The sequence below is a fragment of the Asparagus officinalis genome, unplaced genomic scaffold, assembly GCF_001876935.1.
Source record: "Asparagus officinalis unplaced genomic scaffold, Aspof.V1 AsparagusV1_Un17, whole genome shotgun sequence".
Classification (NCBI taxonomy): domain Eukaryota; kingdom Viridiplantae; phylum Streptophyta; class Magnoliopsida; order Asparagales; family Asparagaceae; genus Asparagus; species Asparagus officinalis.
In genome coordinates this window covers 115,137-179,412 of record NW_017972283.1, presented here as the reverse complement: position 1 = coordinate 179,412, position 64,276 = coordinate 115,137, and the positions used below count along the sequence as shown (strand labels likewise).

Sequence of the window (64,276 nt, the reverse complement as noted above, 5' to 3'; positions counted from 1 at the left end):
TGAGCCAGCGTTTGCTGCTCGGTCTGATTTGGCTCAAGGCAACTCAGGGTTCGGTTTGGTTGAGGTGGTCTGGGTTCGGTTCACTATTGGTTAGGTTCAGGTTTGGTTTAAAACCCTGATCTCCTACTTCTTCTTCTTCCACTGTTTCAGAATTTCCTCTTCAATTCAAAAATTCTTCGTCGTTCTAGAGTTTTTCTCCAAGCCGAGTTCTTTCTCCTCCAAGAATCCCGATCTCTCTCCTTTAAATCCTCCTCAAATCCTTTGAATCCTTCAGCAAAGTGAGTTAGGGTTTTGAGTTTGATAACTCTAGTTCGAGTTCTTTCTTTGCCGCGGCTCAAAGTGTTGGCCGAGTTCTCTCTTCTCCAAAGTCTTCCCCTTGATCTCAAGTAATTGCACTCTTCATAGTTCAAGCTTTTAATTTTGGTTCCCTTAATTTCAATTTGATTGTAACCCTATCTTCCCCAAAACCTAGGGATTCGGGTTTGATTGTGTTTGAGCCGATTGTCATGGATTTTTCTTTCGCCAAAGGTCATCTTCTTTGTCTCAGGTGAGCCCTCGTGACTTTGATTGTCCAATTTTTAGTTTGGTGGCTCTTAAGAATAGTGGCCGACATTTCAGTTCTTGGCATGGTTTGTGAACTAAAAACATTGCATTTGCATATGGGGCTTGAACTGAAATCATCGCATTTGCATACGGGGCTTGAACTGAAATCATCGCATTTGCGTACGGGGCTTGATTAGGCTAAGGGTTTATGTGAGCTTTGCGCATGAATCTTGGTTGTATGCGAGGTTTGATTGAACCCTCGAGACTTGTGATCATAACAGAACCCTTTAGCTTTGTTGCACCTAGTCATTTGGTTTGGATTTGTAGTCATGTAGGAAAACTGAGCTTGTGCACATATCATACTCCCTTTTTTTATTTTGAATGATAGCCAAACCCATGTCTTGGCGGTGATTTTTTTTTGTGTATGATCGCCAAGTTTGGTTGTGCATGTAGCTCGGACCAAACTCCTTAATTTTGGACTTTTGTCGATGTTGTAATCTTGAACTGTTTGGTTATGTATACTTTGCATTTCAATCAAGTCAAAGCCCTTGGATTGTTTGAACTTTGTTGGGACTCATTGGATTGAGTGGGAATCGAGTTCTTAATTTGTGGGAAACATCGAGGCTCTCAACTCCTGAATTTGTGCATGGCTGAAACCCTTGTATGCATGAATTTGGCCGAGCTTGGGCTTGTGATCCTTGGGCTTTTAGTCGTGCACGAGAACCGGATTTGTAGGCACGTCGATCTTTCTTGTTTGGCCACGTGCGTGTCTTAAACCGAAACTCCGAGATATTTGGCTTGATTTGTTGCACAGTCTTTTTGTATTCACTTCTCAACATAACCGAACTATTGGTTTTCTTTGCAGATTAGTCATGTCGCCAAAGAGGTCACGTGTCTCGAGGGGTCGTTCGGCGACTCAGTCGCCTGAGCCAGCACCTTTTACTTGCACATGTAAATTTTCATCACCTCTTTTATTCATGAACTCAATATTAATATATCATATTGCATATTGCATCCCCACTTTGTTCTCCTTGATGAGGCAATTAGGAAGAGCTGCCACCCTCCTCTGCGGGGGTGGACGCTTCACAAGACGTGTTTTGCTTGGTCAAGGCATGTCTGAATTAACTTGGGGCGATTTCCTGCTATACTATATTCGCGTGACAATATATCTCGTGCTTCGTGTGTATAGTGCAACTCTTAATTGTCTCGCCTAGTTAATAAGCCCCTTTTTATTTCCTTTTAAAAATTCATCATGAATATGTATCCTGTATGATATCCCCACTTTGCTCTCCTTTGTGAGGCAATTTGGAAGAGCCACCACCCTCCTTCGTGGGGGTGGACGCTTCAAAAGTCGTGTTTTGCTTGGTCGAAACACGTTTTAAGGCAATATGGGACGATTTCATGTTGTGTTACGTCACGCAGGCTAGGGTATATTATCGCGTCGTTCGCGTGATAATATACCTTGTCCTTTGCGTGCATGATATGATTGAGATTGTCTCGCCACTTATAAGGTCGTGACTCTGTCTCACAGCTCGTGAGGCGAGTTCAACGCCTATACTATCTTAACATAGGTATTTATGACTATATCTAATAATCGCATATTGTTTACCTCAGTCGAGTTTCCCCCAAAGGCGTTTAATGCTCATGTGGTGGAAGGTCACTACAGTGAGGCTTATGCCTCTACTAATGAGCTAATTCCCGTACCGACGGCTCCCTAATTTGCTCCGGGTGCGCCTGAGGAATTTCCCCAACTGGTGTGGAAGGGAGAGCGCCACACTCTAAGGTAGTTGATTACGGACGTGCCCTTAGTAAAGGATTCGAGCTCCACGCATCCCTTGAAGAAGCCGGATTACTTATTTGGCGACTCTGTAGAAGACCCGGCTGTTGTGTCTCTCGGAGCCGAACAATGGTTACATCATGATGATGGTGGATACTTATATCTTCCTCCAATTTCTCGCCACTGCTCGTTGACCGAACTGCGGTGCTAGGCCGTTTCGAGAGAGATTTTGTAGGGCTTGATAAAGGAGCATGACCGCGTTCATTGCAGGTATATCACCCATCAAGCCGTTCATGGTCAAGCGATAGGAATCGCATAACAGGATTAAATCCGGGTGTATTGGGGTTAAACGACCCACCAAGAAGTGAGCTCTTCACCGTTGCTAATACATTAAAGAACTGCCTTGCAAGATTAGGGCGGGAGATGCCTGCGACCGATCACCGGTGCTACGGCTGGGTTCACTCTTCAGACAAGCTTTGGTGGACTCATCAAAGTATTTATCTCTTGAACCGATGGGATGAGGAGCTTAAGGCTAGTGGTTTGTACGCAGCTATCCGTGCCACAATGTATGGATTGACAATCAGTATTTCTCATTTCTTGGCGCTGCTGGAGCTCTATGACCCCGACATGAGCACTTTTCTCACTAAGTACGGGGAGTTAGGGTTGGCGCTCCATGAGATGCATAAGGTTTCTGGTCTACCGATGGGAAACATGGTATATCAAGAATACTTCCCTTCTAAATGGGAGCTACAGCAGTTGAAGTCGCGATCACCCAACCGCTACAATACTCTATGGTATCTTACCTACTACTACCAGATAGCCTTGGCAGGTGCGGACCCATTGTTGAAGAAGCCGCGACCGCATATAAGTTTGAAGAGGTTTGCGGATTACTTGTTCATGAACCTGGATAGCAACTCGGGTGAGGCGATATATGAGTTGATGACGCTAACCCCTTTAGAAGTCAACGAGCTGATCAGGAAGTCTAACGCCCAGCTTTCACCACTACCAGCATCGAAGATAATTTCCCTGCAGGAACTAAGTTCCAGACTTTCTTATGGCAGACGGTGAAGCAGCCGATGACATTGCTAGCTGGCTACCTCGCAATATGGCTGAAGAAATGCGTGGTGCCATACTAATCTACTGATGCCCTGCCCCTAGAGGTATTTTATCCTATCATCCAGCTCGCCCATCAAAAGAATCTCTGTCTCCTTTCGGCGATGGTTGTAAACATTCACAGAGGGCTTCGTCAGATAGTGAATGTGTTCACGCAAGGGGAGGGCACACCATCGGCTCAAATCACTCTCACCAAGGTGGAGCTCCCTTATACATATCTGATGGCGTGGTTCGTCCTCCATCGTTCTGATATGATGTCGGCCCCGACTTCTGTGGATCAGTCTATTCCCTTACTTCAACTGATAGAGAACTGTAAATGGAAAGGATGGGGATTTTCAAAAATCAAGAGGCAGCTACAGAATCAGATGTGCTGGGTCTTCCCTACTTGTTTCTCGCGATTTTCGGGTCAGTATGGTGACTTATTGATTGATGTAGAGAAGCCGAGAATAGGTCAAACTTGCCTCGATGTCGGTTGCTTCGCGTGGTTAATAAATATTAGACCCGGCTACCTGACTTTTCAAGTGAGGAACCACTATTACATTGAGTCGTACCTACTGTGTCGGTTTGCCCATCAGCTTGGATATGACCAGATATATATTACGAATCCGAATCGACAGCTTCGAACCTACGGTGGACTAGTAGATGGTGCCCAGGCCTGGCTATGGAGCATCACGGGTTGTACCGGTGCTCGGTTCAGCCTTCCAAGTGCTGAATGCCAGTTGGAATTGACTTTCTTATACTACCGGTGACTGTTGGCGGCGAATAAACCCGTCCCTATAAGGCCAATTGCAGAGTTAGCAGCCGAAAAAGCGGCTCGAATTGCTACTCGCATGGTATATGATGCTGAGTACCAAAAGAGTAGGGGAACAGAATGTGCGGGTCCTTCTAGTCAGGAGAAGCAGAAAGAGGCTATCTTTTCTTCTGGTGAAGAAGTCCCGAAAACCGATATTGCGGGTGGCCAAGAGACCAGAGTCGGCGGAGACAAAGAGGAGCTGAGAACTGGTCTGTCAGATCCTCTCTCCTTAGAATTATTTGAGTTAGTGATATCTGATCGAGCTCGCTAATCTAACTTGCCTAAACCTTCATCGGCTATGAGGAAGCCGAAGATGCAGGTTTTATTCACTTATCCTAACAAGATGTCGGTTGAACTCATAGGTGCAGGTTCCGAGGAGGAGGAAGAAGAAGAAGGGCCCCGCCTCATACGTCAGACAAGATCTCAGCCTACAACTCAAGTCGTTTCAGGGCTAGAGTTGTGTTCTAAATTCATTCATGAACGAGTCATCGATCCGGAGGAGGCTTGTCCTGCTAAGCGTAAGAAGCTAGCTTACAAGCGACGGGGTGGGCCTCTGGCTTTTACAACAGGGCCCGCCAGTGACGTGCTTACTGGTGGAGAAGGTAACACTTCAATTCTTCGTGGTCTTTTGATTCTTCCACTTATTAGTTCTTAGGCTAAGCAACTACTATATTTTAGGAGGTCATGAAGAAGGTGAAGAGGCATACGACCCTCTTTCTCCTAGCTTTGATTATTTCGAAGGACCTAGCTTCTCGCAACAGATAGACGAGGACATGGCGGAGGAGCCCACGGATGTGGAAGCGGATATAAATATTAAAGCTGGTGCGGTCTTTGGTGCTGGACCTGATACAACTGAAAGGGTCGAGGACCCAGGTACATCTAACACCAGTAATGCGTCCTTCAGGTGGCGGGAATTAAACGATTTGGAATTCGTATCTCCGCTAATTGTTCTATGCTTCTTACTCTCTTAGAAAAATTGCAAAGAGCGGGCACGAGTGCTAAGGCTGCGGAACTTGGTGTAGCTGCTGGAGGTGAATTTGACTTCCATTTATCGTAAATTCTTGACTTTTCCTCTTTCTGTTTTAACACTTGGGTTTTCTGCATGTGTTTCAATGGAGGATCTACGTGAAGAGGGAACTTTCCATGATGCGGCCCACGGAGAAACGGTTGCACCCTCACTTGAACTGATACTAGCCCCTCTGGACTCTGACAACAGGCTATTTGATGATATGCTGTCTAAACAAGCCTAACGTGAGGCCGCCGAACCAATAAGCACAGCTGGTTCACCTACAAGTATGATTCTTATTCTCATGTTACGCTCACTCATTTTTCAGTTTTCATTTAACCATAGAAAAGTTCCAATCATAGGACCAGTCATTGAGACTATATAACTACTCTTACTAGAAAGTCTGGTGAATCTGAGGGTCTCGATTTCTTGCTATTGGTAGGGATTGTTATCGAGGCTCGGTCATCGGCTCCTGAGACACAACTACCGATTCCTTCGGAAACGCCTGCTACAGTAACTGCTACAATTCCTACGACTCATGAAGTTGGGCGAACAGAACCGGGTGTTCGCGTTCAGCTGGAGATAGCTCTGCAGGCGTTGTTAATTTTCGTGTCATGCTTTGACTTAGAATTGTTTTATATTTTGGGATATTCATCTCTTCTCCTTCTTATAGAGTTGTCGTCTCGGTTTCACAATGTTGTCAAGGCGTTGCTGTCGAACGATGACCCCAATCAAACCTTGCTCTGCATGGAAACCAGTTCCCTCTTCTTCTTTGTGAGTGTGATGATCGACAAGCTCCTTCTCAGGGGGCTTTCTTTCCACCAATTTAGACCAGCGTTGGCTATCAAAATAAGTGCAATCGAAAGCGCGTGATCTCTGGACCTGGCGAAAGCTATTGTTGACGATTTGGACCGGCTTGAGAGCAAATTTCAAGAGTTACGGGAACTCAAAGCTGCTGGTGCTCCTTCCTACATAGCCGCTCAGATGGAATCTCTTCTACAAATATAGCGTGATACTCGAGCTTCTGCTGGACTTGAAATTCAAACACAATGAAGTCGAGTAGATCAAATGAAGGTCGCCCTTGCTGAGAAACAGATAGCTTTGCATCAACTTACATCTTCTATTGCATTGAGCGAGGCCAAGATAGAGCGACTTAAGGCAGAGCTCAAAGCAGAAGAGGATGCCCTGGTCATCTTGGAAATGATGAAGGTCGATCTAGAGCGTTCACAGGTTGTGATATCCGGGAAATTGAAACTTTCAGAACAAAAGTTAGCCAAGATGGAGGAAGAGGTTGCGGGAACCATGTCTGCCAGTGAGGAATCCTTCAAGGCTGGGTTGCAGCACGAGCTTGAACGGGCTTATACCGAGGAATTGTCCTAATTAGAGCAACAAATCCTTAGTCATAAGCTTGATGCAGAGTGACTACAACTATTGTACCTGAACACTTGATTTCATCAATGATATATATATTTTTGTTCAGTGTATTTTCATTCTTATTATGATTTCTCATTCTGCTTAGAATAATTAACCATAATACTTATAGGATTTTTGACAAATTTTAAGCCATCAACGGATTTGATGTGCCTTTTCCAATTATCGTTTGATTCGGGCTAACATGCGGATTGTCTAAGTCCGTTCCGCATGTAATGTTGTGCTAAATGAATGAACTCCCTTAGTCTTAATGCTACGACTTTGAATACGAAGACTTGGTCATTTTCACAGTAACGGACCACCCGACAGTATGTGTTAGATGCAGACTTATCTCCATTTAGGGATCGAGATAAGGTCCCTCGTGCTTGTAAAGCACAGATTACGGTGTTGTCAAAAGATTGTATCTTTTCTTGGGGCAAAGATGAACCTAATACCGGAGAGGAAGAATTTTATATTCTATCTCCGGGCACAAAAGAAACTTAAAATAGGATCTCTACTTCGAGAATCTGCCAGGTGAAACTAAGAGTGGGATCTCCACTCCGAGAATCAAAAAGATCCAGATAACCCTAACTTTTATAGGATTGGTTACCTGACCTGAAGATGACTTTCTCGTTTATCGAGATAAAATTCCAACTCTTGCCCTAACTTTTATAGGTTTAACCGAAGGGGAAAAAGAGGTGGAAGCTTTTCGTTTATCGAAAAGGAATTCCGGCTATGGTCCTAACCATTTGATGGTTTGACCAGGTGGGGCTTATTGAGACGACCCTAACTTTTATAGGTTTGATCGTTCAATTTGGACGGAGGCCTTTCGTTTATCAAAAGGGAAGCCCGATTTGAAAGTGGACCTCGCGTTCATTGAAAGAATCGAGAGGGGATTTTGGCTTTGGTCCTAACTATAGAAAGGTTTAACCAAATGACCAGTGGGAGTGGAGTACAAATAACAGTAGGAACGTTGATTTGGATGACTCACTCGGTTAGGGTTTACGACGTCAAGTAACAGGGACTTAACGTGAAAAAAAGGGTTTGTTAATTGCCGTGGATTGGCAGCTTAAACTTTGAGCACTGTGTTTGGACTTTAACATTAGGAGTGTTAAGTGCACGAACACAGCGGGAGTTTGGATGGGCTCAGCCGAAAGAATTTTGTGGACCCACTCTCAGTTGATTTGATCAATAAGGGACTTTGTGGCGGAAGACCGTGAATCATCAAGCACTCTATAGTCATATTGTAGGAATTTAGTGAGAGAAGATCGACCGAATTAAATTTCATCTCAGCGAAAGAGTGCTCGAAAAGTTACAGTGAGAGGTTCAGTCACATTGTAAATGATTAAGTAGCCACAATGAGAGGTTCTTAATCACTTCGTATTTATGATTAAGGATGAATTGTTCAGATGACGGGTCTTCATCTTGAACAATCGGCCGATCTCAGGTTATCCTTAAGAATACCATGTACAGTATTTTCCACGAACTTCCTATTTATCTTGAGTGTACTAGTGATAGTAATTTTTCAGGAACTTCCTATTTATTGGCATCAAGATCTTGTCACCGTCTTGGGTGATTAAGCGATATGCACCGTTTGAGTAGACTGTCTCTATTATAAACGGTCCTTCCTATTTGGGTTGGAATTTGCCTTTCTTCTTGGAGTTGAGTATCATTGGTCGCCGTACGGTGAGAACCAAGTCTCCCTCCTTGAAGCTTCGTTGTCGGACTTTTTTATCAAAAGCCCGGGAGATTCTGGCCTGGTAAAACTCAATTTGCTGCTGAGCTTCCAAATGCCTTTCATCTAACATCTTAAGTTAATCGAGACGTTTTTTATGTTGTTCCTCCGTTGTCATCCCTATTGCGAGAGCAATACAAAGTGATGGAATTTGAATTTCCAAGGGAAGAACAACCTCACATCCATACACTAGAGAGTACGGAGTCGCTCTGGTAGGCGTGCGGACTATGGTACGATAAGCCTAAAGTGCTTCGCCGAGTTTGTCGTCCCAGTCTCGCTTGTTGGTTCTCACGAGTTTTGACAAAATCTTTATGATTATCTTGTTGAACGTCTCAACCAATCCATTTGCCATAGGATTATATGCCGTCGACGAGATCTCTTCAATTCTGAACTTCCCGCAAAATTTGATGAAAGCGTTGCTCACAAACTGAGGGCCGTTGTAGTGTACGATTCATCTTGGAACTCCATATCGATAGATGATATGGTGTTTGATAAACTTGACGATGTCGCTTGTCTTCACTTCTTTGAATGGGGCTGCTTCAGCCCACTTTGAGAAATAATCGGTGATTACCAAAATAAACGGTCACATTTGACTGATGGTGGGAAAATAAGACCAACGATATCCATTCCTCATGTATCGAATGGCCATGAAGTAGCTGAAGGGTGCAGGTGCTCTGGGGTTGATGCATGTAATTTGCGTGTATTTGACACGCGTGGCACCGTCGGGCGTAGTCGACTGCGTCCTTGACCATGGTCGGCCAATAATACCTCATTCTTCTGAGTCGATCACAGAGCTTGGGACCGGGTTGATGTGCACAACAGGTTCCGTCATGCGCTTCTTTAAGAGCCTCTTCTGCCTCTTTGGTCGAGAGGCATCGGAGTAGAAAATCATCGTATGCGTTATGATAGAGTGTCTAGGTCGTCGTGTTATAATAAAATCTCGACGCCTTTCGTCGGACCGAGTCCCTTTATTTTATATCCTGTGGAAAAATACCATGCATGGCGTAGTCGATAATGGGGAATTGCCAATCTCAAGGCTCGAGTTAATTTTTGGCCGTGTGCGCCTCCTTAATGTCCAAGGCGCAGCTTGGTACAAAAAGTTGATGAGTTCTGACAGTGACTCATTGTTCTGTGTCGAGAGGCTGTGCCAGAGATACCGCTAATGCTACTAGTGCATTTGCATATGCGTTCTGGAGATGTGTAATATATTTGATGAAGAATTCTTCGAACAAACCTGCCATCTCGATGGCCGCCTTATGGTACGGTATCAAGTCTTGATTCCTGACTTCGTCCTCTCCTCGAATTTGGTTGACTATCAGTTGAGAATTACCATAAGCTTTGAGATATTCGACCCCCAGCTCTTTGGCGAAACTGAGCCCAATAAGAAGTGCGTTGTATTCGGGTATATTATTGGAACACGGTTCGTTGAGTGAATAGGCTCGAGGCATCACATGTTTCTCCGGGGAAACTAAAACGACCCTAACTCCTGAGGAGATTTTAGAACATCCGGGGGCACTTTCTATATTGGTTGCTCGGGAAGCGCTATCGAAGTATAATTGCTACACCTGTTGATGAGAGGTAGTGTTGACTTTGTGGGTTTCATCTGGTAAATCTTCAAATAATTCGGCTACATCCGTTGTAGGGTTAGCTGCCAAAAGATCACAAATCACCTGTCATTTGACCAATTTCTATTGTTTGAAGTGTAGATCGTATTGGGATAGGAGTATGGCTTATTTTGCTAGTCTCCAATTCATGGAGGTCGGTTGCGTCATGAATACCCGGAATGGGTTGACGTTATAAATGACATAGATCGTCTGTCCAACGAGGTAAAGCCGCATCTTTTGGATGGCGAACACTAAAGCAAGGCACTCCTTCTCGATCATTGGATACTGAGATTCAGCATCGATCAAAGTTCGACTTAAGTAATAGACGACCTGTTCGTGATCGTTGTCATCGTCTTGTGCGCTGTTCGTGACCGTTATCGTTGTCTTGTGCTAGTAAAGCACTTATCGAATGGTTCATCACCTTGATATAAATCAAGAACGGTTTACCTAACTTCGGTGCCACGAGAACAGGAGAATTCGCTAGATATGCTTTGATATCCTCGAATGCCTTTTGACAGGCATCATCCCAAATAAAAGATACGCCCTTCTTTGTGAGCTTAGAAAATGGTTGGTATTTCCCAGATAAATTCGAGATGAACCGACGTATAAAGTCTAGACGTCCTTACAATCCTCAGAGTTCCTTGAGGTTTCTCGGGGGGTTGCAACTCATGTATCGCTTTCACCTTATCGGGATCAATGCGGATACCCCTCGTGGTGACGACGAATCCTAAGAACTTACCACTGGATATTCCGAGGAAAGACTTGGTGGAATTCATCTTTAACTGGTGAGTCCACATAAGATCGAACATCGTCCTGAAATCTTTGATATGGTCATCTTTGTTACGAATTTTCATGACCAAGTCATCGACATAGCACTCAACGGTCTTTCGGAGATGTTCTTGAAAAATCTTTGACATTGCTCGTTGATAGGTGGCTCATGTGTTCTTCAATCCGAAAGGCATGACTGTGTAGCAGAAGACACCAAGGGGTGTCCTGAATGCAGTATGTTTTTTGTCGCCCAGGTACATCTTGATTTGATTGTAACCCAAAAATCCATCCATGAAGGACATTCTCTCGAATACACATGTGTTGTCGATAATAACATCCGAAGAGGAAAATCGTCCTTTGGGCAAGCCGTGTTCAGGTCTCTGAAGTCGATACAGATCTTGATTTTTTTGTTCTTTTTAAGGACTGGTATGATATTTGCCAGTCAATCGAGATGTTGCTCTTCCCTGATAAAATCCGAGTCGATTAGCTTTTTAACCTCCAATTCGATCACTTCCATAATTTGTGGACGAAACTGTCTTTGCTATTGCTTAAAGGGTTTTGCATCCAATTTGATGTTAAGGCGATGAACTAGCATGTTTGGATCAAGTTCTGGCATATCTTCATAATTTCAAGCGAAAACATCTATGTATTCCCTGATGAGGGTAAACAATTCTTTCTTCTCGTCTGGTAGAAGACTATCATTGACAAATATGGGTTTCGGATTTGCTTCGTCACCCATGTTCACCTGGACCACTTTGTCTTCGGTGGGAGGTTCCCTTTCATTGAACCGATCCTCATACTGAATATTCAGGTGATGAATTCATAGGTCTTCCCAAGTTGGCAGTTGATCAACTTTCTCCATTGTGGCAGGATCAATAGTGGCCATATTCGACATCAGGCTTTTGAATATTTCTCCAAGACTGACATCGGAATCCCAATTGGAAGAGTCGGATGAGTACCCTGTTAGACCCTAGAGGGGGGGTGATTAGGGTCTTATGCTAATCTAATTCGATTTTATGCCAATTAAAACTAATACAAATATATTCTTACAAGATAGATATACAAGAGTTATAAGCAAGAAGAAGCAATATGAATAAAGAGATATATCCTAGCAAAGAGGTAATATATGCAAGGATATATAAACTAACACAAGGGTGAAATAAACATAAACAAGATAAGAGTGATAGTGTAAATAAACAATGCAAACACACAATATGATCACGGAGTTCAGACCTTCCGTCCTACGTCTTCGCTCCCCACTCCCGGGGAGAAATCCACTATCACAACCGGGTTTTCTACGCTCACCCGAATAACATTTACACCCCACAATGTTGGTTTTCAACGTTCACCGATCAACGTTCACAATCACTCACAATGTCGGTTTTTAACGCTCACCGATCAACGTTCACTCCTCACACTCGGTTTTCTAGCTCACAGATACTTTACAACACTAACAATATAACAACAAATATGTTCTCTACAATAGATGAGAACTTAATGAAAGCTCACACTTAATTGTTACAACTCTCACCAACCCAAATATACTATGTATGAAAATACAATAAGCTCAAGTGGGTGTGTGTAATAATGAGTAAAATCAAATCAAAACTAAACTCAAAATAAAACTAGCTTTAATAAGATGATAATCAAACAAATAGATATAAAGCTAGAAATAAAGTTTTGAAAACTTCTCAATAGATCAAGAGGTAGAGGAGAAAGGTTGGATGATCAAACACCAATGGTTGATCTCCTCAAGCTCTTGTGAAATTGATATCACAAAACAAACTCTCAATTTGCTTAAAAGCTTTTTAAAAAAAAACTTAAACCAAACACAAACCCTTGTTAAAACTTGTTTAAAACACTCTCTTGGGTGTGAAAAATAGTTATGGCAAAGGGGTATATATAGGGTAGAAGAAAACAACCCACAATATATCAAAAACCCACTAAAAAACCAAAAAACAGAAGTTATGGTTACTGTTCAACGGTCGGGGCACTACAGTAATGGCGGTCAACCGTACTACAGTGCGGTCGATCGTACTGTTCACGGACAATTTCTGTTTTTGACAAATTCTGGAATTTTGCATATCTGACTTTGTAAAATCAATTAAAAATAGTAAATCAACTCCAAAAATCATGAAATTTTGAGGGAAGGTTCTAAACATGTAGATAAACATGTTAGAGAAAGAATTTCTAAAATATCACTTTCTAGTTGAGAGAAATAAATGTTTGAACACAGATATATAGTTTCTGAAAAAACTGCAGAAAATACGGTTTTGTAAATTCAATTGAAAATAAAAAAAACAACTCCAAAAATAGTAAAACTTAGGAAAATGTTTGTATATATGATGATAAACATGTAAATGAATAAAATTTTCAAATCACATTTCACAATTGTGAAAACGTATCAGTTTTGCAAAAACATGCACGAACATGTGCATGAACATGAGCTAATTAAAAACTTGATTTTGTAAATTCAAATAAACATAACAAATCAATTCCAAAATTAATAAAACTTTGGAAAACATTTATAAACATGAAATTGAACATGTTAGAAAAAGAATTTCTCAAATTAAGTTTCTCATTTGTGAAAACTCATGTATTTTGCAAGTGTGTCCAAAACATGAAAATGTGATATACATGAAATTTGATGTTTTGACATAAACAATATTTTGAAACCCTATGAAATGATTTTATAGACTGAATGAAATATGTATATAATAATTGTTAAGTCCATAAACCAAAACTTGTGTATATATATAACTATATATATAAAAACCAAATATGTGTGTGTATATATGATTGAGCTTAAAGTACTAACACACATAATATAAAACCTAAACTAAATATACCCAAGCTTGATTGATCTTCGATGTAGCTCAACTTGGTATATTTGCAGATGAAGCTAGAACTTAGATCTTTAATTTGAATTGCATAGGCTCCACTCCATAATTCCGCCAACCTCCATTGGATTTGATCGTTGAAGCGCAATCCATCCTACCTCCAACATATTGTTTGTCTACAATAAATAAGAAAACACAAATACTAGACAAACAACATTAGTGGTAAATTGTTTGTTAAACATCATCAAAACAAAGAGGCCAACATACCCGTCCTTATTTGCTAATTGGTCGATGACTTGCTAGCAACATTCGTCGTCGGATGAAGAGGCGTAGCCTATGCCCCTTTTATGGCCATAATAATTATCGGGTTTTCCTTTCGGTACATAGACCGGATGAGGTGGAATCCGTGGGCCTTGACTAAAATAGAGACCCTCTTTGAGTGCAAAGTTGTATCCCCATTTCTTCATTAAGTTTCATGATTGTTGACTATATCTGAATAAATGAGGACCGGGTCTCTCATCGTCACTATTTTCCTTTGAAAGTAGATCCGATAGTGGAGATGTCTCCCCTTTGCCAAAAACTAACTCCTTTCCACCCCCTGCCTTAGCAGGGAATGACGAGGGTTACTCCAAATGAATCTTGGACATGCTTCTTTGTCAAGCAAGATGACTGAAGCGGCATGTGTATATCGGGGTTAGCATATAGTCCCTGCATTATATTATCAAGACAATGCGAATACTCTAAATCATCATTTATTACTTCTTTGGCAAGTTACCAATTACAACTACCGTCTGACGATTCACCATCATTAAGACTAATTACAAAGGGTACAATGTCATTTAGTACAAAATCACCATTGTAATCAAGCCCAGCTTCGGTATCAGTTTCTTCTCTGATGTCCGTGCCTTAGGCCGATGATTCAGTATCGGATTCAGCACCGTAAAGAAGGGAGTCAGTAAAGTAGTTTTCAAACCCCTTAAATGATTACTTATCCGCGACCACCATCTTGATCTTATTATTAGTGTCTACATATTTTAGACACTGATGGTGAGTGGAGGGGACTATAAGATTACTATGGATCCAAGGTCGACCCAATAGTAAATTATAGGAGGTTTTGCATCGATCACATAGCACGTGACTTCGGACCTTAAATCCCCAAGTTGGCACTTCACTCGGATTTTACCTAATAGTCTGAACCCACTGGTATTAAATCTGTAGATAACAGTACCTGTCGAAGCCAACTTGCTGGCTGGAATTTCGAGATTGTACATTAATCAGAGTGGCATGATGCTGACAGTGAAACCCGGATAAACTTGGATCCGATTGACAATGCTGGAGGCTCTGGAGCTAATGTATCCAATGAAGTACAGAGGCTTATCATGCTTTGAGTTTCTCACTTGCATGTCATCTTTGGTGAATGTGATACAAGAGAACTGCTTGGCCGCTAAATTGCAATGCTGAACTGGTGGCTCCGATCCTTCGGGGATTGGCTTAATTTGAGTGAGGAATACATCAGAATTAGCTAAAGCTTCTTGCAGGGCCTCTCTAGTGTCTTTGGAAAAGCACAATAACTCATATAGAGCTATCCTTGCTGGGATGTTAGCTAACTGAGTCATAACATCAAAGCGGTACGGTGTGCTTGAACTTCCCGGTTTATCTCTCCTAATCGGACGATTGAATCGAGACTGCTTCGGGTTCTAAACCTCCTCGCATTGGGGTTCTTTCTATTTTTGCTTATTAGTTGGTTGTTGCTGAGATTTCCCTGCGGGTGCAGGGGGAATTGTAACCACTCCCAACTCAACCAACGTTTTAGCATTTGAATCAGAGGCTTCAGGATACTTGTAGTCATATTCGTTACCGCCCCTGGTAGCAAAGGCTTCTTGTTCATCTTTATAAAGTGATAAGGTATGGATGCCTTTGTCATCTTTCTCAGGAATTGTTGTGGCGGGACAGCAGGATTTGCCCCTACGCTTAGATTTCTCTTTAGACGAGGGTCTCATCCATTGTTCATCCTCAAGCAGATTTGGATGGACCTAAAGAATTTTGCCGTTAGGGGCCATGTGTTGCACAAGCCCTTTCTGGAGTTGTCTGTGTGGATCGTCATTAACGGTCTTCACCTCCACCTTTGATACAGGCTCTGGCTAAAACCATGACAGGGGGACAGAGCTGAAGCTGATAGAAACCGCATTTGCACCCACCTTCTTTTCCTTAGGTTGCTTTGGAGTAATGATACAAACATCGATCAATGCTTGAATCTTATCCTTGAGGGTGTGGCACATCCTAGTGGGATGATGGACCCGCCTGTGAAATGCATAATATTTTGGATCTGTTGTCCTCTTGGCTTCCTCCTCGTCAGTAATTAGGGGCAATTTGATTTTGTTGTTATCCAGGAGGTATTTGAAGATAACAGGCACTTCATCTTCCTTAAAGGAGTACCCCTTCGGGAATTTTTGGTTCAGAAGCTTTCTGTTGTCTTTGAGGTCATTGTTGCCACTGAGAGGATGACTTTTGTGGCGCTTGCTATTGTGGCTACAGTTGGAATGTTTGATTCGCATAAACTGTATTCGCCGGTGACTTCCCTTTACCACGAGGGACAAAGTTTTTTTTTGGAGCATTAGCCACCGGTTGACCTCTTTCAGCCTTCTTCCGTTTGAGGAAGCGTTCGGCTTGCTCTCCGCACACCTTTAATTCTTTCCAGATTTTAGATGGTGCCACACTCATAGCTTCCAAAACATCTAAGGAAAGGTTGTTATGACATGTCTGGAGGATAAATTCTTTCGTGACCGGGTCTCAGAAGTTCATCGCTTTATTCCGGAAGCACTTGACGAAGTTCTCGACTAATTCTCTGTCTTTTTATTTCTCATCAAATAATGTCTCGATTGACACTTCCGTGTCATCATCGAAGAAGTTGGTGAGGAACATGCTCTTTATTTCATCCCAGCTGTTAATACTTCCCGGCTTAAGACGGCGATACCAGTCGAAGGCGGCCGCGCGAAGGGTCCCCACAAATGATCGTACCATCAAAGGTTCATTGCCAGAGATTATACCGAGGTGTGATTTAAAATAAATCAGATGTTGAGTAGGCTATCCTCTCCCATCAAAAGGCATGAAGTTAATTAAATTGAACTTCGCCGGATACGGAATTGACTCTCATTCCCTCGGATATGGACATAGGATACCAATTTTCTTCACCTCTTGAGCAGACATCAAAGCATTGACTTTGCTCTCGAGGTCCTTCATCTTCTTGTCTTCGCCCGCACTTTTCTTTGAGGGTTGTTGAGAGGATTCCACCGGACCACCCCCAGGGTTATTGTTGTTGGGAGGAGGGTCAGCGTTGAAATTTTCCTCTCCTTCCGATTCGCTATCTACCTCATTAGCATTGTTGCGATGACTAGATTCAGCCTACTTATTCGAAAAGGATTGAAGCTGTTGGGCATGTAACTCCCTCATGTGCTGTATGTTCAACTCCATTTCCATCGTCATCTCAGCTCTGAGCTCTTCCTTCTGCTTAGCTAGAGCGTTTTCAAGTATTTGAGCTAACTGGTCAGGAGTGATGGTGGACACCTCCCGGGTTTGTCCTGTACTAGACATAGTGGCATCTGAAGCGATTGCAGATCAAGCATCTGATACTTCATCATCTGAGGATAATCCTCTACTCATTAGTTGATAATCCTTTGGTCTAATAGCTCCGATTCATAGTCGAGTTAAATGTTGGGATGCCTCGTGAAAAGATTCAGGGCTGAAATGCCATGTTGACTTCCCTTTATCAGTCATATTGATGGTGACTTCTGGGAGTTCATCATCTTGAACAGCGGGCCTTCTTTTGTGGAAACACCTTAACTTAGGCCCTGACGTTTTGGTAGAAAGTCTTTCAAATACCGAGACCCTCTGTGGAGCAGTCCTGGGGTAGCTACACTCTGATAACACTACCCTGATAAGCTTGGTACACGGACAGTGAGAATTCATTTCCTAGGCACTTCTCTTTTGAGATCTGTTCGTACCCCCAGCTCGATAGTACAACTCATCAGCATCATTACCGGAGCAATCTATCATGTGTTGGCATGCTTTTCCAACTCTAATGTCATCGTCTTCTAATGAACACGATTCTCTTTGGGGATATAATGCCTTGTTGGCGTTCTCAAGAGTCACTCATTTGGAACCACGCCTTCGTGAGCGCGAGGCCCTAACGGGCTCTTGGACTTCAACTCACAATCTGAGGCAAGCGGTTACAAGTACTTTCTCAATATGAGAGGTCATTTACTTGTTGTGAGGATGCGTACAACCACCAGTCTGACGAATTGCTTGGGGTTCATTCACCGGACCCAAGCGCTCTTTAATCGGAGCTTTGTCTTGACTTTCGTGCAAAGGACTGAGACGATCTGTAATCTTCATTTTGAATCAAGACAAGTCCATACTGTCATGGGGCTCCATCGGAGATGTGGGATTTGTCGGGACAAGAACAGGGGCTATCGGAGACTCAAAAATGACCACGGGAGGCGAACTGGGGGCAAGGCAGACTTTGGTGGCTCGGACTTGGCGTGAGCCACCATTTGGTCTTTGGTCTCCATAATTTGCGTAGTTTTGGTGGTTTTTGGGCCACCTCTTGTTTCTACAGCTTCTTGGCTTCCTGCACAAGGATCTTTGCATGAGCCAGCAATGCGAGATGCTTTTGAATTTGTTCCTCAAGGGTCGAACGGGCCTTTTTGACGCGGACCCACTCATTCGTCATTGGTCTAGAGTAGGAGGTGTTCGCTCATTGTTGTGGCGCTTGGCACTTTCTAAACTTCAGATCCGCCTCATAACGGATCCCGTGCACTGGCTCTAAAGCCTTGGCAAGTTGGCGCGCGAGGCGCTGGCGTTGCCTTTGACGCGCTCTCTTCGATAGAGTTGGCGCGCCTTCAGTAATAAACTCCTAGATCAAGGAGGGGTTCGGATATGAACATCCAACCTCTTCGGACACCAGAGGAGCATTGCAAGATGCAACGGTAGCATCAATAGGGCAGAGATCATCATCTTGGGTCTTCAGATATGAAGACCAGCGAACCTTCCTTGAGGAGGAGATCCTTTTGCGCTTGTGAGGGGAAGATGATCTGGAGGAGGAAGACATATACTCCTCGTACTTCTGTTGGTCGAACTCGTATTCGACCTCTTCGTCAACCGGAATGAGGATCCTTTGTTGCGACACTACAGCCTCGGTAGTGAGGCTGTCGGCTCCCACTGTGGTCGCCAGTTTGTTTGCGGTGAAACTTGATTTTCTCATTATCGAACTCATTACAACTTCTTTCGTTATAATAAGTTCAGAAAGTAAAGTAAAAGTTGATCTTTTTATAAGATCTCTTTACACAATAAAAAGAATAAAGATTATAACTTTCTCTTAAAACAAACGCAGAGGACGTTTATCATCAGCTACTTATGTGGGATCTACACCTGTGCCGGGGATGCGTTAGTCTGTGGACCGCTGTGGATCTGATATGGTTGACAAGAGTTAATTGATTCTCTTGTTTCATGAAGGAAACAATTGCAGAAGCGACAATCACAACCAAGTGAGATTGTGGCTTTTCTCGAGATAAAAACCAAGTTTGATCCAGAGGAAAAAAGGGAAGACATATACTCCTCGTACTTCTGTTGGTCGAACTCGTATTCGACCTCTTCGTCAACCGGAATGAGGATCCTTTGTTGCGACACTACAGCCTCGGTAGTGAGGCTGTCGGCTCCCACTGTGGTCGCCAGTTTGTTTGCGGTGAAACTTGATTTTCTCATTATCGAACTCATTACAACTTCTTTCGTTATAATAAGTTCAGAAAGTAAAGTAAAAGTTGATCTTTTTATAAGATCTCTTTACACAATAAAAAGAATAAAGATTATAACTTTCTCTTAAAACAAACGCAGAGGACGTTTATCATCAGCTACTTATGTGGGATCTACACCTGTGCCGGGGATGCGTTAGTCTGTGGACCGCTGTGGATCTGATATGGTTGACAAGAGTTAATTGATTCTCTTGTTTCATGAAGGAAACAATTGCAGAAGCGACAATCACAACCAAGTGAGATTGTGGCTTTTCTCGAGATAAAAACCAAGTTTGATCCAGAGGAAAAAAGGAAAAAAGAGTCTCAGATCTTTCGAAGCCTTCCTCTTTATGATGAAGTTCGCCAAGATCTGCCAACTCTCCTCTAAAATCCGTCTACTGTTCAAATTGGCAGCACCTCACCCTCTGATTTTAGATCCTCTCAAATAAAGACCCTGGGCTTCTATTTATAGGCTTTTGTCGCTGTGTTTTCTGATAAGATCAAGTGTTTTGACGTCATCTGCAGTTGATAACCACCCAGGCGCACTTATGAATAGCTTCAAAACAGTTGGAAAGATCCTGGGATATAACAAAACATCGAAATCCGTATTTTAGGGAGTTTTGAGAGTCAGCAATGCCCGTGGTGGCTCGCACTCACGCGAGCCTCCTGGCCTGTTTCGTTCGTCTTTTTGATGTTTTGGCTATTTGTAGCTCCTTCAGTTCGCTTGTTTTGCGCTTGTTTTGCCTTTACGCGTGTTTCGTCGCTTCGTTGACTCATGCGCTTTCGGGATTCGTTTCATGTGTTTCGTTAACTTGGAGGTGGTCGGTGAGTGTGTTGGCCACTTGGAGCTAGTCGATGAGCGTGTGGGCTCATTGTCTTGTTCTCAACGTTTCGCCACTTTGTTGTGTCAACTATTCATTGCCACATCATCTTGAACTGTATTCAGGACCTATAAGCAATTTTTTAACGCCTACAGCGTGTGGCTTAGGGATCTATCTTGGCTTCGCATCTTTCAGGTTTTCAACAAGTTCTTGGTGAGTTTCATCTCTGCTAACCCTACTCCCACGTTTTTAAGTTTTTTTTTGAGTTTTCATGTGGATTTATTAAGCCTAATCAACTATTTTGAGTATAAAAACAGTCATTTTATAATATATGAGTTAAAAATTAAATCTTATTGTGTTTAAAAGATTATGAATGAATTTTCAGAAGTAAAATAAGATCTGATAATAATTAAACTTGTGATTTAACTAAGTTTTGATGATTTTATCGACGATTTGATGTATCCATTCATGTTTAAGTTTCACATGTAATATTTAATGTTGTGATTCTTGATTCATGTGTTAAATAATCATCAGAGGTGTTAATTTAGTATTTAAAATGTTTTATACATGTTTTACAGCAAGTTAATCAAGTTAGAATTACAAAACACGCACACGAACACAAAACTATAGTCACAAGTCTTCTAGCAGCTGGCCGATCGACCGCGGCCTAAGGGCCGGTCGACCGCGCCGTGTGCATGACTCTGTGCATGTTTTGAACTACAGTGGCTTGTTTTGAGGGATTTTCTCAATCTGTTTAAGTTGTATTATGATGCTTATGATCTATTAAACACCTGAGGTGTATGTGAACACAAGATATAGGTTCGCACATCGAGATACGTGCAAGAACACTTGAATACATGTTTCAAAATTGAAGGTACATGCATAGTTGAGATGCATAACGCATGTTTGAGTTGATAGTTGTTCACATAACACATGATAATGCATAACCTATCTGTTGGGGATGTTCAGTGTGAACATTTATCCCATAATGAGACCTCGGCTATACCACACTAGGAATATTTGAACATTTTCTCGTAATGAGACCTTGGCGGTACAAATACTCGAAGATGATTGGAGTGTTTCTGGATTAGGGTAATACACATTCATTCCGCCGTACGATCATCTGGATGCATCATCCGGAATAGGGGAGATAAAATCTATTATCGTAGAATGATTGAGAAAGGACGTTGAATCTACATGATATTGTGAGAAACTTACAAGAGTATCGTTATTTGATACACACACACACACACACACACACACACACACACACACACACACACACATATATATATACACACACACACACACACACACACACACACACACACACACACACACACACACACACACACACACACACACACACACACACACACACACACACACACACACACACACACACACACACACACACACACACACACACACACACACACACACACACACACACACACACACACACACACACACACACACACACACACACACACACACACACACACACACACACACACACACACACACACACACACACACACACACACACACACACACACACACACACACACACACACACACACACACACACACACACACACACACACACACACACACACACACACACACACACACACACACACACACACACACACACACACACACACACACACACACACACACACACACACACACACACACACACACACACACACACACACACACACACACACACACACACACACACACACACACACACACACACACACACACACACACACACACACACACACACACACACACACACACACACACACACACACACACACACACACACACACACACACACACACACACACACACACACACACACACACACACACACACACACACACACACACACACACACACACACACACACACACACACACACACACACACACACACACACACACACACACACACACACACACACACACACACACACACACACACACACACACACACACACACACACACACACACACACACACACACACACACACACACACACACACACACACACACACACACACACACACACACACACACACACACACACACACACACACACACACACACACACACACACACACACACACACACACACACACACACACACACACACACACACACACACACACACACACACACACACACACACACACACACACACACACACACACACACACACACACACACACACACACACACACACACACACACACACACACACACACACACACACACACACACACACACACACACACACACACACACACACACACACACACACACACACACACACACACACACACACACACACACACACACACACACACACACACACACACACACACACACACACACACACACACACACACACACACACACACACACACACACACACACACACACACACACACACACACACACACACACACACACACACACACACACACACACACACACACACACACACACACACACACACACACACACACACACACACACACACACACACACACACACACACACACACACACACACACACACACACACACACACACACACACACACACACACACACACACACACACACACACACACACACACACACACACACACACACACACACACACACACACACACACACACACACACACACACACACACACACACACACACACACACACACACACACACACACACACACACACACACACACACACACACACACACACACACACACACACACACACACACACACACACACACACACACACACACACACACACACACACACACACACACACACACACACACACACACACACACACACACACACACACACACACACACACACACACACACACACACACACACACACACACACACACACACACACACACACACACACACACACACACACACACACACACACACACACACACACACACACACACACACACACACACACACACACACACACACACACACACACACACACACACACACACACACACACACACACACACACACACACACACACACACACACACACACACACACACACACACACACACACACACACACACACACACACACACACACACACACACACACACACACACACACACACACACACACACACACACACACACACACACACACACACACACACACACACACACACACACACACACACACACACACACACACACACACACACACACACACACACACACACACACACACACACACACACACACACACACACACACACACACACACACACACACACACACACACACACACACACACACACACACACACACACACACACACACACACACACACACACACACACACACACACACACACACACACACACACACACACACACACACACACACACACACACACACACACACACACACACACACACACACACACACACACACACACACACACACACACACACACACACACACACACACACACACACACACACACACACACACACACACACACACACACACACACACACACACACACACACACACACACACACACACACACACACACACACACACACACACACACACACACACACACACACACACACACACACACACACACACACACACACACACACACACACACACACACACACACACACACACACACACACACACACACACACACACACACACACACACACACACACACACACACACACACACACACACACACACACACACACACACACACACACACACACACACACACACACACACACACACACACACACACACACACACACACACACACACACACACACACACACACACACACACACACACACACACACACACACACACACACACACACACACACACACACACACACACACACACACACACACACACACACACACACACACACACACACACACACACACACACACACACACACACACACACACACACACACACACACACACACACACACACACACACACACACACACACACACACACACACACACACACACACACACACACACACACACACACACACACACACACACACACACACACACACACACACACACACACACACACACACACACACACACACACACACACACACACACACACACACACACACACACACACATATGTCTATATACACACACACACACACGTATAAATTACAAAAAAATTATGATGACTATTTGCTTTGAATTGCAAAGCATGATGTGAGTGATAAGTGATACGATTTTCCTATTGGTATACATTATGTTATTTATGTTTGAGATCCTATTTACTATGTTTAGAAATCTCTACTTCTGAATTTATAGATGTCAGGAAGAGAACGCGGTCGCAGAGGTACTCGTGCTCAGGGAGCTGGGCAAGCTGATTTAAAGCTCGAGCTGCAGCAGGCTCCGCAGTATCTAGTGGATCTCATAGCACCTTTGGCAGCGTGATTGACGGTGATTGAGGAGCAATTGGCAAATCAGGCTTAATAGGAGACACCCATTCAAAAAGAGACACCAATAGGTACCTCACTGCCACCAGTTGATAATGGAGCTGCTGAGCAGGTGGCTTGGCTTCGTCTCGTAGAGAAATACCAGAAGTTGAAGGCACCAAAGTTTCATGGCTTTTCAGATTCTATTGTTGCACACAAGTGGAAGGAAGATGTGAGTAACATCTTGGATATGCTCAATGTGAACACTGTACAGAAGCAGAGGCTAGCAGCTTTAAGCCTCAAGGGTAATGTTGGAGGATGGTATCGACTTCGTTTCACTCCAGATCAGAGGATGATAGTTTTGTGAGAGACTTTTGTTTACTTCTTCGACGAGCAGTATGTGTCGGCTACAGCGAAAGTTGGGAAGGAGTTGGTGCTAGCCCGATTAGAGCAGGGGGTATGTCCATGATAGATTTTGAGAGTAAGTTTATGACATTATTTAGATTCATGGGCATGTGGCACACTGAGGAACGGCAGACTCAGATGTTTTTTATGGGACTTTGCCCGAGCATACGTCAATATCTGGTATCTCGGAGGTTTCGATCAGTGCGGGAGGTGGCGGATGCTGCCATATCTCAGGAGATAGAGATAACTATGTTCATGAAGGGCAAGGATGGAAATGGTAAATCTGGACAGCCCGGGGACAAAGGAAAAGGTAAGAAGACATTTGCAGGACCAGGCGGACCCCAGCAGTAGGGTAAGGGTTCACATCAGCAAGGTCCCCACAAGAAGGGGCCTCAGCAGGATCAGAGGGTGCAGTAGCAGCGTAGATTCAGGGGACTTATTTTAACTATAATAAGTTCGGGCACAGAGCAGTAGAGTGCCGCAGCGCACCAGCAATAGGCCAGCAAGGCAAGAATCAGAACCAGCAGTAGCAGTAGAACCGTGCTCAGGGCTGAGGACATGGCCAACAGTTGAGGATTAAGGCACCATCAGCAGTTTTGAGAATCGAGGGACAGGTGCGAACAATTCAGGAGATCCAGCAAGGATAGATAGTCCCATACGTTCTAGGCGATGCAGCATAGCAGCCTTCGGCTACCGGTAGAGTATATGCAGTTATTCCTCATGACCATGGCACAAGTGAGACTGTGGTGGAAGGTATGTTCCTTGTGAACTCCTTTCCAGCCCGTATTCTTTTTTATTCTAGCGCTTCGCATTCATTCATCTCCTATGATTTTATGATTAGACTTCAGCTTGTAGCGCAGTATTTAGATATACCATTATCTGTATCTACTCCTTTGGGAGAGGTGTCCCTCTTAGAGAGTATTTGTAGGAGATGTAACGTTAGCTTAGATGATTTTGAGTTTGTGGTTGATTTGATCGTGTTGCGTATGTCTAAGTTTGATGTTATCCTTGGTATAGATTGGTTATCTTCCTACTATATGAGTATCGACTGTTTTGCGAAGACAGTCAACTTGCGAGCTTTTGATGGATCTGAGTTGGTGGTAGCTACCTCACGAGGCAACTAGTTTGCGAAACATTTTTGGCATATGTCGAGGAGGTGATGTTACGGGATCGGGGCACCGATTTGAACGAGACGCGAGTGATCTCAGAGTATCAGGATATCTTTCAGGACATATCAGGTTTAACTCCCGTGAGAGAAGTCAAGTTTTGTATAGAGTTGTAACCAGACACCTTGCCGATTTCTGGAGCACCTTATCCTATGGCGCCTGCTGAGATGAGGGAGCTCCAGATCTAGTTAGATGAGTTGTTGTCTCAGGGTTTCATTCGTCGGAGTCATTCTCTATGGGGAGTGCTGGTCCTTTTCGTGAATAAGAAGGATGGTAGCTTGCGATTGTGCATAGATTATCTTGAGTTGAACAAGGTCACCATCAGGAACAGGTATCTACTACCAAGAATTGATGACTTGTTCGAGCAGTTGTAGGGAGCACAGTGTTTCTCGAAGATTGATCTTTATTCTGGTTATCATCAGTTGTGGGTCTAGAAGATAGATATTCCCAAAACTACCTTTCTGACTCGATATGGGTCTTTCGAGTTTCTTATCATGTTATTTGGGCTGACCAATGCACCCGTGATATTCATGGATTTGATGAATCAGATTTTCTGTCCATACTTGGACCAGTTCGTGATCATGTTCATTGATGACATTCTTATTTACTCAAGATTAGAGGCAGAGCATGAACAGCACCTACGGTTGGCATTGCACACTTTATGGAAACACCAACTATATGCCAAGTTTAGCAAATACGAGTTTTGGTTATCTGAGGTCAGATTCGTAGGCCTTGTTATCAGCCAGGAGGGCATTATAGTAGTTCTAGCTAAGGTGGAGGTCGTTCTTGATTGGGAGCCGTCGAAAACCGTTATAGAGATTCGTAACTTCTTAGGTCTGGCAGGCTATTACAGGAAGTTTATTCAGGACTTCTCGAAGATTGCGACGCTACTTACACGTCTTACGAAGAAGGGTGTATAGTTTATTTGGGACACGGAGTGCCAGGAGGCCTTTGAGACTTTGAAGGCTAAGTTGACTACAGCGCCTATTTTGATCATCCCGAGCAGTGATAAGAATTTTGTAGTCTACACGGATGTGTCGTTATCAAGTCTCGGAGGTATTTTGATGCAGACCCAAAGAGTGGTGGCCTATATTTCGAGGCAATTGAGGACTCATGAGCAAAATTATCCTACACACGATTTGGAGTTAGCAGCTGTAGTTTTCGCATTGAAGACTTGGAGACATTATCTATATGGCATGCAGTTTGAGCTTTTCACAGATCACCAGAATCTGAAGTACCTTTTCTCTCAGAAGAAACTCAACCAGAGGCAGTGGCGATGATTCAAGTTTATTAAGGATTATAAGTTCATGCTTCAGTACCATTCGGGGAAGGCCAACGTTGTAGCGGATGCATTAAGTAGGAAGCGTCATCACGAGCTTACAGCTTTGAGGTGTTCCTTGTATTGAGATCTTTACAACCCTCAGTCAGTTTGATTTTAGGCCAGAGATTGGCGGGAGCAACGCTTTCTTAAGAGCTCTATCAGTACATCGATTTTGGAGCAATAGAGTAGTCAGAGCTCAGCTAGAGGATTCTTGGATTCAAACCCGAAAGGGGGAGATTTCTAAAGAACGCAAGGCTGATTGGACTATTAGAGAAGATGGAGGTCTTCGAATGAAGGACCGATTAGTCATACCGAATAATCCACAGTTAAGAAAGGATTTACTTTATGAGGCACATCACACCAGGTATACAGTGTATCCAGACACAACAAAAATGTACAAGGATCTGAAGAGACATTTTTGGTGGAGTGGCATGCATAGAGAGATTACAGAGTATTAGCGAAGTGTTTTACTGGCCAGAAAGTGAAGGTAAAACATCAGAGACCTACAGGAACCCTACAGCCTTTACCCATTCCTGAGTGGAAGTGGGTAGAAATTACTATGGATTTTATTATAGGGTTGCTAAGATCAAAGAAGGGGAATGATTCCATTTGGGTGATAGTTGATCGGTATACCTGTGAAGATGATTTATACGGCGGAGACGTATGCGAGGATTTTCATCCGGGAGATAGTCCATTTGCATGGAGTCCCGGAGATAATTGTATCAGATCGAGACTTAGTCTTCACATCCTATTTCTGGAGGAGTTTCTAGAATTTTTTGGCAGCCAATTAGCGTTTTCCACCCACAGACGGATGGTCAAACAAAGAGGGTGAACCAGGTGTTGGAGGACATGCTACGAGCATGCGTTATAGATTTCCAGGATAGCTGGGAGGACCATATCCCATTGATTGAATTTACTTATAATAATAGTTATCAAGCTATTATAGGGATGGCACCGTATGAGGTATTGTACAGGACGTCATGTAGATCGCCTATTTATTGGGCAAAGTCAGAGGATAGCTTATTGCTTAGACCAGAGTTAGTGAGGCAGATTACAGAGAATGTGACATTGATTAAAGAGCGTATTCTTACCGCTCAGAGTCAGCAAAAGAGCTATGCGGATCAGAGGCGATGACCTTTGGAGTTCTAGGTTGGAGACTTTGTCATGTTGAAAGTATCGCCAATGAAGGGTGTTCAGCGATTCGGTAGACTGGGAAAGCTTGCTCCGAGATATGTCGGTCCATTCAGGATTATTGAGCGTGTTAGAGCTGTTTCTTATAGATTAGATCTTCCAGCATCGATGTTAAGTGTACACGACGTCTTTCATGTTTCGATGCTCAAGAAGCATTTGCACGACAAGGACCAGCAGAGAATGATTAATGCATCAGAGATTGAGATTCAGGATGATTTGACTACCATAGAGGTCCCGGTTATTATTCTTGCTAGAGAGGATAAAAAGCTTAGAAACAAAGTTATTCCGTTAGTGAAAGTTCAGTGGAACTGGCAAGGAGCCGAAAAAGCCTCTTGGGAGCGCGAGGATGTACGTCGCGACTACCCACACCTGTTTGAGCTGGTAAGATGTTGATATTTGAGTATGCATATACGCATTTATGTTTATGTTATATTGTTCAGCCATATTTATATTTAACGCTAGAATGGGGTACTAACACTTAGCTCCTAATCACTAGGAACATAAGGTATATATATGGAGAGTTCCTTGTTTGGATTTTTCGCCCAACGTACTAGTTCTGTCTAATTAGGGGTTAAGTGGGAGTGCACGTATTTTAGATTGTTAAGTTTAAATATTTGCTTATGATTCATATCTGGGGATTAATGGCACGAGATATGTACGGGAGGGTTTTCTTGTCTGGATTATCTCCTCTTAGTGCTTTTCTTGTATTATTAATCTTTAAGATACGATTGCGGAATTTCAAGGATGAAATTCTTTAAAGGGGGGGCGAATGTAAAACCCCATAAATTTGAATTAATATGTGATTAATTGAGATAAGTGGATATTTATCATGATAAATATTATTAAATAGTGTATGAGTATGATATCAAGTGTTTTGAGTGCAAACAAGTCCGTATATGTGAAAGAATCAAGTCGAAACATGCACAGATGGCCAAATTGTACAAACTGTTTGTGCACTAGCCGATCGACCGCCAATCGTATTTCTAGTTTCCTGATTTCAATTGGAAATGGATATTTTGAGGCCCAAGCCTACTTCTATGTTATAAATACTTCTTGAACATGAATTTTTCATCTTATTTCGGAGTTTTAAAATCCTAGTAGCCACCATCCCTTCTTCTAAACCCTAGATTAATTTTGTGAGAGTTCAAGAGCTTTTTGAAGTGGGATTTTGATTTGGATCTGGCGTGTAGCTTAGGAATCTGTCTTGACTTTACATCTTTTAGGTTTTTAATAAGTTTCAGACGAGTTTCATCTCTGCTAACCCTACTCCCATGTTTTTAAGTGTTTTATTGAGTTTTAATGTGGATTTATTGAGTCTAATCAACTATTTTGAGTATAAAAATAGTCCATTTATAATATATGAGTTAAAGATTAAATATTTTTGTGTTTAAAAGATTATGAACGAATTTTCAAAAGTAAAATAAGATCTAAAAATAATTAAACATGTGATTTAACTAAGTTTTGATGATTTTATCGACAATTTGATGTATTCATGCATGTTTAAAGTTCACATATAATATTTAATGTTGTGATTCTTGATTTATGTGTTATATAATTATCAGAGGTGTTAATTTAGTATTTAAAATGTTTATACATGTTTTACAGCAAGTTAATCAAGTTAGAATCACGAAATACGCACAGGAACACCAAACTGCAAAATTGCAGTCACCAGTCTTCGACTGCGGCCTAAGGGCCGGTCGACCGCCCCGTGTGCATGACTCTGTGCATGTTTTGAACTACAGTGATTTGTTTCAAGGGATTTTCTCGATTTGTTTAATGTGTATTATGATGTTTATGATCTGTTAAACACTCTGTGCATGTGAACACAAGATATAGGTTCGTACATCAAAATACGTGCATGAACACTTGAATACATGTTTTGAAATTGAGTGTACATGCATAGTTAGGATGCATAACACATGTTTGAGTTGATAGTTGTTGGCATAACACATGATAATGCATAACCTATCTATTGGGGATCTTTAGTGTGGACGTTTATCCCATAATGAGACCTCGGTTGTACCACACTAGGAGTATTTGGACGTTTTTCTGTAATGAGACCTCGGCGGTACCAATACTCAAAGATGATCGGGGTTTTTCCGGATTGGGCTAATATGCTTTCATTCTATCATATGATCATTTGGATGCATCATCCGAAATAGGAAGATAAAAACTATTGCCGTAGAACGATTCAGTAAGGACGTTGAATCCACATTATATTGTGAGAACCTTACAAGAGTATCGTTATTTGATAAATATATATATATATATATATATATATATATATACAGTTGTAGTTTGTTCCCATGTTAGATTACCCGAGAGTAGGGTACACATTGGATACATGGCATATGTGGTTTGGTCTATGGTGATATTTGAGCTGGATGATAATTCCTTATGACTGCGCCAACTACCTGAGGGTAGTTCGAGATGTGATATTGGCTCTATATGGTTAGGGTTTGGAGTATTTTTTTTTCTCTTTTATGTACTGCTTTCATTCATAGGTTTGGAATTGGTATTTAGCGATTCATAATTTGAGATATGATATATACATGAGGGTTTTTTTGTTTAAATTATTTCGCTCGACGTACTAATTCTCGTGTTGTGGATTTCTAAATAGAAGTTTCTATTTAGAGTTATATGAATAATTTTATATCTATATTACTAACAATATTTTCTTATATACTCCTACCCTTCCCCCTGGGGTGGTGGAGATGATTTCGCTAGCGCTTTGATGCTCTTTGTTTTCCCCTATTTCAGGCAATGAGTCCAGTGCACGGAGAGTCGTAGGTTGATGGGATTACATCTTAGATTTCATCGAATTATTTATATTTTTAGTATTTCAGAGCTCCACAGTAGTTTTTTATTTTCAGACTCTAGAGATTATGATTTACTTTGTAGAGGTTGAGTGTCTTAGAGAGATTTTATTTGACCCTTGTATTGAGACTTATTTCAGATTCAGAGTTATTTTATTTTAATTGGGCCCTTATGGTGATTTTTATACACTTCTTCTGTGCATATTCTGTTCATTGTACTACTTCATTATTCTTTGCATGTTTTGTGCCTTCACCTGTTTATTGATTCTACTAGAGAGATGGTAACTGTGATGGTGAAATATGTTATTATACGGTGTTGGTACGTGGAAGGTTTGATATTCTGGGATTCACCTTGGACTACAAACTTATGTAAACCCTATGACGTCACATCAACGAAGGAGCCTCGTAAAATGGACAAGTCACGTTAGACAGACAAGTCACGTTTGATAGACAAACTTTGCCAAAACTGACAAGACTCTGTCCATCAAGTGAATCTCGCCCATCTGACGAACTTTGTCAAATGAGAACCGCACTGAGCAGTTAAAGGAGTAACTATTCATCTCCCCAAAGAAATCAGCGGAGCGACTGTTCATCTCCCCAAAGAAGCTAAGCTCCAAAAGGCAGAGCAACTATCCAATCATCGGAGATTCAAATGTTCTACATAAAAACTCTACGTTCATGTGACCAAGAAGTTCGATCCGATGAGGATCTTACATGAGAGGATGGTTAAAGTGACGATGCTGCCCGAAGAACCCATGGTTTTCATGCCTTTACCCCCACCAATGGCAGTTTTCAAGCCTATGGGGCTTAATGAGATCGGAAAAGCTTGAAGCTTTGAAGAAAAATAAAAGAGAAGACTGGAAGGTGAGAACCTTTCTAAGTCATTTCGACTTAGAGCTTGAAGAAGAAGATGATAAGTCTTCTTGAGAAGCAACTGCCTATATATATAGACAAAGAGTTTAACTCAGTGGTTAAGATCTGCTACACGGATCGTCAAGCGCCAGATGGCCAAAGGGCGTTTAACCTGAAGAGACGCAATAAGTAGGGAGTACTTAACGCTGACAAAATTGATTGATGGATCCATGTAGATCGATAGAGTCAAAGAAACAAAGCTTGTGGACTTAACGGAGCTCGAGTGACAAGACTCGGTTGAGATAAGCTCAAGCAACGAGGCTTAGTCAGCTATTGAGCCTCGTCTCGAAACCTCAAATTGACAAAGTCCACTGAGCTGTTGAATCTCATCTCATGAGTGCCAAGGCATATTTGAGATTAATCCCTAAGGCTTGAGCAATGAAATTTGATGAACTATCAAATCTTGCCTCCCAAATGACAAGGCTTGTCTTAAAGTTACAAAGCTACGAGGCTCGTCGAACTCTCGAACTTCACCTTAAAACTCTAAGTCTTGCTTGATACAAGTCCCAAAGTTTTAGAATAGCGAGGCTCATTAAATTGACGAACTTCGTCTCAGAGCGATGAAGCTCGTCGAGACAACTCCAAAAATATCTAAGTATTGAGACTTGTTGAGTTGAGTCTCATGCCCTCACACGAGCTTCGTTCGACGCACGAACTTTGTCAAAAGAACAAAAAAGTACACAAAGAGAGAAGAGAATCTAGCGGATAAAATCATAACTTTATTGGTGAGAAACTACTACAATGGCCAAGCTACAAAAAGTAAAGCTCAAGGAAGTTCCGCAGTCTTGTGAATTTCTTCCGTAAGTTTGTCCAATGACTTTCTGTGCTCCACTTCGACTTCTGTCATCGCCTGCTTACGCAGTTCCTCATCAGAAAACACCTCTACGCTCCTCATAGCACTTTCTAGGTTTTCCAAATCATTGAGTTTGGCCTGAAATGATGTCTGTTGTTCCTCCCGGTTAGCTGCCAATGTTTGCCGCACTTCCACTGCACCCTTCAGTTTATTTTCTACTTTTGTTAGCTTAGCTTGGATATCAATGATAGTGGCTTTGTAAGATTCAACCAAGCACTGTTTGTTCTGCTCAGCGTCAGTGGCCTTTTTGTCTTTATTGGATAGCTTCTTGCCGATCCCTTCGAGCTCTTTGATCCTCTGCTTCTTTTCAAGTACCCTCAAATAGAGAATCGTCTCTTTGCCTCAATTATTGTATGGCTCGTTCTTCAGCTAAAGGGAAAAGAGACCAATCACGACGATCATGCCACTTTCTGAAGAGGTCTTCTGCCTTCGCCATATGAACCCTATATAGCGCCACAGCCAAACCACTGGTCAGACGCTGCATTAAGTTCAGTGGTGGTTCCAGCACCACCTTGATCCTGGTGAAGTCATAACCATGATTTAATACTTGAGTGGGAGATTCTCTTAAAATAGTGAGGAAGTTTTCCCGAACCTTTGACACCCTAAAGTCTTTCGCTAAATAAAAAGAGGAAGAAGATGTAGCGCTCAAAGGAATCACTTCTGACCGGCTAGCAAATGAGGATGTTGCTTCAATGGAAATCATCGCAGGGCATATACAGTGGTTGCAGCTATAGTTACAGGAGCAACAACGACCATGGTTAAATCTGGAGCTCGAGTTTCCATTGAAGTAGTTGGGCTGGTTAGCATAACAGTTGAAACCGCCTCACTTTCAACTTCAATAGCCGCATCTGGAGCAACCTCTGCTTCAACAGCCATGTTGAGAACAACTTTAGCCTCAACAGCTGCACTGATAGTGACCGCAGCTTCAACAGAAATGACTAAAAAAATGATCACCCCAGAAAGACTCATCAGCATAATTGAAATTCAAAAGGACAACAACCGATGTGAAATTGCCTTACCTGGAGCAAGAGGAGCGTCCTCAATGCTCACACTTAGCTTAGGATGTGGTTTGGGATGGAGAAGGGATAAAGGAATGTCATCCTCAGATCCCGACTCCGCTTCAGCTTCGATATGTTCTGTTGCAGGAGCGATAAATATGGGAGCCTCTCGTTGTAGCTTCTTCACGAGATGTTTGGACTTCTTCATCAGTCCTGCCCCCTTGAACTTCTCCCCTATTTGCCTTAAGGCTCCGGTTTCTTCGGCTTAATCTGTGAAAACATCAAAAAGTGAATGTCAAAAGATAACAAATTTAGGTCCAGAACAATGAGTGAAGATAGAGGTACCATTGGGTTCTATAACAAGGAGTGTTGCCTCAAGTGTAGTAGGAATTGATACTTCCAAAATCAGAATGTTTGTTTACAAAATGAATGGCTCCTGGGGCTCGGAACGAACAGGCGATCCTCCCTCAGAACTTGAGATGTGCAAGAACTCAATTGGTGGTGGGCAAGAACTCTTTTCAGCAACACCAACATGTGGGGATATACCCTCAACAATCTCATGTTAGAGTCGCTCAAGCAACTCATCAATGTGAGTGGACTCCGTTGGTTTATCATCGGCAGCTTCAGCCTCAAAAGCCACGCCTTCTTCAGCAGTGGTGGGCATATGACTCACGTACTCCTCAAAATGAGGGCCCCCCGAGAGTATACTCTCATGAAGTGTTTCAAGAACTTCTTCCTCAGTCTCATGGGGGCTCGAAGCTTGGGCCTCTTCCTCTCTACAGCCTCCTCCATAGGCTGAAACTCCTTGAGGCCCGGCATACGACTCCTCTTTGAAGTATCATCGGATCTAAAACGACTTCGAATAAGGCGTAATCCAGATGAGTTGACTTTATAACCTGGAATAGCCGCATTAGTGGTACAATGTCACGTGCAATAAGCAAGTTTTGTTCGGAGTCGAGGATTTTAGTGTGGAAGTAAGAAGCGAGCGCATGTGCCTTCGGCAATCATCCAGAACCAAGCTCTTGCTCTGTCAATTAGACCACAACCATCAGATTGCAAGTGTGTATTAGGATTGCCAACATACAATTGGTCATAGCCGAATTGACGAGCAAAATGGCAAGGATGATAAGGCTCTAATTGACACATTGGGCCATAGCGATAGATTAAATACCTAGGATGTATATTCACGAGCCACTTGAAGCAGCCAATTGATAAGGTGGTATAGCCTTGGCTGTTCGACTCGTCCGCTACAGTTTAGCTGTAGCTAGTCCCAGGAAAATGAGGAAAACAACGGAAGAATTAAAATTGATATGGTCCTGAAGCGCATTCTTCATCATTGCCATATAATACTTACTCTAGGTAGAGTTTTCTAGCTGCTGGATAAAGGAGGTGATCTGACCTTCTTCCTAAGCGGAAGGTGCACTCATAAGGGTAGGGTAGTGCATTACAAACCACACCATGAGATAGGCATAAAGGAGCTCCACCCGAGGATTCTCGGTGTCTCAGCAAAAGCAGAAACACAATCGCTGCAATCCCCATGAATGTGAGTGATCATGGCTAGAAGGAGAGCATATAAATGGTCATGCGCCAAACAGACAGCTGGAAACACCACCTCCACTGGCAAAATGTTGAAACTGACGGTGGGAATGACAATATGTTTCAGCCATAAAATGAGATATCCCGCCAGTAATGCATCGGAAGATATTTGTTTCTCAGCTTGATGAAAGAAACTCTCAAACTCTACCCTGGCTGCATAACCGCATTCATCTAAAGGTGTTATGTAGGTCATGGGGGGATGAGCAAAGGAGCACTTCGTCTACTCAATCGTGTCGCAAGGGCTATGTGCCTAGATGATATGACTGAGAGACTTATAACCCTTCTTATCAGCACGCCCCTCAATGTTTAGACAAATGGGGTAATGGCACACTACCTCCCAAAAGGTTTCAACAACTTGGGGGGTGTTCCTTCTCCAGAGCCACCGACTCCCTATGCCCTGGGACATACTCTTCGTAGGGGTATCCTCCCAATGACAACCCCGAGACCTCCATCATCTCATGGCGTAAGATCTCCAACTCTCCATCAGGAGTGAAGAAGGTGTGCGTGTCAGGGTTATACAACTCTAATATGCTAAAAAATTATTGGGCATTGTTCTTTAGCCCGAGCTATGTCGCCCTGATTGGTGCAAGAAGGCCAAACTTTTGTAGGTCATCGTAATTTTCCCGCAAGATGAATTTAGTCACCCGAGACCACCATTGTGTAGCACTCTAACAAGACCAACCAGGAGTTCTGAAATCTTTAGCAGGAAATTGCCCCTCCACCTTAAAGAAAGTGCGGCCGAAGGTGTTTGCTTGCGCGGCCATCTCACCAGTGGGCAACTCCCTTTGAACTAGTTCCGGGTATAAACCGGTAATGTAATGACCACCACTATCTACTATGGCGCCTCTCTTAGAGAAATATCCGCATGTGACCCCATCCTATGTTGAGGTCAATTCCCAGTTCATTCTCCTGGGGGTGAAAACTGATTTAAGGGAAGTAAGGGAACAATCACGCGACAAAGGAGGTGTGAATAAACATCGTTCACTCATAGTCCTAAGCTATCAATATTCCTTGATATCCAGCACATTAGGGTCTTATGTAGAATCGCCGAACAGAAAAATAGGTTTTGAAATGTGGCTTCGATCAGTTGTTTCTAAAGAAGCATCTGTGATCAAATGCCTTAGTATGGCACTTGAGGGCTCAGAGAGTAAGTGAAGTTCTTCCTGACTTTGATTTTGTAATATGGGAAGATTCTCAAACATGGGATAAAGAGGGTGGTCTGTTCCTGTCTGAGTATTATCTGACCTGATGTCACCACGCAGAGGAATCAGAGCAGAAGAATGCAAAACTGCAAAGGACAAATCAATAAGGTTAGCCTAAACAAGTCAGATAGGTGAGACCTTAGCTAAAGAATAAGCTTCACCCAAAGAATGGCACAAGCCCTATCAGACAAGCGAACTTCGTTTGATAGACAAACCTCATCCATCAAGACGAACCTCGTCAAATAGATGAATGTCGTCAGACAGATTGTAGGCTGTCTACAAATTACTGTAGATAGCTGATCCCCATCAAACATCGATAATGAAAATTACGTAGATCGATGAAGGTTATAATCTGACGACCTTCACAATAACCAATAAAAGCTCTAATTCAACAGTCTTCACAATCAACATCGGGAGTTACAATCTGATGACTCTCATATTTTCAAGGAGCCAAGACAAAGGTTATAAGATGATAATTTTTGCAACACTCTAGCAAAAGAGACTACAAATTGACGGTCTCTTCAAATTAAAATGTAGATATCTCTCAAACCGTAAGGAATTTGACGAAATGGACGAGAGCAAACCAAACCCTTTTGATAGGTTTAGTCAGCTCCATCTTATCGAGATAGTTGATTTTCATATATAATTCGTCAAATTCTGACTTACGGTTTGAAAGTTATAACATGTTCTTCATAGCAAGTTATGTTCTGAAGCCCGTCTGTAAGACTGAACTTCGCCTAAACATTGTACTTCACCTAAAGCTCTCCAAGCTCGCCTGAGGCTCGCCTGAGGCTCGCCTCTGTGTTCCAGAGTCAAAACGTAGAGTTCATCTCTGCATCCCAACAACAAAACGTAGGGTTCATCGTTGCGTTTCAGTTCCAAACGTGGAGCTCATTATTGTATTTTCAGCCTAAAACACAGGGATCATCACTGCGTTTCAGATCCAAACGCAGCTTTTATTGCTGAGTTTTTAGCCCAAAATCCAGGGTTCATCGTTGCGTTCCAGATCCAAACGCAGCTTTCAATGCTGTGTTTTCAGCCCAATACGCAGGGTTCATCGCTACGTTCCAGATCCAAATACAGCTTTCATTGCTGCATTTTCAGCCCAAAACACAGAACCCAACTCTGCATCCCAGGATCAAGACGCAGAGTTCATTCCAAAACACGAATTGTGCGTTTGACTGGTTCAACCAGAACCTGAACGGTTTCAAAACCGTTTTCCCACTTAATGGGGCCGGTTACACCTCATAAACCCTCATTAAGGAGAGATTTAAAGGGGCAGTTACACCCCAAGAAACCCTCACTAAGGAGCAAATCAAGGGGACGGTTACACCCCTTAATCTCCTATAAATAGCTGATATTTCAGCTTAATTGAAACCTGGTTCTTTGGAGGGGAATTTCTAGAGAATTGAGATTGGCTTTTTCTGGAATTTCTAGAGATCCTTTCCTGGTCGGAATTCTAAAGAAAAAGTTTGGCATTCTGCAACTGAGAGAATTCTTTAGGAACAAGGAGTTTTGGTACTTGGCTTTAAAACCGATTTTCGGTTCAAATTAACTCTTTTGCAGAGTTTTAAACTCGCTCTGAGTTATCAAACTCATTAAGAGTTCTATTCAAACTTACCACGCAAGTTCTCCTCGACATCAATCAAGAGGTAGGAATCGTTTTCCACAAGGTGAAACATTCGGATCGTCAACAAAAAGCAAACTCGATACAAGCATTCGAGGAAGGCATTCCATCGACACCAAGAACAATCCAGGTTTAAACAAAGGGAAGGATCTCCGTCGATCTTTTTCTCTTTTGTAAATCGATAATCCGATACAAGAAGATTGTGATTTCTTTTTCTAAGTTTGTTAGAGAGAGATTGCATTGAGAGAATTATAATTAATTATTTTTCTAAGCCTGTTAGAGAGAATACTATAAATTCATTTTCTCAATTTTTCTTTAAATTTTCCCAACCAACACAGACCAACTTCATTTGACAAACGAACCTCATCTAATAGACGAGCCCCGTTAGAAAAGATAAGACTCATCAGATCGACGAGCCTCGCCTAACAGACGAATCTCATTCGTCAGACGAGCTTCGTCTCAAAAAGGGGAAATTGTTCATCTCCCTCGAAGCCTCAAGCCTAAAATAGACAGAGTTCGACAGTTCTAAAATGCAAAACTTGCGTTCGAGTGCACTATCTGAGAAAACAGGTAAGGAGGCGGCCTCTCTTGAAGAGCTAGTGGCTTTCTTGCCTTTCCCTTTGCCGACGATGGTTTTTGGGGCCATGGATTTGAAATCTTAAAGAAGACAAAGAAAAAATTGAAGGTGAAAATTTGGTGCAGACAAAGCGCCAAAACTTTTGAAACTTGAAAAAGACAACGATTTCGTCAAAGGCAGCGGCCTATTTATAGGCGAGAAAAATCGAATCAATGACCGAGATCTGCGGCCGAGATCTGCAAACGAGGTTTGCTGTGGATGAGATTTACGGACAAAATCAACGGACAAGATCTCTGGGCACTAGCCGACAGACGCTTATTGGGCCTGGAAAAGGCGCGATGATGGAGGCACACAACATTTAATGCTGATGAGGCCTAAGCGTCAGTTCCGCGTGGGCCTGATGGGGCTTATACAGAGTGGCAAGACTCAACAAATAGTCGAGCATCCTCTCGAAGCATCAAAGCTCATGAAGTAACAATGAGCCATGAGGTTCATTCTAAAGCGTTGAAGCTAGCCAAGGGATCAAGTTCGTCATGTGAACCAGGCTCGTGATAATCAAAATGATTCAAAGTATTTCAGACCTCATACAACCCAATTCAGTTCTGAAAACTTTAAAGAGGGTTTTGTAGGCACTAAAAATGCCAAGAAACAAAAGAGCATTGAAGCTCATAGCAAATCATGATGAGGGTCATTATTATGATGAACCTCATCCCAAACAACAAAGCTTGTCATTAAAGACAAAGTCCGAAGCTCGTCAATGAAGACAAAACTCAAGCTCATCAATGAAGATGAAACTCAAGCTCGTCAGTGAAGACAAAACTCATTGTTAAAGACGAAGCTCGTTAGTGAAGATGAAGTTCGTCAGAAGAAGTCCACAAAGCTCGTTACGCAATTAGACTCAGCCATCAAGGATGAAGCTCGTCAGTGAAGACGAAGCTTTTTCAAAAGACAAAGCTCGCCACATAGCAAAGTTCGTTCTGTTAAATGAACCTCGCTGCGCATCGAGGCTCGTCTCATCAGACGAGCTTCGCTATGCAGTGAGACTCATCATATCGCATGAAGCTCGACTGTAACGGTCTTGAAGACCCAGTCAACCCACGTGGGCTAAATCCATGAAGTCAATTACGCCATGACTCCACGATTTCAGTGCAACAGTTACGCGCTAAGGCCTATAAAGAGCCATGAGCAGCTATGAAGACGGGACTTTTGGCCACGTCTCGACAGAGCTTTTGCACTCGAGCTTGGAAATCCAAACCTAGGTTCTTGCGGTTAAGAATCAGTAGCAGTTATCGACAGCGGCCCAAGTATCCGACCAAGTGATCTTGTTTTGTTCGTTAACGGGAAGCAAACTCGACTCAAGCATCAAGTGAGACATCCTTCCACCATCCAGAACCCACATTAAACAAATGAGAAGTCGAACCAATCTTCTCCTCTTCTGTAATCTATTAAGAGTGATTGTACAAAGCGACTCTTACCAAGCGATAGAGTCTTTTTCCAAAGCTAATACAGTTAAAGGAACTAATCATTTATTTTTCAGACCCTACAGATATTAGACAATAATATTTTCTCAAAAATTGTATTCTTAAAAATTAAAAATTTTAAAGTAAAGTTATCAATAAATATTGTTTTAAATATAAAAACTTTTTGTAATTTATGAAAAACATAAATTTTGGAAGAACATATTTTAAAATAATTTTACTTTTGGAAAATAAGTTTTTTACAAATATTAAAAGATATTTTTAAAGAAAAGGACTTTGATCATTTTTTTTATGTAAGTTATATGCTTCAACTTAGAGTTTTTTGTTGACTCTGGTTGCAATTTGCAACTGCAATAGTGAGTTGCAACGAAACAAATTCATACAATTATATAAACTTTATTTAGTTGCATCCAACTATAGTCACAACCGCTCTCATTTCAAGCTATCAAAATCCCCCTAGTTCTGATATTGAAGGAAAACTATTTAAACACTATTTAATCCTAAAGTGATATGCCTCTTTTAGTGTTCTCAAGGCGATTAGACCTTAAATCAAAGAGCACCAAGCTCTGATACCAATTGTTAGACCCTAGAGGGGGGTGATTAGGGTCTTATGCTAATCTAATCCGATTAAATGCCAATAAAAATTAATTAAAAAGTTATCCTAGCAAGTATGAAATATAACAACTATATAAGCTAGGATAAGCAATATGAATAATGAGATATATCCTATATGATGAAATATAAATATGCAAGGATATATAAACTAACACAAGATGATATATCCTATCAAAGAGATATACAATATGATATATGCAATGATATGAAAACTAACACAAGGGGTAAACAATATGAACTAGATAGTGGATCATATAAATAATGAGACAATGGCGAAATGAGCAATGAGCACAAATAAGAATAAACGCCAAAGCACATTCAAACACACAATATGATCACGGAGTTCGGACCTTCCGTCCTACGTCTCCGCTCCCCACTCCCGGGGAGAAATCCACTATCACAACCGGGTTTTCTATGTTCACCCGAATAACGTTTACACCTCACAGTGTCGGTTTTTAACGCTCACCAAACAACGTTCACTCCTCACACTCGGTTTTCTAGTTCACCGAAAACTTCACCACACACTCGGTTTTCTAGCTCACCGAAAACCTTACAATCTCACAATGTAACAAATATAAATTTGTTCTCTACAATAGATGAGAACTCAATTAAGCACAACTCAATATTACAATCTCTCACAACCCTATTATATTATGTATGCAAATACAATAAGCTCATGTGGGTGTGTGTAACAATGAGATTCAATAAAAACTTAACTCAATAAGAACTAGCAATAAGATTGATATGAAATACAATAGTCACTAGTAGGAAAATGAACAAACTAGACGGAACAAACTAGACGGAATTTTTTCCGTCTAGTTTGAGGCAAACTAGACGGACGGAAAAAATTTCGTCTAGTTTGTTCCGTCTAGTTTGAGTCAATCGCCTCAAACTAGACGAAAAAAATTTTGTCTAGTTTGTTCCGTCTAGTTTGAGTCAATCTAGACAGAAATTTCCGTCTAGATTGACAAACTAGAGGGTTTTTTATTTTTTTTTTAAATAAACACTCAATCTAAACGGAAATTCCGTCTAGGTTGAGTCAACCTAGACGGAAATTCCGTCTAGATTGTCTTAAAAAATTTAACCAGCTTCCCCTCTTTTTTTCATTTCCCCGCCTATTTTTCATTTCCCCCTCTTTTTTTCTCCCCTCTCCATCTAACCCCCCCCCAAAACGGCCAAACCCTCTCTCCTCTCTCCAAACCCCCCCTTCTCATCCCCCCTCCACCTCCTGACCTCCCACCGATCCTGCGCCCCTCCCTTCAAACCTCCACACTCACCGAATCCTGCCACTCCCGCCTCTTGTTCCCACCTGCTGGCAGTCCCCTCCCTTCCGTCCGAATCCCCCCCCCCCCCCCGCCGCCGCCCCTCCCCTTTCAAACCTCCACCCTTCACTCCCTCTGACGATCCCAACCTTGACGAGCTCGAGGACCTCGAGGACGATCCTGATCTTGACGACGACCGGTTCCTTGAAGAGTACAGGTGAGTGTTTAGGGTTTTCACTCCCTCACTCCTCAAATTTGTTCTCTTCCACAAATCCACTGCTTGTGGCTGTAGACACTCCCTTTCTTTTTTGGGCTCTGATAAAAAAACCCATCTCCCATTTTCTTCTCTCTCTCTCTCTTTCTCTCTCTCTCTCTCTCTCTCTCTCATAAGTTCTGTGCCACATCGAGGTAATTAATTCTTGATTAATTTGTTTGCTCTTTTATTCCATCTTGGGTTTGGGTTCTTTGAAATGGTATTTTATGGTATTTTCTTTTGTTATTTTCAAGAAAAATTCGGTCCCTTTTCTGGTTATGGTACACAATGTGAACATCTGATGCTTGTTTATCAACCTTTCAGTCTGAGTATTTACATATTTGTTTGCCGTACCTTTCTATTTTAGTGTTTATTGCCTTGCAATTGGAGAGGGGAGTGAGTATAAATGAAATTTCAGACAATGAATTAGAGTTGTATGCAGTTGCCTTGCAATTGGAGAGGGGAGTGAGTATAAATGAAATTTCAGACAATGAATTAGAGTTGTATGCAGACTCTGAGCAAAGTGGGTTTTGTATATCCAAGATCAGTTACGAATTATCTGTGCTGGGTTGCTCTAATTTATTGATGATTTTTTCCATTAGAGATGGTGGCATTGAGCGTATATTAATGAGGAAGGTGGAGTTGTTTAGTGTAATAAAACTCTTATACTGTTCATACTGATTATTAGGGCATCTCCAACCCATCGCACCAAAATGGTGTAAATTTTGCACCAAAATGGTGCAAAAGTCACATCTAACAGTAAATCATCTCCAACTCATTGCACCATTTTTTGCACCAAAAAGGAATATTCTCAGTATCTTTCTATTTATCTACTTTTATATGATTATTTTTTATTCCCTATATTTTTAACTATTTCAATAATTAACCTCACATATCAAATTTTATTTTTTCACATATTTTCCAAACAAAGTGAATTATTATTTAAAAAATTAAACTAATAAAACAATAAAATATTGTTTTATTAATTAAAATAACTTGATTGCTAAAATAATATATTTTTATTATTAATATTACCAAAATATTACATTCAAGAACACAACAGAAAATAAAATACAAGAAAATAATTAAACATTAACAACAATGTAAAAATTACAAATTTAGTATGCACTTAACTATCTGAATTAGTGTATTCCTCCCATAGATGATCTATCAATGCATTACGAAGCGCAATATGGGCATCTTTATCCTTGATTTTTCGGTAACGTGCAATAAATTGAGTAAATCTTGTAGTTTCATCTGCTACCATATCAACTTCTGGTGTTGGTGCTTCCCTCACTTCTTGAATTGGTGCATAAAGATCACGTTCATCCTCGATTATCATATTGTGCATAATAATGCATGCAGTCATTATGTCATGTAATACATGTTTTTTCCAAAAACGTGTTGATCCTGCCACAATTGCAAATCGTGATTGGAGAACTCCGAACGCACGTTCTACATCTTTTCTACATGCTTCCTGTTTCATGGCAAAATATTTTTTCTTCCTACCTTGTGGCTGTTGGATTGTTTGTACAATAGTAGCTCATTTTGGATATATACCATCAGCTAAATAATAACCCATATTATACTCTTTTCCTTGAATAACATAGTGAGCGGGAGGAGCAATACCTTGAGCTAGGTTAGAGAAAAGATTAGATGACTCCAACACATTAATATCATTATTGGTGCCTGGCATACCAAAATATGCGTGCCATATCCAAAGATCATACTCTGCCACAGCTTCGAGGATAATAGTTGGTGACCCACTACGTCCTGTGTATTGCCCAGACCATGCTGTTGGACAATTTTTCCATTTCCAATGCATACAATCAAGACTTCCTAACATTCCTGGAAAACCACGTTTTTTTCCAATATAGAGTAGCCTAGCAATATCATTAGCGTTAGGTGTTCGTAGATACCGCTCTGGGAATATTTCCACCATAGCACGACAAAATTTTGTCATACTTTCAATTGCTGTTGACTCACCTATTTTAACGTATTCGTCCGTAGCATCAGCTGGTAGACCGTATGCCAACATGCGAAAAACAGCTGTTACTTTCTGTAACGGTGATAATCCCATTCTACCAAGTCCATCACTTCGTTGTTGGAAGTAATAGTCATGATCTTTCACTGCATCAACAATACGAAGGAACAAACTTCTTGACATCCGATATCGACGACGAAACATATCTTCTCCAAAACGTGGATTATCGGCAAAGTAATCTATGACCAAATTCTGATGCGCATTTTCTCGATCGCGGTTGATCACTGCATGACCGGGAATCGAGCCACCATGGATCGGTTGGTAGTTGTGTTGACGTAAATTGTTAACGAGGATCATGTTGTTGTTGATGTACTCACAAATTACTTCTTCGGTTTCATCAATCTCTGCAATGATATTGGGCAGAAAATTATCATCATCCGAAGATGAAGATGATGATAAGTATGATGGACCTCCAACATCGAAATTCATTTTTGAAGTAAGAAAAGAAAGACTGAAGTATGCAGAAATGGAGAATAATAATTTTAACACAACAGCGAGTAATTGTGTGGATGTACCTAATCTAGTATGCTATTTATAAAACTTTGCTTAGCTGTATACATTGAACAATGTGTAAAGTTGAGCTGATTTTAGGAAATGCTTTCTAGCTGTTATCAATTTGTCACAAAATTCAAATTTGCTTTTAGCTGTATATGTTGGACAATGTGTAAAGCTGACCTGATTTCAAAAATTGATTCCCACTCGTACAAAGCTTTCACACAATTCAAGGAGAGCTGAGCTGTGTATACGTTGGACAATGTGTAAAGCTGACCTGATTTCAAAAATTGATTCCCACTCGTACAAAGCTTTCACACAATTCAAGGAGAGCTGAGCTGTGTATACGTTGGACAATGTGTAAAGCTGACTGATTTCAAAAATTGATTCCCACTCGTACAAAGCTTTCACACAATTCAAGGAGAGCTGAGCTGTGTATACGTTGGACAATGTGTAAAGCTGACCTGATTTCAAAAATTGATTCCCACTCGTACAAAGCTTTCACACAATTCAAGGAGAGCTGAGCTGTGTATATGTTGGACAATGTGTAAAGCTGACCTGATTTCAAAAATTGATTCCCACCGACAACGTTGGATAATGTGTAAAGCTGATCAGTTTGTACTAAATGATTCAATTTCAAATGTTGACCACCGACAAATTCAAATTCAAATTCAAATTCAAATTCAAATTCAAATTCAAATTCAAACAAAAAAAACAAATTTAGATTGGCTATAAATAACATTCACGAGTTCTATTTCAAACCACCCAATTCGAAGTATTTCTTCAAAGTATTTCTGATCTCCAAACCAACCGCTTTTTACAAAAAAATGTCTGTTCGATCAACTGGATACACAGTTACTGAAGATGTGCTCCTTTGTCAAGTATTCTTGGATATTTCTCAAGACCCTATTATCGGTAGAAACCAGTCTCGAGATGCATTTTGGTCTCGTGTGGAGGACAAATACAATGAACTTCGAGATCAGCATTTTGAGATGCGTGTGAGCCGACGTTCTCGAATGGAAATCATAAGTAATGAAGTAAGGAAATTGAATGCGTGCTTGAGACAAGTAGAGAATCTGAATCCAAGTGGTGCTTCAGATGAAGATATTGTAAGTATTCTATTAATTATCGTCTGAATTTTATTATTATTGTTGAAATACATAACTTGATGTTCACTATAATTTACAGTTAGTTCGAGCAAAGATGTTATTTATGCAAGAACCGAAGTACAAAAAAGGTTTCAAATTTGATCATGTCTGGAATATGGTTAAAAATTTCGAAAAATTCAAAGATGATGTCCCCACAGCAAGACAAGTTAGTCGAAGACAATCCCAAAGTGTGAACTTCGACTCGTCACAATCAGATAATCCCACTCCGAATCTCTTATATCAACATCTCCTGGACTGTCATCATTTACTCCATCTGAACGACCTATTGGGGTAAAAAAAGCTAAATTGAAAAGGAAAAATGATGATCATGAGTCAAGTGTAGTGGACTCCATCGAGACCTCCAGCAACCGACTTATAGACAGGTTAGACAAGGCGAGCTTGGACAGGCAAGAAGCATTTGATATCGAACGAGAAAAGATAGCCATGAAAAAAGATAGAGATGAATGGAAAATTATAATGAAAGATTTGAATTCCATTGCTGATCCAAACGTGCATGAGTACGTTCGAGCTCAACAGATTAAAATAATACAAAAAAGAAATCAACAAGAACAATGTTCTGCTTCTAATTTTGGCAATTATTTCAATGATATTGGACACTCTGGCGCCGATCTACCAGATTATTGAGAGTTGCTTGTCCATCTCAGGAAATGTTCCATGTTTAGTTTGTATTTTATGTTTTATTTTAATGAAATTTTAAATTATGCGTGTTAGTTTTTATATGTTATGTACTTCAGATATGTAATTTATATTTGAATTATGTATTAGGATTGCTCTTTATATTTCACGGGACTTTACTTAATATCTAGATTTTAATGTTATAATTAATAAAAATGTCTTTTAAATTTTAGCATTTTTTTATTTTTAAAAAATAATTTATTTTGTCCAAATTAAACAATTGTGGTAAAATTATAAAATTTAAATATTATTGGAGTTGTTTTATACATCTAATAAAACAATTAGGGTCAAATTGTAAATACATAAAAGTACAAGGTAAAATAAAAAAAATAAAAATAAAAAAATAAAAACAAACAGTAATGGGGTGATGAACAGTGCGACGTTAAATATGGCTTCGCGCTGTTCATCACCGCTAAAATGCAGCGGGATTTGGCGTCTGGTTGGAGCTCGTCATCAGCGGCATTTTCCCTTTTTGCGGCAAAATAACGCCCGGTTGGAGATGGTCTTAGGACATGTACCAGCACTCGAGGGTTAATTTTTTGCATTTTTAATGACAAATGGTTATGCAATCACATGGCAAGCAGAGACATGTATTTGTTGCACGCTGTTTTCAAGATGTCAACTAGGGGCGATTGATGATGATAGAAACTATAATTTATGTTCAATACTGACTTTTAAGCTGTACCTGCATAGCAATACACACATAAATACGATCTCTGATCATTGTATTATACGCATATAAGCTCATTGAGTTTAGAAGACTGTAAATACTATTAGGTAGAATTCAGGCCCTTGTTACTGATTTTTCAGATTTTTAAGATCTGGTGTCCAGAAGGTTGGAAGCTCGACTAAGTAAAGTTTCACTTATTTTGCCTTCTTATTTTGCATGCTTTTGCCCCATATTTTCAGGTTTAGATTAAACCATGATGTCTGTTCCTAAGGTGAATTTGACTAAAATATTTAGTAGTGACATGATTGTCGCGCGCCTATGTGGAAGCGTTGCACGCACACACAACGAACTTGAGATCACGGAAGAAGAAAGCCACACACTTGCACAAACCAAGCCAATTACGACAAATCAAACCAAACACAGAGATATACGTGGTTCGGCAATTGCCTACGTCCACGGGGAGAGGATAGGGAGATTTCACTATATGGAGGAGAAATACAACGGGTTACAACTCACAAAATCACTCAAATATAACCCTAACCAAAGCTCTCAACTCCCTCACAATATCTCCCTCTCAAAGTGCTCAAAACAATGCTAATTCTCTCCTTTTCTCTCCTTAAGAAACCCTAAAAAACGTGGTCCTATTTATAATAAAACACAATCCCAAACAAAGGAGGATTCCCATACAAAGGAGGATTCTAAAAATGAGTCTGCCACATCCTGCACCATGGGTGTGGCAGAGGGTGTGGTACAAGATAGATTCTGTCACACCCTACACCGTGGGTGTAGCAGAGGGTGTGGTGCAGGACAGATTCTACCACACCCATGGCAGACACCACACTAGGGTGTGGTGGAGTCTGTTTTGGGTTATTCTTTACGTTTTTCACAATTCCTTCGCCGTTTTCACAATTCTCCACCTCGACGAAGTGTTCCCAACACTGAGCCGACACCAACATGAGCACCAATGTGTCGCCTCTCTAAACTTGGCTGCACCAATGTGGTTGCCTACGTACCCCCTCTCCCAAGGGATCAAGCCACCCGTAGTTCATCCAAAGCACCAATGTGGTTGCCTACGTACCCCCTCTCCCAAGGGATCAAGCCACCCGTAGTTCATCCAAATGGCCGTCAACGGCCTTAACAATCACGAATGTGTAACAAGTTTCGACAATGATCAAATTTGTTGCTCGGAACCACCTTAGTGAGCATATCCACCGGATTATACTTTGTGTGAACTTTCACAATCTCCACATCGCCATCTTCAAGAACATCCCGAACGAAGTGATAACAAACGTCAATGTGCTTCGTCCTCGCATGAAAAACCTGATTCTTCGCCAAATAGATAGCACTCATGCTATCACAATGAATGGTGACGGACCGCTGCGATATACAAAGTTCCTCCAAAAGTCCTCGAAGCTAAATAGCCTCCTTCACAGCCTCCGTAACCGCCATATACTCTGCCTCCATCGTAGACAAAGCCACCGTAGACTGTAAGGTGCATCTCCAACACACCGGCGCACGGGTCAAAGTAAACACATATCCCGTAGTAGACCGACGCTTATCCAAATCCCCGGCATAATCTGAATCAACATATCCAATGCATAACTGCCCACCTGTAGTGTCCCGCTCATAAACCAAACCAACATTGAGCGTACCTTGAATGTACCTCAAAATCCATCTCACGGCGTCCCAATGACCCACTCTTGGATCGTGCATGTATCTCGACACCATGCTCATCGCCTGTGACAAATCCGGCCTTGTACATACCATCGCGTACATCAAGCTCCCAACTGCGCTCGCATATGGAGTCTTTGTCATCAACTCATGGTCTTCAACTGACTTCGGTAAAAGGCCAGCTAAAAGCTTCAAATGGGCTCCCAAAGGTACACCAACTGGCTTCGTATTCATGCTAACATGGAATCGCTATAGAACCTTCTTCAAATAAGCCACCTGTGTCAAATAAATCTTGTCCTTCTTCTTGTCTCTATTGATCTCCATCCCTAAAATGTGCTTCGCCTCGCCCAAGTCCTTCATCTCAAACTCATTTGAAAGCTGAACTTTTAACTCATCTATAGCTGACCTGGAACTAGAGGCAACCAACATGTCATCGACATAAAGCAACAAATAAATGTACGCACCTCCTCTCAACTTGCGAAAATACACGTAAGGATCAAACTGGCTCCGAGTGTACGAATGACCAAGCATAAAACCATCGAATCGCCTATACCACTATCGAGGAGATTGCTTCAAACCGTATAGTGATTTCTTTAACCTGCAAACCAACTACAGCTCAGAATCCTAATGGCTGAGTCATATATATTTCTTCATCAAGATCATCATGAAGAAATATCGTCTTCACATCCAACTGATCTAACTCCAAACCATACTGTGCCACCAAAGCTAGCAAAATCCGAATCGAAGAGTGCTTCACCACCGGAGAGAAAACCTCATTGTAATCAATACCTTCCTCCTGTGCATAGCCCTTCGCAACCAACCTAGCCTTGAATGTCACTGGAGTGCCCTCAATGCCCTCCTTCTTCGTGTACACCCACTTGCACCCAATCGCCTTCCGCCCCTTTGGAAGCTCAACAAGCTCCCATGTATCGTTCTTATGAAGGGACTCCATCTCCTCCTGCATAGCCACCTGCCACGAATCAGCCTCCGAACTCTGCTCGGCCTCTCTGAATGTGGTAGACACCATCTCATCGATACTCTCCACCGGAAGTACATATGCAACTGTGTCGGCATACCATGTTGGCACCCGTATGTCTCTCCTCTGTCTCCGTGCCGCAATAGAATCCTGAACCTGAGCTATCGGTCCCTGGTCCTACTCATGAGTACCCGTATCCACCGCATCACCGTCGTGCTCGCCTGGCGTCACCTCAGTCGGCACTCTAATGGATACTGTACTATCTGGACTCTGTGGAGCTGCATCACTCTCCACCACCTGCGAAATCTCCTCTGTCGGGTCGCTCTCCACCTGATGAGAGCTGGGAAGCTTCAAGATAGAAGCCTCATCGAATGTGACGTCCCTACTCAGCACAATCTTCTTATCAACTGGATCCCAAAGCTTGTATCCCTTGACACCACACTTGAATCCTACAAATATGGCCTTCCTAGCTCGAGGTTCCAACTTATCAGTTCTAACATGAAAATATGCAGGGCAACCAAATACCTTAAGTTGGTCATAGTCATGTGCTGTCTCTCCCGACCACATCTCCATAGGGGTCTTCCCCTCAATCGCAGATGAAGGCAGCCTATTAATGAGGTGGCTCGCATAAGAAAGTGCCTCAGCAAAAAAGATCTTCTCCAAACTACTATGCGCCAATAAACATTGAATCTTCTCCAGCAAAGACCGATTTAACCTCTCTGCCACCCCATTCTGCTGCGGTGTATGACTAACTATGAAGTGCCTCTCTATGCCCTCGTCTCGACATAGCTGCTGAAAGGGGTCTGAAGTATACTCGCCGCCGTTGTCGGATAGCAACGTCTTGATCTTTCTCCCAGTCTGCAGTTCCAATCTTTTCTTCCACTCCACAAACAAATCTAGGGCTTCACTCTTATGTTTCATGGTGTACACCCAACAACGCCTAGAATAGTCATCAACAAATGTGACAAACCAATGTTGACCACCAAGTGATGCCGTCTTGGTGGGACTCCAAACATCTGTATGCACGTAGTCCAAGATGCCCCTCGTCCTATGAATGGTCGTCCTGAACTTCACCTTTGTCTTTTTGCCAAGAACACAGTGCTCACAGAACTCAATCTTTCCACTCTTGGCTCCCTTCAATAGCCCCTGCTTGCACAAAGCCTGCAGTGACTTCTCTCATGTGTGCCCTAACCTGTAATGCCAAAGTCTGCTCATGTCCGCCTCTGAAATAGCCGAAGCAACCTAGCCAATCTTGGTGCTCCCCTTCAGATAGTATAAATTATGACTGTGGACTCCCTTCATCACCACCAAAGATCCTTTAGTAACCTTCGCTACAGCATCCTCAAAGGTCACCCTGAATCCCTTCGCCTCCAGAGCTCCAACTAAGATAAGGTTCTTCTTCAGTTGAGGAACGAATCTCACCTCCTTCAACTCATGGACTACTCCATTGTGCATCTGAATCCTCACAGTACCTATCCCACAAACGCCACAGGATTGATCATTTCCCATGACAACAACACCCCCGTCGAGTCTCTCAAATGATGAGAACCAATCTCGCCTAGGAGTCACATGATAAGTAGCGCCAGAATCAAGCATCCACTCTGATACATCCAAATGGTTCACCTCCGGAGTAATCAAAAGAGAAAAGCTCGAATCATCAGAATCATCGCCTTTCGCAACATTCACCTCATTGGCCTTCGGGCCCTTATTCTTGCTATTCTCCTTTTCTTTGACTTTCGGACAGTCTCTCTTCCAATGTCCCTGCTCTTTGCAGAATGCACATTGATTCTTTCCAAGCTGGTGATGACCTCTTGACTTTGACCTCCCTCTATTTCCACCTTTCTGATATGAGCTTCTACCTCTCGTCGACAAGGCCTCTCCTGAAGTACTAGCGCGGGAAGTCTCCTTATCCTTCCTCCTCAAATCATAGTTCGTCAATGCGTTAGTCACTTCACTATAAGTGATAGAAGATCTCTCGTTCAACAACGTAAGCACGAAGGTATCATACTCCTCATCTGGTAAGGAGCCCAAAAGAATAATAGCCTTGTACTCATCTGTGATCTTCTCATCCACGTTCGCCAAGTCCGACAACAACTTAGTGTAGTTGTTCACATGAGCCGCAAGCGAGGTGCCTCTGGACATCTGAAATCTGAATAATCTTCGTAGCAAGTGTAACCTGTTCTCAACACTCTTCGTGAGATATTTGTTGTTGAGAATCTCCCACATCTTCATTGCAGACGTCACCCCAATCACATCGTATTTCAGCTCCTGTACCAAACAGGACCTGATCACCCCGCAAGCATTTCGATTCATCTTTCCCCATATCGCCTCTCATATTTAGGTGGCCTCACATCGACCATGATGGTCTCCTCCAGATTTTGAGCATTGAGCGCATCCTGTACGTCGCTCATCCATAAACCAAAATTGATCTTGCCATCATATTTCACTACACTAATCTTAGTGTTCTGAAAACCCACTTGAACTGTGCCTGTCATCTTGCTGCTTTCACCAACTTCTTCATCCATAATCATAAATTCCAAATTGTAGAGAAAGATCCAAACTTTGAAAAGAATAAGAAATTACCCAACTGAACCCTTGATTGGATTCCAAATAGAACTCCTAACCACACGAGGAAAGCGAGATCTTCAACGGCAACTTCAAACCCTAACTCCACCAAAGCCTAGAACTCCAAGAATCAAGCTTCCAACTGAATCTTCCTTCACCTAATCCAAAACCCTAGATCTGAAATCTGAGCTCTGATACCACTTGTCGCGCGCCTATGCGAAAGCGTTGCACGCACACACAACGAACTTGAGATCACGGAAGAAGAAAGCCACACTCTTGCACAAATCAAGCCAAATACGACAAATCAAACCAAACACAGAGATATACGTGGTTCGGCAATTGCCTACGTCCACGGGGAGAGGATGGGGAGATTTCACTAAATCAAGGAGAGTACAAAGGGTTACAATCACACAAATTCTCTCAAACTAACCCTCAACCAAAGATCTCACCTTGCTCACAATATCTCCCTCTCACAATTTTTCTCTCCTTAAGAAACCCTAAAAAACATGGTCCTATTTATAATAAAACACAATCCCAAACAAAGGATGATTCTCATACAAAGGAGGATTCTAAAAACGAGTCTGCCACACCATGCACCATGGGTGTGACAGAGGGTGTGGTGCATGACAGATTCTGCCACACCCTGCACCGTGGGTGTGGTAGAGGGTGTGGTGCAGGACAGATTCTACCACACCCATGGCAGACACCACACCAGGGTGTGGTGGAGTCTGTTTTGGGTTATTCTTCACGTTTTTCACAATTCCTTCGCCGTTTTCACAATGATTGTATTTGGCGAAGTGTTCCCAACACTAAGCAATAGCTTTATGTTTCTCAGAAGTTGCTTCATCTGTCTATTTCAAACTCTTGAACCATTCGGTTACTGAGAATTCTGCTACCATTATGAAAAGCTTGTACACACACACACATATCTATCAATCTATCTACTCAAATTTTCTGAAGTCTTCATGAAATACTAATATATATAACTCATGATTTCCATTCATTTTAATTTTAGCCCTCCAAGATTTCAACTTGGAATCTAAATAGAAGATTTTCAGAATGCCCATTTGTAAATGGAACTGTTCAGCTCATTTTCAGAATGCTCATTTGTAGATGGATTTCCTTTATGGCATTCTTGAATGGCCTCTAAGAGAGAGGGGGGGGGGATGCTGTCAGAATTAAACAAGTTCATTTCTTAGCTAATGCTTATGTATCTTTTTTGGTCATGTTTCATAGTTACCAAAATATAAGTCTACTGAGTACTATTCTAGTATTCCTACTCCTGCAATCAAAAGTTGACTTGTGTACCTAAGATTTATTTCTCACAGGTGTTCGAACTTTATGGAACTGGAGCTCGATGCATTTTTGGTACTCCTAATCTTTTCAAGGATCTAAACATGAAGGTAGCCACCACTTATAAATACTGTTTAATTCTGATAGCTGATACATGACATATGTTGTTTACCTTTCATGTGTGACATGATAATGAAGTTACTAACAAGTTTATTCTATTGGTTATTGGAAATGAATACCAGCGTCTGAGTTTTTAATTTTCTGGTACAAAACAAGATTTCTATTTGGGAGAATATCCAGGTGTAAAGGATAGTTGGATCGATGCTATTTACTTCTGCTTTGGGCAATCTGTCCATTTTCAATGGCATAATTTATCCGTTAAATCTTTCTTTATATATAATTTTATATATGTCCATTTGCTTTGTTAATTGTTCAGACCTTTCAAATGCAAACAGTTTGATTCCTTCCCTTTCTAGGAGCAGCTTGGCGTTGGAACTTCTTTGCCGGGCTTGGTAGTAGCAAAACTGGGAGCAGATGTTACACTTACAGATAATTCAAGTCGACTAGAGGTAAATTTCATATATGCGTATAGTTAAAAACACTCAATCCAATATTTTGATTTCCCTATTAGTTCTTTTGCAAAGTTAATGCTTTCTAAGTGTATTTCAGGCATGGACTAATTGATGTTGAATTTTGTATAATGTAGGATCAAGGAGGAAGAAACATGATGCTTCAACAACTTGGAGGAGTAAATGCAATTGGATTTTATAAATTATGCAAAGTTCATCAAGTTATGTAAACAATTGTATTCTTTATAATCTATGTAAAAAATTATGTATCTTTCTAGTTTTTTGGTGAATGTATTATTTGAATATAATTATATTTGATATTGAAATATAATTAGATCGATTGTGTTGGATATGAATATGATTTGGTGTTGTACAATATCGTTTACATGTGATATTATATAGCATGCAATGTAGGTTCTGCAAAAAAAAACTACTGTAGCTGAGCAATCTAGACGGAATTCCGTCTAGGTTGCATCAACCTAGACGGAAATCCATCTAGGTTGATACTGTTGCTACAGTGTGAGAACTCAATTAAGCACAACTCTTAGTCACAAACCCACAACCCCAAATTATACTATGAATGTAAATACAATAAGCTCAAAAGGTTGTGTGTGAACAAAGAGATATAAATCAAAACTAAACTCAATGTAGTTCTAGCTTAATAACAATGATAATCAAATATATAAAAAAGCTAGAAATAGAGTTTAGAAAACTTCTCAATATATCAAGAGTTGGAGGGAGAATAGTTGAATGCCCAAACACCAATAGATGATCTCCTCAAGCTCTTGTAGAATTGAATCACAAAAACAAACTCTCAATTTGCTTAAAAGCTTTTTAAACACACTTAAACCAAACTAAAACCCTTGTTAAAAGCTTTATTAAACTTGATTAAAAACTCTCTTGGTTTTTCTGAAAAGACATCAGCAATGGGGTATATATAGGAAGAGGAAATATCAGCAAAAACCCCAAAACAGAAAGACCAAAATGCCCCAGAAGAGTCAGCTCAGAAATAGCCCGTTGAAGTCCAACGGATCTATTGTCGGTCGACCGAAAATTCCGTCGGTCGACCGATGAGAGCAAAAACACGAAGAAAACGTTCTGGACCATCGTCGGTCGACCGGAAATTCTGTCGGTCGACCGATTTGAGCTCTCGGTCGACCGGACCGGTCGACCGATGACTCTCTGGAAAAATACTGACGAATGGTCAATTGACCGGTCGATCGTACCGGTCGACCGAAAACTGACATTCCAGAAAAAATCGGTTGTTTTGCTGATTTTAAAACACTGTTTAAAAATATCAAATAAATTCCAAAAAATGTAAAACTTTGGGGAATGATTGTAGACATGATAATAAACATGCTACAACGACTGGTTTCGAAAAAGGACTTCCCAAATGAAAAATATCATCATTTTACAAACTAGTCCAAAACATGAAAATATGAGATACTTGAATTTTGATGTTTTGACATAAACCAACTTTTGAAACTTTGTGAAATGTTTTTGTAGACTTAGTAAAACATGTATAAACTGATATTGAAGTCTATAAACTAAGAATACAATATTTTCACAAATACAATAGAAAATGAAACCTATGAGTATGTATATGAAAATATATTTGTTTCATATCTATGTAGATAAACCAAATCACAATAATAAATATGAAACATGTAATTTCATATTTATAAACATGAAAACCAAAACTTGTGTTGTATATATATGTGATTACATATATATACAAGGAAACTAATAAAATGTGTGTGTATAAATAATTGAGCTTAACGTATTTAACACACATAATATAAAATCTAAACTAGATTACCCAAGCTTGATCTTGATCTTCATTGTAGCTCAACTTGGTACACATGCGGATGAAGCTTGAACTTGATCTTTAACTTTGAATTGCAAGGCTTCACCGACATTCCGCCGACCTCCTTTGGATATGATCGTTTATGGCGCAATCCATCCATCCTCCAACTACGTTGTTTGTCTATAATAAATAAGAAAACACAAATACTAGACAAACAACATTAGTGGTAAATTGTTTGTTAAACATCATCAAAACAAGAAGGCCAACAATCTCCCCCTTTTTGATGATGACAATATATATATACGAAGAAACCAATAAATGTGTGTGTATAGATATTGAGCTTAACGTATTTAACACACATAATATAAACCTATACTAAATTACCCAAGCCGATCTTGATCTTCAATAAGCTTGACTTGGTACACTTTGCGGTGATATGATCGTTATGGCGCAATCCATCCATCCTCCAACTACGTTGTTTGTCTATAATAAATAAGAAAACATAAATACTAGACAAACAACATTAGTGGTAAATTGTTTGTTAAACATCATCAAAACAAGAAGGCCAACAAAAGACAGTCTTCACATCTAACTGCTCAAGAAAGATGTCTTCTGTAGCTACCAAACTCAACACCACTCTGATGGTTGTGAGCTTCACGACAGGGAAAAATATAAATGAATATATAAATTATAATTCGCATGCATATAAACAAGAAGGAATATACTCATAATATTTCTCCCCCTTTGACAACATCAAAAAGGGGACAAAAGAATTAAGAGAGCGAAAGCTCCCCCTATCAATAAGCATAGGTGAGTATAACACATAGAATAGGGAATAGCTCCCCCTATCAAAATGCCATATAAAATATATGAAAAGAAGACTAAGGCAAAAACATGTGAGCAAGCATAGATGGAAAAAAATGCTAAAATACAACTCACATACATAAAGACAATGAGAACATATATAAATATATCAAGGTGAAAAATAGTGTCTCATATCAAAGAACATAAAAACCATTTGTATAGGTAGATTTATGAAATCAAAAGAAGAGAAACATGAGAATTATGCAAAAAGTTTTCAAATGAAAACAAATCAACAAAAAGAAATCATAAATTAAAGTTTAAATCCAAAAACGATGTTTGATCAATCAAGAAAATTTTCTTTGTGAGATTTGATCAAACCACATATGGAATACATTATAAGGCACGAATAGATGATCCATAAGCACAAACACATAAATATCATCATATAAGTGAAATATAATGAATTCAAAGCAATAATTCAAAACAAAATCTTTGATAAAAGAATTTCAAGAGAGACAACAATATATCAAGCTCTTAAGCTTGTTCCAACCTATATAATCATTCTAGCATCTGGTAAACATGATTTAGAAATAAACACCCAATAAATCCGGAGGGTTATATAAATACAAACCTCTCATCAAAATCAAAACTAGGAATTATGAAAACAAAAGAATTTGACCAATAAAAGGAATTGTTTTCACAAAAGTTTAAAATACATTTTTCAAAACCAAGAAAAAGGAAAATAAAAACTCTAAAATTCTTGGTTTAAAAATTAAATTTGTTTTGGTACCCAAGAACTCTTGGTACCAAAAGATTTAGGAACATGACCCCTATCATTCAAGCTCAAAACCCTAGCGTTATGAACTCATTTGGGCGCATTTAGTGCACGGGTCCGGTCATAGCAATAATTATGTAAATGACTCATTCGATTGCAATAAGTGCAATGAAGAGGATGCATTTGGTTATGTTGACCATGTGGATGTGCACGAGGAACATTTGCAAGTAAAGATGGTCTTTTAAGATTATTTTGCAAATGAGAAACATTTTGAAATAATGTTGGTCTACTTGAAATATTTTGCGATTTAGAAACTTTTCGCAAATCAAAACAAAACTTGGCTAAGTGACCAACTCTACCACAAAAATCACAATGATACACATTAGAATGCTTATGATGAACAATGGGTGCATGTGTGTGTACATGTGATGAAGAAGAAGCCTTATGAGATGCACAAGAAGGATTAATATTCTTATGTTTTTGTGCATGTGACGTCCCTGGGTTCACACAAGGCTGCAGTCCAATGTGAAACTAAGAATGTCAAACCTGCCTTGCACCTTACCATGCAATAACATGTTTCACCATCACAATTAACATCTATCTAGCAGAGTCAGCAATAGGTGTAGGTACAAAAGCAAGTAAAAGATAGTGCAAGAAATAACTGATAAAGTGATAGTGATCACATAAATATCTCATCATCCAACATACAGAAATACATAGCTAATGTCTGAATAGATAACTGGAATACTCAACAAGTCTCAATTACAAATATCTGAGTAAAGGAAATAAGGCATACAACCTTTACAACATCTAGAGAATAGTTCTCAATGTCAAACAAATCTACAGTGGAGCTCCAAAATAAATCCTAGCTAAAATAGATAGCTGAACACTAAAGTGTGTCGCCATCAACCTGCGACTCTCCGGGCTCCTGGCTCGTTACCTGAAAGGGGGAGGGACAACGAGTGTCAAAGCGATAGCGAGCAACATCACAACCAACCCCAAGGGAACAGGGCTCGTTGTATAAGAAAATATAGATATATTTAGAAATTTACAACACGAGCATAGGTACGTCGAGCAAAATAATCCAAACAAGGAAACCTTCATGTATATACCTTGTATCTCAAATTGTAAATCCCTAAACACTAAACCCGAGGTTCTAGTACAGGAAACAATAATAAAAGAAATACAAACTAATCTCAGAGCATAAGTACAGTGCCATGTCATAGCTTACATGAGCATCATTTTATTACTTACATGTATGCCATGTTATAATCTACATAAGTGTCATGTCATAAACTCCTGTGAGAAAGTCATATACAGGGTTAAGAAAGTATGTCTGATACAGAGACTAGATATTGTGGTTTCCAAACACATAGAATTAGTGGCAAATGTCCAACACGAGGACTGAAATGGATTATAGTCCAACACGAGGACTTCCATGGATTATAGTCCAACACGAGGACTGTGTAACTGTGAAAAGTATATGAGGACAGGTATACATAATCTAAACTCGCCCGCATCTCGGTGTACATGTCTAAACTTGTGTCAAAAGTCAACCCACGTGTACAGATAAATCATTAACATGGTAAACTAGGGCCAGGTTATCGAGGCGACCCCGAAAAGCAACTCAAACAGATCAAGAATCTGTAATACATCTCATCAGTCGACTGATGTGTCGACTGATGACGTCAGTCGACTCATATGTCGACCGATAAGGCTCGACCCCGAAAAGCAACTCAAACAGATCAAGAATCTGTAAAACATCTCATCAGTCGACTGATGTGTCGACTGATGACGTCAGTCGACTCATATGTCGACCGATAAGGCTCAGGCAGCACAGCCTCAGCTCACCGGTCGACTGATCAGTCGACTGAGAAGCTGAGAAAACACAATCAGCCCGTTAGTCGACTGATCAGTCGACTGATGACTGAAAATTTGCCCTTCGGTCGACTGATCAGTCGACCGATAGACTGTAGAAACTCTGCACAGGTTGTTATTTACACAAAATTCGATCTAAACTTATCCCCATCAATCCCAAGCATGAAAATACTGATATTAACATGTGCGAACTAAAGTGAAACAAAAATCCCATGTGTGAATACATAAACAAAACCCTAAACATGTGTATTTATGTTTTAAAACATTTTTAAAACAAAACTCATGTTAAATCTCTTATAAAAACATTTCAGATCCAGATCTTCGATTCACAAAACGTTGGTGGGTTTTTTAATATTCTGAAATCACATATCTTCCCCCCTATATGCTATAAAAATCAATTCTTTGTACAAAAATTACATTTTTGGCTCATCAAAACTCATAAAAACCCTTTGAAAATATTTAGAAAAATAGGACAAAGTTGGGCGAGATGTTACTCACCTCTGGGTGATGAACAACTCCTGGATCTGAGAGAGAGAGGTTCCCCTTCGCTGCAAAGTGAAGATCTCGACGAAAATCCTCCAAGTTCTTCCCCAAATCACCAAGAACAAAACTAGGGTTTGAGATAAGGGAGAGGGGGCTAGGGTTTTCTCAGATTTGAAGATGAGAGGGGTGATTTCGGGTGAAAACGAATATATGTGAACAGCTAAACCCGACCCAAACCCGAACCAAAACAAAACAGACCCGAAACCTAAAAAACTGGAAATCAGCGTATCAGTCGACTGATGTGTCGACCGATCTGAAAAATTTTAGTTTTTTATGCATGTTTTGCTTATTTGCAAAACCAACGTATAAAACTCTACACTCATATTCTCATATCATCTCAAATAACTTGTTATCATGTACATCAATGACCTCAAGCTATTTATCATGGAAGAATTAATTATTTACTAATAATTCACATATATAAAAATTACGGGGTTCTACAGTGCATCATAGCAAAACTTAGCTAAATGGCCTTTACGATCACAAATGGAGCACTTGTAAACTTTGTTATATATGTGTGCATAATGAGTGGATGATGACTTAGACTTGGCACACATATTCATAAGCCTCTTATGATTATCAAAGCATATTTTCAAAGTTGAATCTAAAGATGAAATGCATTTTTTCATAAGATTCAAGTCTTTATTTTTAGGCACATATATACTTTTAGAAGTAGAACATAAATAGTTATTTATAAAAGAAGCAGTATCATTTTGTATGTTCTTTACTTCTAACATGGCATTATCTTTTTTATGAGTTAACTTGGCAAAGTTTGAAAGCAAAGAATCATGATCCGATTTTAATTTTTTATTGTTTTCTTTAAGGATCATATTTTCATTAGAAATAATATCAAACTTAGAAGTTAAAGACTCATGATCGGATTTCAAATTTTCATGCTTGCTTTGTAAATTAATAAAATCATTTTGTAATTTCTTATAGGCATGCAATAATTTATCACTAGCACAAGCAAGTTCATCACTATATAAATCATTATCGGGTTCGAACTCGCAAACCTCACTAGGGCTATCGCCTAGTGCTCGTGTGCATGAAGCTCCATATGAACTTGAAGCCGGATCTTCCAAAGCTTGTCGGATCGCCTCCAAGTCCCCTTGATGTGCTTCAATAAATTTTCATAAGGTGTAAGCACTATCAAAATGAACAAACTTGTTAAACATAGATGAATTAAAAGCATTTAGCAAATATTCTAACAAAATATTGTTCATTGTAAACATACGATGATCATTCTTATTCCACTTGGATTTCTCCAAAATGGGCACAATATAAGCATCATCTATAATTTCCCATAAATCAAAGTGTTTAGATTAAACAAAAAGTTTAAATCTAACACACCATTGGACATAGGGGAAATTATCTAATCTAGGAGCAGCACCAAGCTCTGATACCAATTGTTAGACCCTAGAGGGGGGGTGATTAGGGTCTTATGCTAATCTAATCCGATTAAATGCCAATAAAAACTAATTAAAAAGTTATCCTAGCAAGTATGAAATATAACAACTATATAAGCTAGGATAAGCAATATGAATAATGAGATATATCCTATATGATGAAATATAAATATACAAGGATATATAAACTAACACAAGATGATATATCCTACCAAAGAGATATACAATATGATATATGCAATGATATGAAAACTAACACAAGGGGTAAACAATATGAACTAGATAGTGGATCATATAAATAATGAGACAATGGGGAAATGAGCAATGAGCACAAATAAGAATAAACGCCAAAGCACATTCAAACACACAATATGATCACGGAGTTCGGACCTTCCGTCCTACGTCTCCGCTCCCTACTCCCGGGGAGAAATCCACTATCACAACCGGGTTTTCTACGTTCACCCGAATAACGTTTACACCTCACAGTATCGGTTTTTAACGCTCACCGAACAACGTTCACTCATCACACTCGGTTTTTTAGTTCACCGAAAACTTTACCACACACTCGGTTTTCTAGCTCACCGAAAACCTTACAATCTCACAATGTAACAAATATAAATTTATTCTCTACAATAGATGAGAACTCAATTAAGCACAACTCAATATTACAATCTCTCACAACCCTATTATACTATGTATGCAAATACAATAAGCTCATGTGGGTGTGTGTAACAATGAGATTCAATAAAAACTTAACTCAATAAGAACTAGCAATAAGATTGATATGAAATACAATAGTAGAAATGCTAGGAAATAGAGTTAAGGAAACTTCTCTATAAACACAAAGAGACGATGATGAAATGTTGAAGATGAACTATTCAATAGTTGATGTAAACTCCTCTTTGTAACAGCAAACCCAAAGCAAACTTAAACCAAAACTAAACAAGCTTAAACCCTTATTTAAAACCTTGTTTAAAAACTTTTTTTTTACTTGAAAGAGAACAGCAATGAGGTTTTTATACCCACTCAAAATCTCAGCCAAAAACCTAAACCAAATGACAAAAACAGCCCCAGCAACGGTAACAAAAATAGCCGTTGGAAACAGAATTGACAGAGCGGCGGGCGACCGGAAATTCTCGCGGTCGACCGCGATCCAGGTTCCAAACGGAGAAAACGCACAGAGACTTATTCGGTCGACCGGTACGGTCGACCGATGGAAATTTCAAGCTCTCGGTCGACCACAACAGTCGACCGATAAACTCTCTGCTGCCCACTGAACAAATAAACATATGAGCGGTCGACCGGAGCGGTCGACCGAAATCTGATACTACAGAAAATAGTTTTTAAAAGCTGATTTTGAGACTTTGGAAAATATGTTAAAAATAACAAATGAAGTCCAAAAATAAGGAAACTTTGGGAAATATATATAAACATGTAAATGAACATGTTACAAAAATAATTTTCCAAATTGTATTTCCCATTTGTGAAAAATCATCATTTTGCAAAAATAGTTCAAAACACGAAAAAGTAAACATGTGAATTTTGACATTTAGGCTAAACCATGTTTTGAAACTTTGCACAATGATTTTGTAGACTTAATAAAATATGTATATGATTATTGTTAAGTCCAAAAACTAAGAATATAGAATTTTTACAAAATTACATATTCTATGCAATGTTTTCAAAAACACAATAGTAAATATGAAATATATGATTTCATATTTATAAACATGAAAACCCAAAACCATGCATGTATATATATAACTATATATATACATAGAAAACAAAACTTATGTATATATATATAACTATATATATATACGAAGAAACCAATAAATGTGTGTGTATAGATATTGAGCTTAACGTACTTAACACACATAATATAAAACCTAAACTAAGTTACCCAAGCTAGATCTTGATCTTCAATAAGCTCAACTTGGTACACTATGCGGATGAAGCT

The 64,276-nt window shown here is 40.8% G+C and overlaps 1 long non-coding RNA gene across 2 annotated transcripts; it reads left to right on the top strand.

The window, feature by feature from the left end:
- Window positions 1–42,834: 42,834 nt before the first annotated feature.
- Window positions 42,835–55,459, top strand: LOC109827091. 2 transcript variants are annotated; one of them, XR_002243334.1, is made up of 4 exons: window positions 42,835–42,943; window positions 54,570–54,644; window positions 55,011–55,103; window positions 55,241–55,459. It is a non-coding gene; the product is annotated as an uncharacterized LOC109827091 (long non-coding RNA). The 2 variants fall into 2 exon arrangements; XR_002243333.1 differs by having other exon boundaries at window positions 42,835–43,134.
- The last annotated feature ends 8,817 nt before the right edge of the window (window positions 55,460–64,276 follow it).